General features: G+C 41.8%; 4 protein-coding genes and 1 long non-coding RNA gene across 8 annotated transcripts; 2 read left to right on the top strand and 3 right to left on the bottom strand.

Moving 5' to 3' along the window:
• Positions 1 to 11570: 11570 nt before the first annotated feature.
• apbb1 (amyloid beta (A4) precursor protein-binding, family B, member 1 (Fe65)) lies at positions 11571 to 20862 on the bottom strand. 3 transcript variants are annotated; one of them, XM_047593609.1, is made up of 15 exons: positions 20719 to 20862; positions 19409 to 20082; positions 18851 to 19056; positions 18703 to 18762; positions 18484 to 18563; positions 18333 to 18399; positions 17386 to 17532; positions 17002 to 17129; positions 16329 to 16334; positions 16032 to 16146; positions 15832 to 15916; positions 15668 to 15748; positions 15451 to 15566; positions 14386 to 14562; positions 11571 to 14275 (listed from the first exon to the last, which is right to left on the bottom strand). In XM_047593609.1, the coding sequence occupies exons 2-15, from the start codon at positions 20058 to 20060 to the stop codon at positions 14120 to 14122; spliced, it is 2076 nt and encodes a 691-aa protein (XP_047449565.1). In that variant the 5' UTR covers positions 20061 to 20082; positions 20719 to 20862; the 3' UTR covers positions 11571 to 14119. The 3 variants fall into 3 exon arrangements, with proteins under 3 accessions (XP_047449565.1, XP_047449566.1, XP_047449567.1); XM_047593610.1 differs by having other exon boundaries at positions 19409 to 20077; positions 20719 to 20851; XM_047593611.1 differs by lacking the exon at positions 16329 to 16334.
• A 1383-nt stretch (positions 20863 to 22245) lies between these two features.
• On the bottom strand, positions 22246 to 37863 carry LOC125013895 (integrin-linked protein kinase). 2 transcript variants are annotated; one of them, XM_047594828.1, is made up of 13 exons: positions 37713 to 37863; positions 36414 to 36655; positions 28470 to 28635; positions 27528 to 27623; positions 27338 to 27434; positions 27150 to 27233; positions 26862 to 26947; positions 26659 to 26768; positions 26334 to 26461; positions 26013 to 26134; positions 25822 to 25921; positions 23714 to 23844; positions 22246 to 23600 (listed from the first exon to the last, which is right to left on the bottom strand). In XM_047594828.1, the coding sequence occupies exons 2-13, from the start codon at positions 36500 to 36502 to the stop codon at positions 23451 to 23453; spliced, it is 1359 nt and encodes a 452-aa protein (XP_047450784.1). In that variant the 5' UTR covers positions 36503 to 36655; positions 37713 to 37863; the 3' UTR covers positions 22246 to 23450. The 2 variants fall into 2 exon arrangements, with proteins under 2 accessions (XP_047450784.1, XP_047450785.1); XM_047594829.1 differs by having other exon boundaries at positions 37764 to 37831.
• A 1211-nt stretch (positions 37864 to 39074) lies between these two features.
• rrp8 (ribosomal RNA processing 8) lies at positions 39075 to 42924 on the top strand. The gene is made up of 8 exons (XM_047594832.1): positions 39075 to 39287; positions 39382 to 39505; positions 39667 to 39928; positions 40061 to 40868; positions 41491 to 41620; positions 41697 to 41803; positions 41896 to 41992; positions 42470 to 42924. The coding sequence occupies exons 2-8, from the start codon at positions 39401 to 39403 to the stop codon at positions 42581 to 42583; spliced, it is 1623 nt and encodes a 540-aa protein (XP_047450788.1). The 5' UTR covers positions 39075 to 39287; positions 39382 to 39400; the 3' UTR covers positions 42584 to 42924.
• Positions 42925 to 43233: 309 nt separating this feature from the next.
• Positions 43234 to 55959, bottom strand: si:ch211-149e23.4. The gene is made up of 14 exons (XM_047594831.1): positions 55364 to 55959; positions 52646 to 52969; positions 52226 to 52534; positions 48994 to 49275; positions 48757 to 48910; positions 47962 to 48131; positions 47590 to 47871; positions 47166 to 47459; positions 46779 to 47063; positions 46531 to 46693; positions 45429 to 45589; positions 45245 to 45320; positions 43796 to 43823; positions 43234 to 43667 (listed from the first exon to the last, which is right to left on the bottom strand). The coding sequence occupies exons 1-14, from the start codon at positions 55428 to 55430 to the stop codon at positions 43512 to 43514; spliced, it is 2751 nt and encodes a 916-aa protein (XP_047450787.1). The 5' UTR covers positions 55431 to 55959; the 3' UTR covers positions 43234 to 43511.
• Positions 52330 to 58487, top strand: LOC125013900. Its single transcript, XR_007113410.1, has 3 exons — positions 52330 to 52481; positions 52705 to 52904; positions 55970 to 58487. It is a non-coding gene; the product is annotated as an uncharacterized LOC125013900 (long non-coding RNA).
• Positions 58488 to 70698: the final 12211 nt, after the last annotated feature.

The following is a 70698-nucleotide window of genomic DNA, read 5'->3' on the forward strand; positions in this document are numbered from 1 at the left end:
GTGAATAAATGAAACAAAGGTGCAAGAAAATTAAAACAGATATATTTTTTGTTATTATTTCTAATTTTTAATTTTGACGATAAATCGCCCTCGATGCAATAAAGTAACATTTTGAAACTAACATGGAATTGTCTCCTGATGAAATAAATCTGTATTTTCAGACAATTGTTTCTCATGTGAATGTGCAATCAGATGAGTTGTGCATGTGTGTGTGTGTGTGTGTGAACAAAAGAAAGAATGAAAAAAAAACAGCGAAGCAACAAATGAGTCCTGCAGCGTGTTTGATGAAATTCAAAAGAAAAGTTTGTTTATAATGTTCAGAAATCACCAGCCCCGACTCGCACAATGAAAGACGATTTATTCACATCTTTGAAATGAAATGCCTTGATTTTATACGCTTCTCAAAAAATACAACAAAGATGTGCCACACAATAGAGTGGGAGGAGGAGGGAGGAAATAATCAGGGCTCATTGGAGTCCACAGCGCCGCAAGAGAAGAGAGGAGGAAGCTGAAGCCTTGAATCAAGAGATGAAATTTAAAACAGTGGGACGCTTTGTTGACAGCAGAGCAGCGGCATCCTGGTTCCAAAAAGTTTCTATTTCAGAGCCGTGCAGGTCTCATAGAGGAAGAAATCAGAAGCACAGTATCCTCTTCTGTTTTTCAGGTGACAATAGCAGGAGACTGACTCTACAGTAACGTACGACATATACACTTGACCGGTTTGTCCATATGAGGCCTTTTTCTCTGCTTCCCCTCAAAGCCTTATTGAAAGAACCAGCAAGGTGTGTGTGTGTGTGTGTGTGTGCTCGCATTTTCTGATTTGCGCCGAGCCACTCGAGAGTCTCCAGTGTGACCTGTAAACAGGTTTCTCTACAACCGCCAGTGTCGCCTGTCTGCAACAGCGCGAGATCCAAGCGTTGCCCGTGTCACGCTCCGATAGCTCAATTTAAATGGAAATTGGATGAACTGCTTGGAAGTGATCCAGCCATCCAGAACAATTAACCCATATTACTGGCAGGCCTTGAAGGAGTAATTTGACTTTGAATGAGAACGGGGAGGACAGCCTGTGGTTTTTTAATACTCCAGGAAACAAAATATCCTGCAGAACAGATTTCTGCCGCATTTGGTACCGCATATGGTATTTAGTGGAAAGCATTGTCTCAAAATGCTATTTAATAGTATTTATAGGCTACATTTATTTTGGATAAAAGAACTTTGCCACATAGGACTTAAATGAAGGATGTTTATTTTTATCTGCTGTAGCTGAAAACATGGGAGTCAACATGACTTATCTTCAGATGGCACTAACCCTCGTTGCAGAAATTTACATTCGAAGCAAAGACTCTTCAAATCTAGTTTTGACTTTCTTAAGGTTTTTAGTCCTGCAGCTGATCTATGAATAGCCCGTGGGTGCTCTTCACTGCTGTTATGAGTATTTATACTCGTGCGTTCTGTAATTACTCTGGTAAATTGCCGGCTGGTGACCGCGTTGAGTTTCTCATCGTGCAGCAAACAACAACGGCTTGAACTGAGCAGCTCCTGTTAATAAATTGTGAGCAACAGTTACTTTTACTGTAATCCCTGCATGTAGAAGAGAGAGGAGACGTCTGAGTAGATGTGAGTTGGAAGCAGAAGCAGGGTGAATTTTCTGAGCTCGTCCGACCACCAAGAGATCAGGAAATAAATTTGCTTTGATTCCTGGAGAGATGCACGTCAGGCAGAGGTGCAGACATGACTCGACAGCATCTAAGATCTAGTTTTATTTTCACACAAAATCATTCCAGCTAAACAGAGTCATGTTCAAAAAGTAGATAAAAGTCGTTTTTTTTTTTAAGAAAGTTCATAAACCACGTGGACCTCTTAGCCGTCTGTAAACCGGACTGAATGGAGGTTTTCATGGGGACTGTTTTCAGCTGCGGGTGAATACATGCACAGGCTTTCAGTCATTTCGATTACGATTAGCAAATAGGTTTTTTTTTTTATTACTCTTTATTTAAATTAGGGACAGAGCATATTAATGAACATTATAAATAACGTAAATATGACTGTAGCCGAGCCTAATTTCCATCTGTTGACCCTAAGGCAAGTTGATGTTCATAAAAACATGAGAAAAACACATGAAAAAAGAATACATAAAAGAAAATGTAGAAAATACCCTCAGAGGAACATAAAATGGACTTAGCAATACACACACAAACAATTTTAGTAGGACAAACAAATCCATTCATTAGTGACCAAGACAGGAAAGGAGAAATACACAAGATCCTGGTTGTACATAATATATAGATCATAGCATGTATATACACATGTACGGTGTACAGCGATTCTAAATACAAATACAAAAGCATGCACATTTAAAAAGTGAATAAATCCATAAATAAGATTAAAAATCTAGAGCATCCACTCTGCATTTAGAGATCTAGAGATTAAGAGAGAGAGAGACACCTATCACAGGTGAGAAATGGTCCAAAATGGGATTAAAGGTTACAAGTTCAATCTTATTTCAGGAAATATATTCAGTTCACCTCCATTTTATCGGGGTGGCAGCTTAGAATTTAGAGGCTAATATCTCACAACCCGACGAAACTATCTACAAAATGAGATACCGGTAAGAAAAGAGGCTTTTTGTTGAGTTGGGCCAAGAACTGACCTTTCAACTCTCCCGCGAGGAGAAAATAGAGTTGCTGGTCTATGAATAGAAATTGTTCAAGCAATTTATTGTCTCGCGCAGCATGCTGTCCAAAAAGTCGCGCATGATCTGGGTCGCGTCACCGTCATTTCACATTTCGAAAGTTAATACTGATTTTTGATCTGTTAAATCAGGCCCCCGAATGATCACTTCCTCCTCCTCCTCCTCCTCCTCCTCCTCCTCCTCTAACTCATTACTGTGTGTTGTGTTTGAAAAAATGTGGCCAGATCGCTTCCAGATTACATAAAAATTCAATTCAAACAATGTGAGCGCAACCATCTGCCGGCTGCAAGTAATGTAACATTAGCAACATGTCATTTCTCTTGGCTGACTTTCAGGCCGTTTGGCTCTGATTGGATAATCACTGTCACACAAACACTGTAATTACAGTCACTCTTTGAAATTGTGCAATTTGAGATCAAACACAGCCGCGATAAACAGAAGACTTGGCCCCGACTGAGAAGTACAACAAATAAAACATTTCTTTTTTAAATTTTTTTACACACAGCACGTCACTGTCTTAAATAATAAGTGTTCAGAGTTTGAGAGTTTCCTTCGCCCTCCTGTGGTGTTCATGGCGGGGGGGACAGAATGGTAAAAGCAGCTGAAATCATGGTACTCTGTATGCAGGGGACTGAAGCGTGCTGGACTTTTGAGTCGGGCAGGTAATGGGTGAAATTGTGTCTGCTGCACAGCTTATAAATCGCAGTGCTGGCAGTATTTATCTATGTCTCAGACAATCCTGCTGGGAGATGGGAACGGTGGAATGAGAATCAACAGCCGGCTTCTCCTCCCCTCGGCTCCCGTCAGGTCATTTCACCCCCACAACCCTCCTCTGGAAAGCCCCGTGTGAGGAGAAACTGATAAATATAAAGCAAGTAGAGAGCCGGCTGCCTCTGCCCTCTGCATTTCACCACAATTCCCGAGGTCATTTTAATGTATTTTGTCCAAACCTAAAGAAAACCTGACTAAACCGGCTCCCTTGCCAGAATTCCTTACAAACATCTGCTGTGATGAAGTATTTATCCGCCCACTAAACCACTCCCCGTCCACCGCTGCTATATTTCAGGCCCTCAGCTCTAATCTTCCTCTGCTCTCCCACTCAAACTTTGCATATTTTATCTCCCAAATCAGAGGTTTTTACACTCGGGTGATGGCAGGTCTGCTCTGTAATGAAAGACGAGACGGGAGCTATTTCAAGTCTCCCATCCAAGACAATTGGCCTTTGGCTTTGTCTCCAGCAGTCACACCTTGTTACCGCATCTCCAATGGGTAGAATAGGGGGGACAGATATGGCCAAGAGAAAGAGGGTGGATGGAGGAAAGGGGACAGGAACACAGGGAGCTAACAATAACACGCAATTTCAGGCTTCATTGTAATTCCTCTCTCATCTTCGGTCCCAAGTGACAAGCAGCGAGTCGCCCAGGATTCTAATCATTCCTGTTGTCAGATTGGTACCACAAGTGAGATGGAGTTGATTGCTTGAACAAATTTGCAAAGTAACGATGCAATTTGCTGCAGCACGCCTTGGGAGGGTTTGAGGCATCAGACTGGTGGGGTCAGCGGAGAGAGTCGCAGGCCGAGGTGGAAAAAAACAGTTGTTTTCTTTGAGAGATTTGTCTGCAAGTAAATTGATGTTCCTCAAAACACCTGTAAGATAATAAAGCGAGATCTAAAACAAGCTTCATTACAAAAAATTAAATACCAAATCTTGTTCCTAATTGCAACAGTGAAAAAGTAAAATAACTCAGCCCTAGGTCACAGAGATGTCGATTCGCACTGGATTAGTATTATCAGAGGACCTCTATGTTATGAAGGTAATTTGCGGTGTAAATTTTACTTTACAAATCACGGACAGGGCCGGTTTGCACTGGATTAATGTCACAGATTATTACAACTAAAGCCATAATGATAGCTAGCTAGTTAACGTTGTGCTAGCAAGATGCTCATGTATACAAAACTGTTATGTTAAGTTATGGTTACTATTGGAGAATATTAGTAATATTAGCGCCTAACCAATGTTAGTTAACTTAATATTAGCCAGCTAGCGAGTTTACGTTAGCTAGCTAACTTTAGCTGTTGCATTTGTTCTCAATGCTGGGAGCTCTCTCCACAGTTACATCAGTTTACATCAGAGCTGAACATAGCATCCTAACAGGGCAACATCTTTTTCTTTTCATGTTTCATGTAGTGTTTTGTGAATGGACACCCTCCTCCTGAGGCTGCTTGTTGTATTTGAGGTAGAGGTCATGGGGTTTCTCAGATTTTTCCCCTTCATTGCATATTCTAATATTTTGGATATATCCCTCCACTGCATACAGTAACCAATTTTGCCTTTAACTGAAGGACATCGTGCAGGTATTGCTCCAAAAATAACCACTGACACGCAACAGCTTTTGTGAAAAGGTCAATTGTTAAAAAAACAACTGTAGTTCCTCTAATGGCCACTTGAGGCTGGCTCCAAAAGTGAGTCAATCTCTTTAGATGTTAAATTTTTTATTTTTATTTTTTTATGGTCTTTACAGCTAGTTTCTGTCTTCGTGAGGACTGAACACAGATGCATTATTAAACAATTTAGTATTAGATTATATCAAAGTCATGACTAATTAAGCGGTTGTTTTGATTCACAAACAGATGCCCTCCCAAGTTGCTAGCTGTCTGTCAAAGCGTCACCCACCCAACTCATTCTCTATTTTTGTGCACTTTTGTATAAGCCATTTGTATGATGCTATAAATCCAAGACGACCTGGTTTCAACAGTGTTCAGCTCTCCTGTGACCTCTATGACGATGCATCAACCAGTAAAACAGTTGAACATGCAACAACGAGCACTAGATGGTCATGTTTGTGGTCATTTTGTGACATTGACGCTCATTATTATTATGAACTATGATTATGAACACAGCGTTAGTCAGAAGACATCAAGATGGCTATGTGTTCAGCTTGTGTCAGATACTCATGTCCTCACATATGTAACCATGTCCCTGTTCACACATTGCATTAGAACGTGTCTACAGTGATCCATTTTGCAGCTAGTCCATTCACGCCCAGGATTAGGATGCGTCTGCACACAAGTCTCGAGTGACCACTTGTGATCTGATCATAGCACCACGCTCTAAATGCAAATAATACATCTGCATTATTTATAAGTGTGGTTGCAGATGTACCAAAAGTAACTGCGATTGCTCAAGCAAATTGTAAACCTTGAAAACTCTTTTCTGCTGCAAAACGCCTTATTATTTGATCTCAAGTGGGCTGAACCAGTAAAATAATAGCCTATAGTTAAGACAACTCCAAAGTTTTTTAAATTTGTTTCAGTCCAAAGTAAAACAAGTAAAATAGGAATTAATTAGAATTATTAAAACATTCTTTAAAAAAAATAATAATTTATTGAGAAAAATAAGTGTAATTTGGGCACATTGCTGTCTGCTGTTTAGTCCTGCACCTCAGTGTTATGTTCTGTTGTGTCCACTTCTTTTTCTTAAACAGTGGATAATTGCAGTCTTTGATGTAATTTTAGTACTTTAGTACATGTAAATTCATGTTGTGGACCAGATCAGACCCTCTGACAGGCTGCTTTCAGGGGCGGTGCAAAATTTTAAGGATGGGGAGGCTCAGGCCCAGGAGATGCACAGGATGTAAGTGAACATAGCAGTGGCACTTTTCTAAAAAATAAATAAAACAACACCAAATTATGTAGGGGGCCTTAAGAATATTTTAGGGAAGTTCAGCTCCCTTAAAAAAGGCCACTGCCAGTGCCACTTTTGTATGCATAACACCTGTACTTTCGAGAGCTGGCAGTAATCTGTTTTTTTCCCTTGTTTCTTATCTATGCTAAGCTAACCAGCTAGATGAGCTACGTCCCAAAATGTCCAACTGTTCCCTTAAAGTCTAATTAATATCAAATGATTGACTGTTTGCCTTTCTGAAAACGAGGAAGAATTCCAAACACGCTGCGTAACAACCTCTGCAACGCGCCGGGGCTGTTCCATCCTGGTGCATAATGAGACATGTCATCTTCCACTAACTCCAATCACAGCCTGACGAACCCCAATCATCTCACAGTATGAATACGAATCGGTTGCTGTCCGTCATCTCAAGTGTAATGATTAAAGATTCTTGTGACATGGCAGCGCACCAAATATAAAGACCATTCATTTGCAGCGTGACAGTCGCTATTCTTCACGGCAATTACTCTATTATGAAATTTGACATATTCTAATAGAAATGACAGATTGGTGGGAGCCAAGGTGTGCCAGAGAAGTATATTTGTCTTGGAACAAAAAGACTTGTCAGCGAGTCCGATGGAGATCTGGGCGACAGACAGGGAGGCATTTCAATTCATACGGTCCCTGACAACAAGGCGGTAACTTTGTTTTTTGGGGGGTTTTTTTGACTTGAATACGTGATTTTCCCTGACTACTCATCTGTCTCTTCTCAGAGTTCTCATGTTAAGTCTCAGAAACCTTTCTCTGCCTTTGTTTTGCAGACTTTGTCTTACTGTCATCAATTTCTACCCAACAAAGCACAATTAAATAATCTGCTCATGATACTTTATATATTCAGATTTATTACAGCACGCTACTCGCCTTTTTATATAAATGACTTTTATTAGTTTTTTTCCTTCCTCTGTGCACTGGTTAATTCTTACAACAACATCTTTATGAGCACACTGTATACCTGCCAAGATGATCATAATGAATACTTTAATTGATCTCTCTGTCCGTGCTTTACAACATCATCAGTCTATCTAACACACGCTGCTTTATCCAGATGCATTGATATATTTAATCTGCTTTCCTTTTCTCTCCTCTCCTCTAGCTTTTTTTCCTGTCTCTCTTTTACCTGGCAGGCCTCTGCCAGATGGGTCCTCTCACATGAGTCGGTTTCTTCCTTTTAAAAAGGGGTTATTTTTTGCCATTATCCATTTCAGGATCTGGTTCCCGGAAAGTGTCTCGAGTCAACTTTGATAGTTGTTGGCCGTGTACAGATCAAACTTTTTTAACTTTAAACTGCCTTGTTTTCTTTCAAATGTTTCCTCCATCGGCCAAACTCATTTCATAATCATATTTCGGAAAGAATGTGTTTTTTTTTAAAATTATTTGTATTGACAGTGTTTGCTTTTTTCTCTTTAAAACATAATTGTTAAAGTGCCTTAGATTACATTTCACTGTAGAGTCAGTCTTCAGGTAGACACACACAGACTTTGAAATTACACCTGTCACTGATGTTAAGACTATACTTTTTTAATTTAAGTGCTTTTTGTGGTTATTCTTATTCCAAAGAATCAATTACGTTTACTTTTCTCTCCTGTTTACTGTTATTTAGTAGTTCCTTCTGCTTTGAATATTATAATTTCAATTTATTCCAAAATATAATTTAAAAAAATTGTTAAAATGGCTCCACCACAACAAACTACTTAGATATTAAATAATCAATAATCATCCATTGCTATAAATCACAGGAGCATTTTGCTATCGGAGTACTTTTCGGAGTACTTTTTGATCATCGGCTAATTATTTCGAAACATTATATTAACCAGCAGATTTACAGTTTCACGAAAGAAAAGGAGAATTTTACTTTTACCTATATAAACTGTGCATTGCATTGTGTGTTAATCTGAACTAAATCAGTCTTAAATTGTGTTTTGGGCCCCGTTCAGTTAACAGAGTCATGCATCACTCGCTACGGTGCAGCAGAGCCGGTAAAGACAGTGGTTCCTGTTAGATTGGTGTGTACTGAACTGTTACTGAATGACCACTGAGCCGCTGGAATCGCTGGAGGTCCGCTGGAGAAACGATTATCCAGACACCAGTGGGCTGCTGGCTGCTCCCGCCGGCGAAGCAATCACTGTGATTTTAGAAGGATGGGGTGATGGGGGGAGAATGAATTACTGAACATTTTGGGATTTAGCTGCTTAATCCCTAAATGAACGGGCCGTGGGCATTAATGACGACTGCACCACCTCGTGTGTCTTGCACCTGCATCGTTTTTCGCCTCCATTTCCTGTCATTCCAAGTGTTGTTTTTTTTTTTTTAACATCGCTCATCGTGGATTTTAAAAGTAGAGGCAGGAGCTGGTTTGTTACAGCTCTCCTCATTGAGGTTGCATAAAAGCGTCGCGCTCTTCCTCCTTTTGTTTTTTCCTCCGTGGTCGATTCAACTCGGCGCCTTTCGCTCGTCTCCCGTGGCCGTGTTTGATTTGCTGCGGCCCTGACAGAAAGCCCGACGCACTCGTGGCGTCGTCCGTGATTACCGCCGAGAAGCGCAGATCTGTGCAGAAGCCAGGGGTGGGCAGAGAAAAGGCATCAGAAATCACAGTGGGCGAGCAGTTGTTTAGAAAACCTGCATGAGATATCAGGCTCTTTCTTTTCCAGCAAGACCTTGATACGGGAGAAGTCGAAGCTTGCTCCGGCTCCAGATTAGTGATTAGATTGAAGGGAGCCCAGCGGAGGAGGAGGAGGAGGAGGAGGAGGAGGAGGAGGAGGCGGCACAGGTCGTCCAACACCAAGAGGAAAAAAGCAATGTTCCACAACGCTACACATTCATTACTCAAGATAAATCTCCATTAAACAAATGCCACATGCATAATTAGGCTATAGGAATAATTATAATTGTGATTAGTTTCTTCATGGGCAGACCTACGCAAATTGTGACTGACACCTGGCGAACACGCGGCACATAAACGTGGAGACGGAAGATACGCGGACGCACGAGGCAGCACAATAAGATGCAGCTGGGTACAGAGGCGACAGAGGGATTTAGGGCACGGCTGTCTGTAAACATGCCGCAACCACACATTCCTAATCCAGGTAAGACAAGGGTATAGGCAACTACAGCGTGTTCTCCACGGGGAAAGCGTCATATTACATTCAGCTCCATGTTTTAGGTACCAAGGCATTATGACACGACGACCCTGGAATAAATGAAGGGTTTTGTCGAAGCCTCCTCCTGTGGATAGAATCAGAGTTAAAGGAAATCGGTAACACCGCAAACAACATCAGCGTGTCACGAAAATCCAAGGGTGTTGGTCCGGTTCTTTACTGCATACGATGCAGATTTCACATCGTGTTACCGTATAAATCAGAGAAATCTTAAATATTAAACTCCTCTAAGAAATCGTCAATTTGTACGACTTGCGTTACGTGCAAAAGCTGAAAGTGCATTTCTGAATGCAAAAGAGACAGCAACACCTGCTTACAATTAGTGCACGTTACAGGTTTGGAAGGCTACACGCTGTCAGCTAAATGCTAACCCACTACAGAGCATGCAGGCAAAATGTTTACCACCTTGGGCTGTTAGCGTTTGCTAATTAGCACTAGACTCCGGCTTATTATCACAGTTCCCTCAGCAGATGAACGTCTAAATGTCAGTCCATTCAAAAGCAGTTGTGACATTTTATTTAAAAAACATCTTGACGGATTAAAACGGATCCGCAAAGTTAAGATCTGAGTTGAGATATTTCAGTGATGGTTTTGAAATTTAATCTGGAGCTACATGAGAAGTCTGGAAAAAATGTGAGCAAAAACTTTATTATTGGTGAAAAGTTTATCCAGGTTATAACTACACTGAAGGCTGAGACCTCTTACGCACCATGTTCTCCTGTTTCTATCCTGTGTTTACATTGAGGCAAAACATTATGACCACCTTTATAATACTGTGTTGATCCCACATCAACTAACCTCCACTGTTGCTTCCTTGGACCAGCTTTGATAGCTGCTCTACTCCAGCCTGGAAACACAAAAGACCCACATCCAGCCGTCTCGCCATCACAAATCAGCCCTCGTCAAACTTGCTCATAACCTTATGACGCCCCTTCTTTTTTTTCCTGCTTCTAACACATGAACAATTCGACTCACTACACATTATATCCCACACACCAACAGGTGCCATGATGGAGAGATAATCGGTGCCATTCACTTCACCCGTCAGTGGTCATAATGTTAAGCCTGATCGCTTTGTGTTGCATGCGCGCTCTATCTGCTGCTTGCTTCCATCCTTCCCAAGTCTGTTATCTCTACCCGACCAGAGTTCGTCTTTGCCTGTAGTCACTGTAGTGCTCGCAGCCTCTTAATTCTGTAAAGCATCCAGAGGCAATTTAGATTTTTATTGATGCCTTATAAATGAAATTATTACATAGTTAATTGAAACTTTTGAAAGACTGGAAACTGAATGCTAATAAGTCACGAGATACGTGTGAGGTATGCACAAAAAAAAATGAACAGAAACCTTGGAATATCCAAATCACTTTTTCTGTGTGGTGGATAAAGCAGCAAGAGCTTTGAAGAAATGGTAAAAAAAATAAATAAATAAATAAAAATCCATGTGCTCCATGGTCACCAGGTTGAGTCCTGTTGCGTGAGCGGTTGTTTGTAAAGGTACACCACTGAAACGTGCAGCCCACAGCGCAACCGGACAGAAACTGGCTGCCGTCTCTTTGATATATTTAATCCATACAAACAAGAGTCAATCAGTCACCTCACACTGGGGTCCGTGTCCACCCCTTCAAAAGGAAGTGATTACAGCCCGGGCCTTGATCTGCACGAGTGCTCCAGGAACCCGCTGGCAGGGCAGTGCACGTATTATTACCAGTGTGTGTGTGTGTGTGTGCGCCGTGGCTTCCGCTTGATGTGCGCCTTTTCATCTCCAGTGCCATCTCTTCAGGAAACAAAAAGCAGCCCATTCTGTCCTTTTGAACTCACCAGGTGGGGGCAGCAGTGCAGACCTGAAGCGGGCAGGTGACTCTTCTGTGGTCAGACGGGTTGCGTGTGGCTTCTTTTATATTTTAATAAAAAAAAATAGAAATAAAACCCAGAAAACAGATCTCTCAGGAGCCACTCGGCTTCCCACAACAACTACAAATATTAAAAGCCCACAACGTAATCAGTTATGATATGTCCACATTTATTGTGCAGTGACTTTTATATACATTACATTTTATACACCTAATTTACATGAACAGAAATAAATTAATCTGCTAATGTTCGTTCACTCGTCTGGCTTTAGTGTTGCCACTGACACAGAAATCTTTGAAGGAGGAGAAAGCACAATAATTCCAAGTGACACATGAGTGACAAGGCAGTAATATGAGTCCAAGTAACCTACTTTCCATTAGTGTTATATATTACATACATATAAAGAAGCAGTTGGTAAGAGATTTGGCGTCGCGGCTTCACGTAAACCTGTTCATCACTGAGATTTGCTTTAATTGGATGAGCTTTACATTTGGAGACGAGTCTCTGTTGAGTCACACTCGTCCAAGCCAAATTTTTAGGTTTCAAATATACAGCTTATTTGACTTTTAATTATGAGGAAATGACAAAGCTTCTTAAGCAATAGAAAGCCGATGGCGACGAGGCGAGATGATTAATATTATGTAAAAAATGGCTTGCTGTAGATGACAGGGTGTTTAAAAATGAATGTTCCATAAAATATATTTCTTCATCGAAAACAAATATAAGATTTTTTTATACAAGATTTGATTTCCTGCCTTTTGTTCCTGATCAAATTTACCAAGACATCTTACAAACTGCATCTTTTACATTAGAGATGACTATTACTATTGTGCTACATACAGTATTGATCACTGACAGACACACAGAGATAAAATACACCTCGGTTAATTAGTGTGTACTTTATAAAAACTAAAGCTAACGCGCTAAATGTGAAAATCATCTCGACTGTGTACATTGTAGTGTGTGGATTCAATAAAAAATACATTAATCGGAGCGGCACACACACGCACGCACACGCAAATAGTCAAAAAATGTGGCCAAGGAAAGAATAAAAATAAAAACCACGGGAGAAATCGTCTCTCAGTTTTTTCCATTTGCACAAACTGTAAATAGAGACAGCGACCTGCTCGCATCGTTTACAGCGTGAAGGAACTGACAGGAAGTCTAACTCTCTACTGCTAGCTTATGAGAAACACTGACACTAACTAGAGTGACATGCCTATGTAACACAAAACAACACATCAACTCCAGCCTCCTCTTACCGTCTACGGAAACACAGAAAGAATTTACAGGATACATTGATGCTGCGAGCAGCGGTAACTCTAAGCTATCAAAACATGCAGCTTGTGGTGAGTTTCTACAGTACTATTGAGTGGTCGTTGGCGGTGGCGGCAAATGGCTGTGAGAAAACCCAGAGTTTGTCATTCTTATTTATTTATTTTTTATTATTACTACTATTATCTATATCACTAGATAATGATTTTCAGCATGGCTGTGTCGTTCCATTAGCCTCACACTCAGATCTATTCAGACGCACTGAAGTGGACGAGTAACCACGCGGCAGCCACCTTGTCACCACACCATACTGGAACATCTGATTATTGCACACTAGCACTGAACTTGCAAATGTTCATGCAGGATGAATGAGAAACACTCAAATCAGTGGTTGCTCACTATGTGACAGATGACCATACAGTTCTTTGGAAGACTAAAATACATTGTTTGGGAGCGTCGGGGACAGAACTACAATCTAACATGGTGGAGATTAGGGCTGGGTATAAAAACAAAAAAAATAGATTTTCTCATTCAAATTGGTCTTCATTTGAAAGATCCCATATATTTTTATTTTAATATATGCCATTTCCTGCTTCCTCTAGTTAGAAATGAGTCCATGAGAAATGTTGTGAGGAAGATCCACAACATGACGGAGGCTGTAGCTCTGAGCCCTGAAAGCTGATGTGTGGGAGCACTTTGGATATAAAAATCATGGAAAAAAAAAAAGCAAAGCCACATGCAACTAGACCTGGCAGTGAAACCAATGACAACACTAGCTTTCAGGAATCTGAAATATCTCTAAATGAATCGACATTGTGAATCGAAATAGAAACAGTTCATGAAATATGTAGTGACACCCAGCCCTGGCAGAGAGAGAGAGAGAGAGAGAGAGAGAGAGGTGTAGTGATGTTTTTAAAAAGAGTGTATAAGGATCATTGACACCAACTAATGACGACTGCGTTACAGTACGATTCTTAAAACAGTAGAAAAGAGAGGAGTCATTGCACTGAGGAGGAGATGAGAGCATTTCTGCGAAGGAGTCTATTCAAGCAAATTCTAGCGCCTGCATGTAAACTATAAATTACATCCATGTCCAACATTCATAGCGTTGTTTCTGTTAAAACACAAAAATAGTAAAAGACTCACAGAAGGAATCCCAGCAAAGGAGACATTTGATGCCGGGGGTTCATCTGTTCGGAGGCGAGAGTTTAAAATCCTTGTTATAAAGTAAGAGTAAATCTTTTCAGACGCACACTTTTCCCCACAAACTACTCCACGCACTAGACTAGCGACTAGACAAGTGAAACGGTCATAAGGCGAAAAACTGTGGCAGAAGGATGAGAGGAGGATACGCGAGAGTGAGAAGGGGCTGTGGTGATGGACTTGGGTGTTAAATGGACTGTGAATCATCTTCGCTCCGACTCAAGGGGATTGAGAACCTGACCTGTAGCTCTTAAAGCTCCCCAGGAGACTCTGCACCCCTTTCTTGACACGTCGAGCCACGGAGTCGGCGGGAGGAGTGGGCAGGCAGGAGGCCAGACTGGGCGGACGTGCATCCAAACATTTCTGGTAGCGAAGCTGTGGAAAGGAAACACACACAGAGTGTGAGTGGTGTTTAGCAGTCGCTAGACGTAACGCTGCGTTCACCACATGTAATCCGTCTGCCGGGGTGTGGGAGTTTGACTCACCATGCAGGCCGCCTGCACCGCCTCGCTCAGACTGGCAGCGTTGGGTTCGCACCAGAACATGTGGCAGGTGAATTCTCGGGGACCTTCGGCCATGATGAAAGCGAAGGTGTGGACGTCCTTCCCCACGCCCATGAAAGACAGGAAACGCACCCTGCACTCAGACAGCACCTCCTCATCCTGGAGGCAGAAATGTACACAGGAAAAACGTTTTATGTTTACGATATTCCCTCTCACTGTCCATTTTGTATGTGTTAATGGTGAATTACAATAATTTAAAGTAGAGAATTATTCTGTTCTTACAAAAAGAAAGGTGAATTTGTTATTGTGAGATTAAATTAAACTCAAACTAGATCTTCGAATATCCTTAAATTGACAACAAGGATCTGCTGATCATGTCTTAGTGCCAGATGCTACAGCGACACCTTCAGAAGACGAGTGGAGTCCATGCGTTGCTGGGTCAGGATTGTTTTGGTGGCAAAAGGGAGACTTACGCAGGTCGTAATGTTATGGCTGTTTGGTGTGTGTCACTCAGCTTTGATTGTGTAAATATAAAACTGTGAAGTACAAAGGATTTAAGACCTGCAAGTTGTAGGGTAAGGGTAATTTTACCTCATAAAGTGCTCAACTTAACTTTTTACACTTTTAATACTTTAGTCACTTGTTATACTTGTTTGTTTTATTGTCACCTGAAGATGAATGTTGTGTTTGGACATATCTGTTTTGAGTGCCAACATAAATTCGTTGTAGAATTCCATTTCTGGAGATGCTCTGCCTCAGTCATCCAGCAATTAAAATCTGGCCTTTCTCAGTCACTCAAATCCTTCCACGTGCTCATATCGCCTGCATCTAGCATCAGCTTCTAGGACAAAATGCTCACGTGCGGCCTAATATATCCCAACCACTGACAGGCGCCGTGAGAGTAAGATAATCAGAGTTATTCACTTTACCTTTACGTGGTCATAATGTTATAGATGATCCGTGCCACTAGCCACTTTTATACTGAAACATATTGCAAACATGCAACCCCAGGTTTTAATGTTAAATGTTGAGTTTGTTTTCTTTTACCTGACTTGAAAGTATGGTGAGCGTGGCCGGTGCGACGTTCACAGAGACGGGAATCCACTGATTTTTATCTCTGCCATTCACGGCCGCCTCTAGTGTGTCATTGATTATATCCATACCTGACACAAACACAACACATGATGCATTAACTACTTAGTCATTACCACAAACTATGAGTTTTAAAGCACAAACGTTTCATTATTATCAAGTGTTTTCTTACCAACTGGCCTCGCCACAGCCTCGCAGCCAAGGTAATAGACCTGGAAGTGCTGGAAGAGTTCGTTTTTCGGAGCAGGAAACTCTGTTGAGAAAGAAGGAAATATTACGTGATCCGTTTCCCACTTTAAACTGTGAGCATATTCAAACCGTCTCCTTTTAATTTACCTTCAACGGGGATGACCCCAGGTTTGCTTGGGTCAGAGTTGAGTCTGCTCACCCCCGGCTTGGTCGCCTTTCTCTCCATCATTATCTAAAGTTAAATTAGAAAACAGGCGAAACTCAAGCAAGAAACTCGCAGCTGAATATGAACCGAGACGCTGCACTGAATTCATAATGAAGCTAAATTAAATCCGGTGAGGGCTGACCTTTGAGCACATCTCATGCAGGCTGGTGGCGATGTTCTTGGCGGGAGAGTCGCAGCGGAAAACATGACACTTCAGAACTTGGGTCAGGTTGTCTCGAGCCACATAAGCAAAATCCCTGCAGGTGAAGTGAGACGGAAAAGGTCACACTCGCACATTCAGCCATCAATACAAAATAGAGGTGTGAGATAGCTGGAACAAACATATACACGAAGCACAGACTCACATCTACACTGGAAACGACAAGAGCACAAGTAATCATGTCACACAACTTTTAAGAGAGTAATCATTAATGTATACCTTTCCCTGTTCATGGCGGAAATGCAGCATGAAAGGAAAAACACAATTGTTAGAAGTTAGACAGAGAGGAGGCAGAAACAGCCGTTAATTTGTGTGTAATGTTAATAACGATCCAGCAGAGGGCAGCAGCATCCAGTAAAAAAAAAAATCAGGCGATGAGATTAGTCTCCCAATAAATGTGAGACTCAACAAATTAAAGGCAGAATATTAAAAATGAGAAACAAAGCCGTTGCCCTAGAAAAGTCACAAAGGATATCTACCAGACGCTGACTCAATGAAAAATTAACAGCTCCTTTCCAAGCAAAACCCGGTTCATAAGTTAGAGAAGTTTTTATTACTAATTTATGTGAACTTACTAGGAACGTGCTTTTGTTGAGCACTAAAACTACATAAATATGACATAAAAGTGTAAAATAAAGATGGGATACGAAAAGATCATTTCCTTTATGTGACATTAAAATTAAGTACTTTAAGAACAGGAAAATTATCTGGAGATAATATCGACCTTGACTCAAAACACTGAAGTGTTTTGACCTTGACTCAAAACCCAAATAGTTTCTCCTTATTAATCCATCTCATTTGACCTTTTGAAGCGTGCTTTGTTTCAGCAAAATTAAGAGGGTAGTAAAATAAGTAGTGCGGTTCTTTGTGTTCTTGTACTGTGGATACTGACCTGCCATTGTCTCTGCCAACACCCCAGACACGGATGCTGCCAATTGGCTGAGCGTGAAGCAGAGTCTGTCCCAGAGGGTCGATCAAGTTCATCGTGTCATTCTCCAGCACCATTAGCATGTCTTTACCCTGTCACAACAAACAGGTTTTTAGTATGAGCAGCCAATCACCTTTCCTATCAAAAGTCATTTGTGGGTTATGGATTCTACGAGTCATCAAGAATATTGGTCAAACATCCTTTTCTTTTTTGTTTTTTTTTAAATGGCTGGGGGAGCATGATTCTGGTTGGCCACCAAACAAGAACAACAAGTTCAAATGTACCCATCGAAAAGAAGGTATTATATAAAGCTCTTACATAAATGACTGTGAAAGCGTAAGCACTGACCTCTCCCCAGATGCCAGCAGTGTCATGAAGGTTGTGTTTGTGATAAGACAGCTGCCTGATGCAGTTGTTGACAGCAACGCTGCTCTTGCCGGGTGCCATGTCCTCCTCGGACATCTCTACCCAGCCCAGGGAACGCACTGCAAAACACTGACACGACAAGGGTGGCAAGTTAGTACAAAACAGGACCACAAACAATGACATCAAGACAGGAAGGAACATTTAGGTGTGTTGGGTTGTGCTCATACTTTGCCTTCTTCTACACTCATCATTGCTGAAAATGCAAATAGCTAGTAACATGCAAATGTAAGCAAAAAGGTCACCATTTGCCCTCAAAACTCTGTAAAAAACTATCAGAGACAATACGCTGAACCACGTGCAAGAACTTATCCCAAGCGCCTGTTAGTGAAGAATTACTAAGTCATTCATCTTTGTGGGTCTATATTTAGAGTTATTACTGTTATGTTTACAAGGACACTATTATTCGCCTCCCGTAACCGCCTCAATCACAACAAACTGCTTCGATCAGAAGGAATTTTCAATAAAATTGAGAGATCTAAACGTTTGATGACCAATTAATAGGAAACTATTAGCTAATAATAACCATGTAAATACTTGATCCTTATCTGATCTCTCTGCTTGGAATAAAGATATTCTTTGTGCGAATGCACGTCCCACATGGGAACTGGAAAGGACAGAAACGACAAGTGTACATGTCTGTACGTATTGGTCACCCACTGCTTCTGAATGAATTCATTGTTCTTCAACCAAGTTGTGAAAAATAACTTCTTCTGTTACTTTTCTGGCAGATTTGACATTCCATGACCGTGACACATTATCAGATAATTTTATTTAGCATCGCTATTAACAGTTTAGTTGTCCCTAATCAGCATGAAACCATAATTTAGACTCGGCATACAGGAGAAATCCAAGTGAAAACAATCATTTACCTTAGTTTCTAAATCAGTGCAGAGTGGAGCGAGCTTCTCTTCTTCCTCCGACTGGGAGCAATTGTAACTACAAAGAAAAAAAAATGGTTACAAAAGGACAAGAAACAAACTATGAAATACAAACTAGTCAGAAAGCTTTAACACAACATACTTCAGGTTGATAGATGCATAGCGTAGAGTTGCTCCTTCAAACTCCTTCAAACTTTGATCAGATGCAACCTCTGCCTCCTCCTGAAAACACACATCAGACTTAAAAATTATAACTTTGCTCAGATTTTCCTGGTAAAGGATTTAAACCTAACGCTAATAGTTAACCAACTATTGACTCTTAAATACACAGATGATCAAACACACCCGAAGTATAACTTACCTTCCACAGTTCCCCTTCACCAGCAGCTTCATCTGTGCTGGAAAGTTGAGCCCAAGATTCCTGGAAAACATAAAAAAGTAGTAATCATTAACTAGAGTTCTACATTTCAGTGTCTCTATTTAAGCAAAAAACATCCATTAGCCTTCACCTCAGGTTCATCGCATGGTGTAGTCTCCAGGGACATGGTGGAGGACATCATGGAGTCACCAACTTTACCAAGGGGTGAAGGAGGCTCCCACTGGGTGGTGCCTGTGGGGATGTGCCAGTAGTATGTGCCCGACGTATCTCGCACCCTCATCCATCCTGATGGCAGGTCTGTGTCTGTCTCGAAAGCACTGGAGTCCCAGAAGGACTCTGAAAGCCAGAGGGAAAAGGGAGAGGAAAAAAATAAATAAAAATATGAACCGGAAATGTTCAGTCTCAGGCTTTAGAAAATGTCCATGCTGACTGTGCAGAAAGAGGCAAGAACAAACAAAGTCAAGACAAGGATACTTTAAAATGCATATATATATGCTGACGATAATAAAACAGTGGGGTCTTAAAATAATAAGGGAAGGCGCCTGACAAGGAGATAACATTTAACCTTGGACTGCTGTCAATTTTCTTCATTAAATAAATCAATGTTTTGATTTTCCCTTTTAACAATTCCCTCTATTTTGTATCTGAAGATGTGCTTCAAGCATTAACTCGGTGTGCGTCTCTTTACCTCTGTTGCCATTTGGAGAGCTGTCGGTCGTGTTGTCCTGGGACAGGGCCGGCCAGCTGGACTCTTCATCGCTTGGCGTCCCGTTCAGATTGGAAAAGAGGAGGCATGGATTTCTCCCCACGACGCTGCTGCCCTCTCTCTGGGACTCCACATTACCCTGTTCCTCTGCCACCTTTTCCCCCCTGGTGTCACCCGATGTCTCCTCGTCATCCTCTGATTTATTTTCCTTCTCTTTATCGCCCTCTTCTCTCTCCTTCTCTTTCTCGTCTGTCGACTCCAGCTTCAGGGTATCGATGAGGAGCGGCTCATTGAGGATGTTCTTGGACTCCTCCTGACTGAGGCCAGGGGTCAGTGCTTTTTTGGGAGACTTGATCTGCTCCTCATTTCCCTGTTGTTCGTCCTGAGTGGTGTTCTGGAGAGGGAAGTCTTCCTCGTTTCCATTCTGGTTGATATTGCAGTTGTGGTCCTGCTCCTGATGGTTCTCTGTTACTTTCCGCAGCTGGTTGCGGCCTTCTTTGACCCACTTGGCATTATTGCCAGTGGACTCCTGGTCGCACCAGTGGCTGCCGTCATTCAGCTTGTTCTTAAGCTCTTCATCTTGCTTTTGTTTATTCACAACGTATGTCATAGCTTCATCGTCATTACCACCCATGGTAAACGTCCATGTAACTGCTCTGGTGGAGAAAGATGCAGTGATTTATTAGCATTAGCATGTTAGCGCCTTTTAACGGGGCTAAGACAAGAGTTTCCCGGTAGACTTCGATAAAATGTGTAGTGGTTGCTTGAAACAGATATATTAAAGTGTAATCGCGTTGTTACAAGCAGCAATAAATAATACATTGTCTTTAAATAAACTGCTTATGTCTCGATGCAGATAATGAAGTACGTTTCTCGTTCGTATGTTCCGGGTTCGCTATTCTCTGTGTGACTTTCGCTGCAGGATTCTTTGTACGAATACGAAACGCACTTCAACGACTTCACCTCCCATTTGCCAACACGACCTTTTTTCCCTCAAACTCTGAGCTCAACATAGAGTCAAACACAAGCGTAAGACATTATTTCAGAGCCAGATATATGTTTGTTTAACAAGTCCAAGCACTCTAGAAGGCTGCGTCCTAAAAATACACCGATATTCAGCAAGATGCCACCGCCGCAGAATAACGGGCACCATCCGCCATCACCATCTTAGCTACAGGCTAACTTTAGCTTCTCGGTTAGCAACCTAGCTTAGCTAACGTCTCCAAACGGGGAAATCAAAGCCAGTGCAGTAACGCCGATTTATCAAGCGTGTGTTAATTGTTATTACTCACCAGCTCCTCCAAGTCCACCTGTCGTCGAAATATGCTGCAGTGTGTGAGCTAACTACATATTTCCAGGAGTCGTGAGGGCTCGCTTGGTTTCTAGGTGGTGTTTTCAGTCAGTGGGCTCGGCCAGTGATGGAGGACGGACCTGCGTCACGGATTTACGTCACTGACTGCTGCCTCTCACAGGACCTTAATGAAATAAAAGTCAGATATTATGACTGTTTTTGGCTTTATTGATCCGGTTCTGCTGATTTTCAATCTCTCATCCCCCAAAGTCAGCATGCAACATCAAATACTAGTGTCTGAATACGAGATGCACTGATTTCTGCTCCAGAAGACAACAAAAAGTCATCCTTTATTAATAGATAGATACACTACCTTGTATCTATCGCCTAAAGTACCCATTCAAATAATTGAATTCGTGTGTTCCAGTCATTTTCATGGCCACAGGTGTAAAAAATTAGGAACTTAGGTTTGTGGGGCTCAGTGAATTTCCGCATGGTACCATGGATGAATGCCACCTGTGCAACAGGTTAAAATGACAGAGTGGAGTCAGTACTGAGGCACATAGTGAACAGGGGTCACCAACTTTCCTCCAAACTTCATGTGGCCTTCAGATTATCTCAAGAAAAGTGCATAAAGAGCTCCATGGAATGGGTTTCCATGCCCGGACAGCTGCAACCAAACTATACATCACCAAGTGTAATGTAAAGCGGAGACGTCCTCTGGAGTGACAAATCCCACTTATCCATCTGGCAGTCTGATGGACCAGTCTGGGTTTGGTGGTTGCCAGGAGAACAGTACTTGTCTGACTGCACTGGTGGACTTTGTTTATGATGGACCAGATTTTATTCAAGGTTTTGCATCTGACCCTGGTGTCAGGGACTCTGCCCCCACCACAGAGCCCGCTAAATTTCAACCCTAGAGTGTTATCGTAGGGTATAAAACTTTTTTACATTTGCGAAATCTTTCAAAATGTTAGTTTGTGTCCAGTCATGAAAACATAGTTCACTTTGCCTCTGCGCTTCATAGAATCTGACTTCATGACAAACTGACATTTATGAATCCAGATGTGTTTTACAAGTGTTAAACCAATGTGAGAAACTAAGTGAAAAACTGCATTTAGCCATTTGTAATGCAATTGTTTTAAACTATTAAACCACTAGAATTTGGAGATGTTAAATAATTTAAAAGTACCAGTGCATCGAACATTTGTCTCAGATTAAATTACTATTGTGTGATAAGTAACATAAACTCACTTAGAAGTAAATAACAGAATAAAAAACAAGCACACATATGCATTCATGAAATATTAAGCCGTGGTGATAGGAATATATAATAATTATAGGATTTTTTTTATTTGAGATATAAAAGCATAATGAGCTTCTTTTATAATAAGTATTTATATTCGTGTTTGCACCTTTATTATGATAAGTAATTTGTCAGAGTCTAGTCCACACAAGGTAAAAATGAGCCGTTAGCGTAAACATCAACAGCCTGATGCTGATCCCCCAACAACAAATGCACACTCACTCAAGTTATCCATATGTTTTATTTTTAATATATTTATATATAAATACATACATTTGTATAAGTCATTCTTGATTTTGGCTTCAACCTGTGATTCGGCACAAACAAGCAAGCTGGTGGAGGCACAGAACGGATGCAGGTAGAGGAAACAACCCATGAGATTGGTATAAAGTCCGAAGCAATCCAGAGGACCAATTTAAAAAAAAGAAGAAAAAAAAAACATTGCAGGATGTTACGTCCAACCCCTTTACGTCCCAGTCGAATTGTGTTGGCAGCAGCTTCTGATGTGACCATAAAATCTGGAACAGCCTCCCTCAACAACTCATTTTAACAATCCAAGAATAAAAGACAGTGTGGTTGGTTGGAGTGTTCATTCCTGACACTACAAGCGAAACAGGACACATGGGAGATTTCTAGTATTCAACATGAAAATAACACTCGAGTTAGACGCAAACACTTTTACACATCTTGACAGAGACTTTTTGTTCACCAGTAGGGCTATCAGAACAAAAGCAATATTACAAAACAAACTGAATGTACACATTTGAGTAACACAGTTGATTATATTAAAATAATTAACAAGAATCAATGCATTTTGACTGTAATATTTCACTTGCTGCACAAGAAAAAGGGGGGAAAAAAAGTTTGAAATGGTACCAAGATCAGAGTTTGGGACCAAAGCTGAATATAGGCCAAGCTCATCTTCATCACTGCTCATTCACTTTTCAAGTGTTATTATTTTCCGTGTTTAAATGCTTGGTGTCAGTCATGCTTGCCCGGCTTCACAACAAACCTTTCCCCACAAGGCAAGCTACGGGTTAATATCTTTTTATCATGAGCCACCGTTATCAGGAGCTTCTGTTACCAGCAGACCGTCATGCTGACCTCCACAGGTTATTCAGCCACATGATTACAGTTTAGAAGATGAACAGTAAATACTAAGCTCCCGTGGAGACGGTATCAGCAGATCAGTGACAGAATCATTAATAAAAACTTGATATCACATTGGGGGAAAAAAGGAAAATATAAAATAAGTGAATGCTGTTGGACCTATCTGAGATGCAGAAGCGGCAGTGACACATTGAACGCAGCGGAGTTTAAGGCAATACTGGTAAGCACCACACCACCGTACTATTATCGGTCAAATCTGGGGGTGAGATATCCGGAGTCGGTTCAGTGATGGAGGGCACGAGAGGGGGGGGGGGGTTTCATTTATCCTGCATTTTTTCCAAAATTGGCACAATCATGTCAAATTTAGGCCTCTTTGCCGGGTCTTCGTTCATGCATATCTTCATGAGCTTGCAAATGTGGGGGGAGATGCCAGGGGGGATGGTTGGCCTCAAGCCCTCCAGGGCAATCTAAAATCCAAAACAGACAGACATTACTACATTGATTAAACTACTACTGTGAGACTTGCCTGCAGGCGGTGGACGTTCAGTTTCTTGTCTAATGAGCAAGCTGTCCTTCTTACCTTCATGCCGATCTCCATGTTGGACAGGTCAGCGAACGGCACTTCTCTGGTCACTAACTCCCACAGGAGGATGGCAAAGCTCCACATGTCTGCTGACCGACGGTTGATCTCTTCTGGCTTCTTCTGCAGAGCTGGGCAACGCAGAGAGGAACAAGTGAAGGTTACACGGTGAACTATACAACAGCTTCACTCTACATTAGGCAAAAATTGTTTCATTGTTTGTTCAATTTGGAGAGATCATTTGGCAGTAAAGAGCAAAATTTGTCCAAGTAACAAGAATAAATATTTTGGCGCGCGAGGCTCCAAGGAGAAGCGGACTGAGCCAAGTCCCAGATGAAGTCGGTATATCGGGACAGGAAAGCCCCCGGGTCGACATGCTGGTGGTGGAGGAGGAGAAGCTGATAGTGAAGTGAGTGTTGAGTTACAACTACGAGTGCACAATTTAGATGTGCAAAGATAAAGAAGTGCAAAATACTCAGAAGAAATACTCAGACCAGCCCCATAACACATTCAAAGTCACTTAAATCCACTTTCTTCCTCATTCTGATGCTTGGTGTGAACTTCAGCAAGTTGCCTTGATCACTTCTACATGACTAAATGCATTGAAGTGCAGCCATGTGATTGGATGATTTATCTTAACAAGCAACTGAACAGGTGTATCTAATAAAGTGGCAAGTGAGTGTATTTTATTTAAATAAATTTAGCTATTACTAGAGATGAAGTCCTATCCAGGTTCTGTCTCTGGTCAGTTTAGACTATTTTCTGCTGCTCATTCACTTTCCTACAATGTCAAATTTGCTCATTTCAACATCACTGCTCTCGTTCAATGAGCCAAACATCCTCACGTTCTTTAAAATTCACTGCAGTCTGCCATGTAACCCTCCACTTCCCCGTCTCCACCTCATCCTGGCTGTCCAGGGCATCTCAACTGAAGCCTCCATCAGCCTGTCTCCTACACCACCACCGGATATCCTGTCTTCATCTATCACCTGGTTCTCTGCTCCGTGTCGTTGCTTCTCACACAAGCTCTTGTTAGCTCGTCACCCTCAAGTGATTTGTCCTTCTTGAAATATATTACGTGCAGCTGAACATTCATACATCTATTTTTACATGGATGCCAATTAACCGTGAGCCACGTACAAACATTTCTCGGGTATCACAAAGCCTCATAATGAAATGACTCTGTACGACTAAAGAGAAGCGCCTCATGAACACGCCTCCCATGATAAAGTCCTGTGAGCTTTTACTCTGCGATGTAGCGGCTATATTGCGTGTTGCTATGGAGACCACATTTCACAGCAGAGACGAGGAGAATAAATGCCATATGCTGTGGTTCGCATAAGAAACACACACACAGCAGGCCACAGATAGAACAGAAACAGAAAGCCTGGGTCATTTCTCCTTTTTACCAAAAAGTCAGTAAAAGAGGACGAATGCAAACAGGCAAGAAAACGTTTATTCTACAAAAAAGTGTATCAAGGTATGTGTTAAGGCACCGTGATGTAATTAGCTGATGTTAATCAGATTGTAATGTCTATGTAGGTGTTTGTGTTAATTTAGCTAACACAGTAGCTTAAGCTGTCAATCACGTTTTGTAACTCTACAAAATAAAAAAATGCAGCATATGCATTTAACACAGAGCCGTTGTTCGGGAATCATAAAGGACATGCAGCCTCTTTTGTTAAAATATAAACTCCATGTTTTACTTGCGCGTACGCACACGCTCCTTCCATCTGTTGTGTGGTGTCGGTGTTACCTGTGTACATTTGCGCCACATCAACAGCAACCCTCCGCACGCCCTCAATTTCGTGGTTCATAACACACTATACATAAACCGTATGGATGCTGTTTCTATGGCAACCGTAAACCCCCTTTTCAGTGGATTGTCGTTACTGTTTGCATCTGCGCCGCGAGGCCCTTTGGTTATTTTCACATTCTTTAATCAGTTTACAACCTGCTCGGCCTTCGCCGTATCTCGCGGGGAAATCTCGGCTGCAGATTAGATTTGGCTCAGAGGCCGTCCAGCGCTCCCTGCATCCATCACTGATGCTGGAGCTCGTGTGGCTTCAGCCGTCCGCTTAGATCTGTGCTGTGTGAGTGATGCCTACCCTCGGGGGCTACCCACGCCGGCGAGTACATCCTGCCCGGACACTGGAAGGAGAACTTGACGTCGGCCATGCTGATCCTCGCCGTCATGTCTTCATCGATCTGTGGAAACGAGATCATTGACCGTAACTTCAAATTGCACGGCGGAACACTTTTTATTAGGCAACACAATTTCCTTTGGTGAGTCACTCACCACGACACTCTTGCTGTTGAGATAATGGCGTGGGATCATGGGTTCAAGTGTGTGCAAGAAGGCCATTCCACAAGCGATGTCGAGAGCAAATTTGACCGCCTGCATCTGGTCCACCACAAAGTCTGACAGCAGCACGAGGAACAATTAATAACAGCTTTAATTTAATAACAGCCCTTTCACCACAAAACAGGACGACAGTGAAATTGCTGCCGCATGAAAAAAAGACGGTAACATAATGACAAATGCTTGGATCACAAATCCCAGCAAGCCACCAAAGTCGGTGACGAGCGCGGACTTTGTGACCGGAGTAGAGATACTCACTGGTGCCTTCATGCAGCACGTTGTAGAGGGAGCCATAAGGCATCCAGTGTGTGATGATGATGGGGTGGGGGGCGGGAGGAGACTGGCATGCTCCCAACATGGGTAGGACATTCGGGTGGGAAAATATCCTGGGATGAAGCCCAAGAGGGAAGGACGGGGGGAGAGAGACAGACAGACAGACAGACAGACAAAAAACCCACAGAGGATTTCACGTAAACAGGCGACTTGTGTGAGATGCAACTCCCCCGAAATAAATAATACGTAATGCAAACAGACAAATGAGTGACCACAACAGCAGAGAGGAAGTCAGCGGATGAATAATAACCTGAGCTTGGGATACTCCTCGTTGAAGTCTCTGCTTTTCCTAGTGGTCCAGTCACGAACTTTAAGCACCTTAATGACAATTTCATTTCCTTGCCAGCGCCCCTGCCACAACTATGGATGAGAAATGAACACAGAAATTATAGAAGGAATTCATGAATAGCATTAATATGAAGCACAATCATATAAAATAGGAAAATAAAGTACCTCTCCGGACTGGTTTTCATTTATTTTAGTGATAAGAGAAAGCTGTTTGTAGTCGATGCCTGCGTGTTTGTTCAAAGTGCCATTACCTAAAAGGACAAGATGTAAGTGGAAAGTTAAAGCTCAGACAAAACTCACCTAATTAAATTTACACAGAGGGAAAAGCAGTGAACATTTAAAACCTAGTTAAGAGGTCAGCATGGAACATTTTTTTCGTTTCATGCATTTTCCCTTTCACACGGATGGAAACTGGTCAGTTAATTATTAGTTTTATGTGTTGTTGAGACTCACGAGGTCTGGTTCTGGTGGTGCCTTTCCAGAACGTGTCCTTGAAGGGAATTTTAGTCAAATTCTGTCCCAGTTTCTCAGCCTTTTCTGGATGGGGGAGAAATTAAAGCTTATTAACGCAAAGCAGCAAAACAGAAAGGAGGAGTGCGAGATCCGTATGATGCAGAGGAAACGATCGGCTTAACACGCACCTTTGAGGAATTCACGCAGATGAGGTTTGGCTTTGTCCATGGGAGTTTCCCCATATTTGTTACAGATGCTCACCTGAGCCCCATTAATCACAAGGTCCTGAGGGAAAAAAGAAAGAACGAAAGGAAATGTTGCAACTATTTAAAAAAAAAAAAAAAAAAAAGCTTTACCGCCACCAGGGGGCGCACTAACCTCAGCCACTTGGTCTTGGCCCCAGAAGCAGGCATAATGCAGTGGCGTGTTCCCATGTTCATTGGCTGCATTTGTGTCTGCTTTGCACTGGATCAGCTATAAAAAAAATAAAAAAAAAAAACAAAGAAGCAAAGGATTATATGCAAAGCAGGTCAGATGTTGTTTGGGATGTACACAGAGATGAGTGTTAATGCTGACAAGAAAGAAAATGTGGAGGGTTGTATCGCCTGTGGACACATACCAGAGGAACTAAGACATGCCTAATATTAAACTCAATAGTTGCCTGGCAGCTATTCTAAATCAGACACCCTGCAGCAGAAGCCTCGTGTTATGACAAGAGGTCTATCTTTATATTTCTTTCATGGACAAACTATCACACTGTCAATAAATCATTTTACTTAATTGGTGACTTTATGTTTTTTTCTGTTGGACAAACCTGAACTGCTTCACAAACATGTACACCAGCTGATTACAGACATGCAAGTATATGACATGTCTTTCAAATTTGCTGCAGTTTTACATGGTGCACCATTTAACTACTGATGCACACAAGTAGTATCCTTAAATAGTTAATTATTTCAAGTTATTTTGGTGACAAATAAACCCAGAATAATGACTGTTCTTCCATAAACCAATGAGGCAGTGAGCAGATTTTGTAATCGTACTTTAGTTGCTGATGGAGGGACTGCAAGAACAGACAAGACCTTTTTAATATTGCTGTGCAGATGACTTCACGTCACGTTTCACAATATCCTGTGTTTATGAAGCAAATGCAACGTGATAAACCTGACACCACAACATGTCTATCACTGGGTAAAATAAGACCTTTCTAATAGCTGAGAGACCATAACTGGACCATTTCATAGTGTCAGTTTTACTGTTGATATACAGGAAGGAACCTTTTCCAGTGTCACCGAGCCCCCGTGTTTACACGAACCCCACCTTTCCCACGATTTCCCGGTGTCCGTGGCTGGCAGCCAGGTGCAGAGGCGTGTCGTCTCCCCGGTTCATGACGTTGATGCGAGCTCCTCTCATGATGAGCATGTCCACCACGCTGGAGCGACCCTCCCTGCACGCCCAGTGGAGAGGGCTGAAGCCGTGGTCGTCTCTGCAGCGACACGGGAGCATTCACATTTAGTTTGCATGAAATCATTCAGCGCAGCAAGGACTGAAGGGAAACTACACCTAGCTATTAAAGTTTTAGATGTAAATATTAATAACTCTGTTGCATCAGACCGAGACTCTGGTTGTGTTACTGCTTTGACAATAACAATATCAACAAATAAGCCCTAACAGAAAACTATTAACCCTTAAATATAATTTCAGGATTGTAACTCTTTAAATACCAGTATCCTCGTTACATCAATATTTTGCAGAATTTTATGATAATAATAATAATGCATTGGTTTTATACGGCGCTTTTCATTTTTAGATGCTCAAAGTGCTTACAATTGTCTGCATTACTCATTCGCTCACACAGTCACACCCTGGTGGTGGTGAACTACCTCAGTATTCACAGCTGCCCTGGGGCAGGCTGACGGAAATGCGGCTGCCAACGTGCGTCTATGGCCTCTTTTCGACCACCACCAACATCACGCGCAGTCACACACCCGGGGGCAGGTGGGTTAAGGGTCTCGCCCAACGGACGGACTAGAGACGGGGCGGAATCGAACCGCCAACCTTTCGGTTAGTTGACGCCCTAACTCCTGAGCTGCTGCCGCCCACATTAAGATTTCACGGCTTTGTGTACGTGTACATTTTTGCGACAAACGTGTCCAGTGGGTGCAAAATGCATCACATGTGAGAAATGTGAGAGTAAAGACACTGCATTTTAAAAATTTGACTAAAGAAAAGAGCTCCTGCAGAAATTCATGCCACCATCTGTAACACAGTCAAAATGGGGGAAAAAAAAGCTGAAAAAAGTGGTAAAAGAATTAAATTTAAATATTCATCAGTTAAACCATTATCTGTTTCTAAACTTGGATAATAAAATTGTGAAAAGGACCAGTAAGTTGCACACTTCTACAAATGAAACTTCCCATCACTGCAGCCACAATGTGTGAGCAACTACACAAAAAAGATCCAGAGAAGTCTTTCTGACCTCAAAACAATAAGACATCAGTGTGAGGACAGTATAGTCGTTGTATACTCATACTTATTAATCTAAAGGACGTTGGTTTAATATCATGCTCTCACTGGGTGTAAGCAGCCTTTTGAATGTAAATAATACAGCTGCATGTCTAGTTACAGTCAGCTCAAACTATATCCACACTATTTATGCTGATTAATGACCAAATATAATAAACAACATCCTTCTTAAGTCTTAACTTTTGTTTAATATCACTGCTATCTTTAGGTAAAACTTAACCCTTTTAATGTATTCTTCAGAGCCAATAATAAAACCTTCATGCAAGCTGAATATCCTGCAATTATTGGCAGCTGAGCGCATCTTCAGGCCACGTCGAGCCACGACGCTGTGAATAATGAGGCATTTGTTTCATTTGTTACTTCTGACATTTTCCTCCTTGTGAAAAGGAAGTTGATGCGAGGAGTTCGGGCAGAGGCGGCAGCTAATCGACGGCTGGCACTCATCATTCCTGTGAGTCCGGGCGAAACTGGCAGCGACACATGTAGGACGACGGCCTCGGAGAGTGATGGAGTGCCTCCTCCGTGGAAAAGATAAGGGCAGAGAGATTAAGACACAGGAAGAGCTGAGTGACAGAGAGACTTCCTTCAGGGGTGTCGAGCTGTCGAGCGTCTTTACCGTGCCTCGTTGTGGTCACATCCTCTTTTCTAATGACGCTCTCTCTCTCTCTCTCTCTCTGCAGAATCGCTTTGTTGGCTCCAAAACTGCAGCGCTCATTACATATTCGACTTTTCCTACTGCGTGTGAGCCTCACTGCCTGCACCAACAATCCTCCTCGTAATAAAGTTGCGCACTTGTTCTGAAATTACGAGTGGGCACACGGCATAATAATAGGAACTGAGAACTGAGGGAGTATTATTAATCTGCAGGAATTTGAACCCTCGGCTCCCAACACCCCCACGCCCACTCCATCAACTCACACATCTTTCACAGCTCGGCTCCAAACAGCAGAAAGCGCCTCACAGAGACCCTCAGTCCGACAACACACATTTATCTGTGCGACCAAGCGTCGTCATGCCGGCTCTGCTCAGAGCGCAATTTCCTCTCAGACCAAAAGGCCAAATCCTAAAAACTAATTAGCCCAAGTTTATGAGAGGAAGGTTCCCCACGGACTCACTTCTAGGGTTTTACTGGCTTTCACTGCTAAGCTTGAGTCGGTTTGAGGGAAGCAGTTATGAAGTTAATGGCTTTATTATTTAGAAGCAAACACGGTAAACAGAATCTCCATCCCGCTCTGTTGGATGTTAGACTCACTGTTTGCAGTAGAGACAATCAGCTGATGATAGATGACAGCTGATCGATCCCTTAAACACACAGTTGAAGAGCTTTTGCCTCCTCAGGGCTGCGCTCCTCCCAAATAAAGCTGTGTGTGAAAAACAAGTGATAGTTATTTCTACGTAAATTCACCTCCTAAGCTAATTAGTTTTTGTCTGAATCCTTTCTCAGAGCTCAGCTTCTTTTTTAATATAAATACCAGAAACTTTTCTTGGATGCTTCCTCAGTTTTCCTGCCACAGCCTCCACCATACTCCTAGCTGCCCCCCCACCTCTTCAGCTCTGGCTCAATGCATCTTAGACTCACCACTATAGCAAAGTTGCTGCAGAGAACACAGTTATTACATAATCTAGACTTGTTTTGGAATGGTTATTTTAATTAGTGCTGTCTGAACTGGCTTGGGACGATTATGTACCGATATGATACGATACGATACGATACAATAAGATACAGTACGATACGATACGATACGATAATCCTTTAATTCATCCCTCAGTTGGAGATTAAAAAAATAAAACATTTGAGCATGCAACTTTAGGAATATTTTTTTTTACCAAGTGCTTAGTCCATTATTAAACTAATCTGACAAAAAATTACAAAAATAATCATTGGTTACAGCAATTCACTACAGCAAGGTAAAATATTCGAACTGACTCTAAAGCCATAAAAGATATTTGTTCAGTGTCTTTGTGTCTAACACCATAAAACAATTAAATTAGACACGGTGTGACAAATGTTACTAGAAATAGAAAATGAAACGTAGCTCAACAGCTCTTGTTAATTTTGAAATCACATACTAACTTATTTTGCAGAAGCACTCGGCTCGCACAGCAAATGACTGATCAATCATTCTCATGTATCGGCTTTGTTTACCAATCGATACCAAAGACGAGCTGAAGCGCTTAATCTGAAGTTCTGTTAAAATAAGAAAATTATATCATTCAAATAATTATTTACTGAAAAACAAGCATAAAAAGGCTCAAATCCTCATAAAACTTGAGAATTGAAAATGTACTTGGGAGAGTAGCGAGGCTCGGCCCCCTTGTGTATGTGTGTATTTCTATCTTGTGCACTTAATATAGGATGGATTTTCCCTTTAAGCTAACTTCATCCACCAAACCCAGAGGCCCTTGAGTGCCAGGGTTTTTCTCCGGCTCACCCCTACCGCACTGACTGTGGTAATTTATTTCAGGCACTTCCACCTGCCAGCAGAGCTCAGCTTGGCAGACTGAAGAGCCAGAGGAAGAGGCCTGTCTGCACCCTGTATGTCTCTGCGCCGACATCCCACCAGGTCGGATAACAGGCCTCAGCAGAGGGAAAACGAATTTACACGTAACCAGCAGAATAAACAAATGATTTTTCTTATTCATTCTGTCATCTAATGACAGCTTAATGGATGCAGGTCATCTGATACAGCCGACAGGGATCCACAATCTATTTGTTGTCAACATTTTCACGAACAAATAAAAAAAATGACTTAAATTTACTACTTGACTAGTCGGTCATGTGAAGCTCTGTTTGAAATATCAAGTCTGGACAATGGCTTCAGACTAAACAGGGACTGATGTAGGATTGCATCTAAACACAGAGACACACAGGACGACAGTGTGTGTCATAGTTTGCTGAGCATCGTTGTCATTCGGCAGCAAAATGAGTGGCTGTTTAGCTCAGTGGACCACAGCGTGAGAAGAGAAATAGTGAGCCCGGTTCGTTGGGCACACACAGCTCTTCTTAGCTACCTATCCCGTAAGCCAATTGTAGCACTTCCTCTTCCCCCTTTTAAATGATGGATAAAGACACCTGCCAGCTGCTGGTACGAACACTTCTTTAATATCAGATCGTATGTGACAGCTGGCCAATGGATCTAGTCTTTATGATGTGTTCATGCGCAGCTTTTTGGTCTGACATGAGACATCACAGTTATATTTTGTTCCAGGTAGTTTCATGATGTCGATTTGGTGCGTCTGAGACTTCAGCAAGCAATCATATTATAATCAAATCCTCAATTAACTGTCTGATCTGTTACATATAAGATAACCAGCGCTGACTCTTACGGTGGTAACCAGACCGAAAAGCAACAGATTTCAGTGCGTCATATTTTAATTGCCACCCCATTCAGCTCTTTTTTTCCTCTAAGAACTTTATAGAGAACTTTATCGTGCAAAGAAGAAAAAAAAGTCAACATGCCGACAGTACACGTGACTTTACATCAGTTCTTCACCTGCGTGGGTGGAAGCGAACCTTCAAAATGTTATAATGACAAACGGTTTGGCTGTACTTCACCTGAAAAGATGCAGACTCTGCAATCTACAGCAAGCGCTCAAAGGCGATATTGTGCAAGGGAGGTAACACCGCAAATTTGATTAAACATCTGACGTAGCACAGCATTTTTTTCAAACCTGAGAAATGTACCGTCTTTGATAGCCTGCGACACCCCACGCCAGCCCCTAATTATAATAATAGTTATTTTATTATGAAATTAATATTCTGTTCAACCTGCACGTCACAAAATGCCTTCAAAATAAAAATGCATTGGTTTTGGACTAATTTTGTATATATCCGATTCTTTGAGCACCAGTTCGGGCCCCGTTTAAGCACCGGCATCATATCAAAAATACCGGTTTGGTGCCAGTATCAGATAAAACCTTAACGGTGCCATCCCTACAACAAACTCAACATCAAAATCTTATCCAGCCTTCTGACGACCAACCCCCCAAAAGAACATTTCAATAAAGTTTGCAAAGTCACACCCATCCAGTGGTTGGCTTATAAAGGGCTTAATCAGATCGTGGGTCAGTAGAAAGATAACCTTAGCCATCATGTAAGATTGCACAACATCGTTTTTGATATAATTTGTGAGCCAACAAACCTAATAATCTATGAGGGCGCTGAATTCATTCCTACCTGCTTGAACAAGCAGCCTGACAACTGCCAGCATGAAACAGGCTGACACTAAGTTACCTTATAAAAGTCTGCATTCAATGAGCAAATCTAGCTCCAAACCACACAAGCAGTCTCAACCCATGGTTCACAATCACAACTGAAAGAATGTGCTCTGCTCAAATTCTTGTTCACACATATGCTGCACAAAGTTTGTTTTCCATGCACGTCTGAGAAGTTAAATCGAGACAAATGTGTCATAATTACACATTTAAAGTCCAAACACAAGACAAGAGCAGAGACATCAGTCGTCTATAAAGTAAAGATGGGGACTTTCAGGAACAAAGGTCTTATAATGTGCATTTATTTTGGGGTATATTACTTTAGGAGTGAGGCCAGTAGTCATTTAACGGTAATTTAACGGACAAGATTTGTCACTTTTGTTGTGTAAAATGCGACAAAAAAGTGAAACTCTTGGATTTTTACTCGATGTTTGGACATTATAAACTATTCTATTATGTTTTATAGACAATATGATTGAAATATCATTGAGATAAATAAGATAAAATGACTAAAAACAGGTTAACTCATGAACAGCTGTATATATAAGATGGGAGTAGCCCCAGCTAGTACAGAGACAGCGGTGAGGATTATACAGCAAATATTTAGGAGATTATGTTTTAAACTTTGCAATTATGTCTCCTAAACTTAGAGGAAGCATTGAGGGGAAATGAGTGGAGCTATCTAATACCACTGGGAGACAAAATACCGGAAACATATCAGTGGAGGAGGGGAGGAGGGAGGTAATGTGTGCCGCTTAACTGTGCATTCCTCTTTAAAAAAAAAAATAAAAAAAATCACTATTTGGCCACAAAGATTGTCTGTGTCTCCCAGCCCTGCCCACTACAATGATCTCCTCCCCTCTCTGTCAAGTTTGGTAGGTGGTAAACGGCTTCCCTGAGGCCCGCGTGTTGCTCCTTGTAAGGAAATTCAGCATTCCACTACTACTCTTTGTCAGGGGATTATATCAGTGTAAACACGGCGTAATCTGGGAGCACAGAAAATATTACAGGGAGGATCTGATAGCGCAGAGTTAAGCAGAGTTTACTAAAATACAGATAAAGACGAATGAGAGGTTCTTTTGGGAAAAAAAAAAAAAAAACAGAATATAAGGTTTTCACCCAAATGGGGGAGGATATGTCAACCGGAAAGGGGAACTTGGTATGTAATCAGCTAATGGGCAAGTCACATGTGTGGATGAATGTATTAAGACTCTGTCTCACAAAAAAAAAACAAATAAAAGGGAAAAAAAAGTAAACAGGAAGTCAGGGAGGATAAACAGCTGAAAGAAAGTCTATTTAGGGCTATTTTTTTAATCATTTAAATAGCTATTTTTGAAACAATATGATAATTAACATATGTCTAAATCTGTATCTCTGAAAGACAAACAGACTCTAATTTAATAACAGCAATTAACATAAAATGTTTCCTTCAGATAAGTCCGTCTCTCTACAAGCAACAAAACAGTTTCAAAGCCTGTCTTATTAGTGTTATACTTGTCGTTTACAACTACTGCAACTATATTTAAATACAACTAAATGGAAAAATGCTGTTTGATTTTGAAACAATGTCTTGTGCAAATGCATCAACATCACAAGTTACTGAAATATAGAGAAAAGAGGCAAAAGAAAATGGAGTAGCTTCAAGGCACACAGTCAACATAATTAAATGGATGAGTTCATTCTTTCCTTGTTTGCTCTGAAAACAAATATCGGTACTCTAAATCTAGACTAGAAACATCCAAAATACAAGATTTGTGGGTGGTCATGCAAAGTCCTGCCAAGTTTTTCCTTACACAGTCGGTTGAAGAAAGAAGAAGAAGCTGCGATGCCTAATGACTAATATGCAGATAAATCATAATTACAGAACATTCTGCACTTCCCTAAATCTTCTCCAGAGTTATTTTTTTTTATATATCTGTGGAGATTTTAACTGTAGCAACAGCTCTAAGCGTGACTAACAGTGTGATCACAGCAGGCTTCCTGTCCAACGTGGTGCTTTTGAATTACTCTGCTGGTATTCTCTGGACATAAACATGTGTGCAAAAGGAAATGGGTTCAATTTTAGGCCACAATATCACTGGGGATTCAAAAGGCGGGCTCCCTGCCACCCCCGGAGACTTTGTTAAAGAATGCAACATTTAGAGTAAGCAAAAGACACTGCATATTTCTTTGAGAGTCTCATCCATTTCATCTGGCATCACAAATTCATGCTGTGGCAAGTCTTGTGAGCATAAATTCAACTCCGCCAAATGGTTTTTGGCTTAAGACTAAGACATAAGGGATTGATTAACCTCTTTTGATACTTACTTAAAAAAAGAAAACTAGCTAATTAAACTACAATTAGTGTGTTAGTATTACTGACTATTATGATGAACTGGGGATCATGCCAGAGTCTGTCATGCTTAGGGGTGCAACAGATTTTTTAATTCTATTTGAATCGCTGGATAAGTGATTTGTTCATTCAGGACGCCAGTAACATCCTGCCGACACAAACATACGTGACAAAAATAAACCGTGGCTCACCCTTGATTGAGGTCATTCTCTGTATTGTCCAACCATAAGCGCACCGCCACCGCATTGCCCTCCCGGCACTGCGTGAAGATGTCGTCCATTTTTGCCGCTTTATAATTATTATTCGTCTCTCAAAATGCACCTCTGGGAGCAGATGCAAAACTAAACTGGGACAGAGGAGAGAGGCAGCATCAGTCCCTCATCCGGGACAGCGAGGGACGCAATCACAGAGGCTCAGTGAAGGTCACACAACCCTGAAAGGGAGAGAGACACAAAAGGGAAGTTTCCCCGTTAAAACTCTTCTTTTATTTTTTTAAAGCAGCTTTTGATCGTTTGGTTTAAACCTCAAATACAAAAGCAGAGAAGCAGTGTTGGGTAATCTTATCCACGTTAGTAATACTGGGTGGGTATGCAGTAGACAGCATCGTGACTCACAGGCAGATAAACATTTAGAGTTACATTCACTTCCTTAATTTGCAGATGATTGACAGAAACTATACCAACAGTCATATTCATATATAACCGTCAAAAGTATGAGTTTCTCTGTCTTACGTGGCACAAAACTGTACGTTTTTATGTTATTATTAACTATTGATTACATAAAACAGTCTTAATAAACTAAGACCAAAGCATTAATAGTGAACTTAACCAACAGATAAATGGTGGAGGGTTATTATTTTAGTCATTTAAGTGTGTACACGTTACACAAACACAGAGCAAGCAGCGTGAATGAGTTCATATTTACACTACATCTAAACTAGGACCAAATATCTGTTGCCTAAATACAAAGTTTAATTTCAACACACCACTGAAGACAGGGTAAACTAATGTGGCAGCTAGATAACAGTTTAGACTAAACACAACCAGCATCGATGACGGAACAAATGTCGAAATCTGCACTTCACTGCCATTAAGCCACAGTTCTCGCAGTTATTTCGCATAAACCCTGCAACAAGCTGGTGTCAAAGTAGCGACTCGACTCATTGTGCACTGGCTTCACAACAGCCTCTTTAGCTGCACTGCTACATAGCTAACACAGAGGAGAGGGGAAAGCTCACAAAGATAGCCGGCTCATCCTCCAGCCTGTGGCAGCATCACCCAGATCTTTTCATTACACTAGATACAACATAAAAGAGTGGATTAGCTCCTCATGTGTGGAGCATCCTCCACTGGTTAGCCTGCTAGCAGCTTTATGCTAACAAGACTGTCTCCGTTGACGCTGATTCACTGATGACTTCCTGAAAAACCATAATTTTCCATTGTAATCAAGTCAAAGTACAACTTAATTTGACTCCCTCGTGATACACCTACCTGATATATTCGCCTGTTGCGGTGTAATGTCGTTAGAAGAGAAGTTATTACCCCCAGTTAGACTGAGTGCTGGGAGACGTCCACACCCTCTGAGCCGTACGTCGTTACGTACATGGCTGTAGGGACATTGAGCGCCTCGCCCCCTACAGGCCGCAGAGAGAACTGCAACAAACTAAATATTCACCCCCTCAGGTCATGTTTTTTGTATCCACTAATGATTACATTTTACTTATTTATAACACAATACAACACAATACGCAACATAGACCTTAGGCCTTACACCACGTTAAACGACCGCACAGATGTATTTCAATCAATCATTCATTCAATCTTTATTTATTAAGCATTTTAAAAACAACACAGTTGGCCAAAGTGCTGTGCACAGACATGAGAATAATATAAAACAGGGGTGTCAAACTCATTTTAAACATATACATACAGCCCAATTTGATTTCAAGGTGTGCAGACCAGTGACACAATAGGATATTAACATATAAATAACCACAACTCCAAAAAAAACAAAAAAACAAAACAAAGCTCCACTGTTTTAGTGCAAAGAATTCCATTGTGAAAGTGTTTATATTCAATGAATTGCACTGTTACAAAACATGCAATGAACAACTGGACATTTATTATTAAAAATAAGTGTGATTTCTGTACAGTTCTAGGTCTCAATGAAACAATGTTGACAAAAATGTGAGAAATGGACTGTTTATACATCAACGACAGGACAAGGTCTTTCACACTGATTACCATACAAAACAAATTGTAGGGACATAGCAATCCAGGTTGTTATTTTTCTGATGTTACTATTTGCTTTTTTGCTGTGTTTTTGTCTATATTTATGTGTTGCAAAAGTAAAGAAGTAAGCATAAAGTGACACATTACAATTTATGTCTCACAGTACTTTGGTATGTGGTATGTGTCAATTGTAAACTGAATAAGTGCAAATTTGGAAATTTGTCTGGAAATCTCTTCCTCCTCCATGGCTGTATTTTTTAACATTTCAGTTTAAAACAAACAGATTGTTTAGACATTGAAAAGGGGGAAAATCCTGTAAGTAAAATCATTTTTTAAAAAAAGGACTCATAGATGGTGTCTGTGGGTTTATTATTATATGCTATTTAAATATATTATTTAATAGGCAATATTTATATTTATCATTAAGTGGGAATAATATCTCATTTAAACTTTGTGTGTTGTTTTTTGTCTTCATACATGGTTTGTCAGATAGACTTGTCTTAAAAAATAAAAGTAATGAATTAATCAGTTTTCTTCATGCATTTATTACTGTTCGCGGTTTCGTTTCGATTATCACAATAAAACGTCATATCCCAGAGATCTCTGCTGTGCTGTTACGTCATCTACGTGCGCCAGTAGTTCTGTTTTGCTTCCTTGACGCACATGACACAAACCAACGTGGCTTTTGCTTTAGACAACAAATGCCTCAACTGTTAAATGTAGTAACATGATTATTAAATAAGTAAATACATTATTTGGTGTAAATAGAGGCAACAGCGAAACGAGGCGTTTAACACGTGAATTAACGCGTTTTGTTACCTTGGATACGAACTGGTGAGTAAATGAGCTAGCAGAGTTAGCTTTAAGATGGAGAAGAAGTGACCCTGCAGGGGGGTTTATATACTGAATAAATGTGTGTGTTTCGCAGTAACAGTACGCGAGGAAACATGTTTAATGAGGACGAAGACTGGAATGACGAACAAGACGCTCAAATCTTGAGTAAAACTGTCCTGAACAACACTCAGAAGCCGAGCAGGAGCACAAATGTCAAGGTATACGAGTATTTTTCCATTTCTTCAGCATCATATCAATTAAAAGTCTTACACATTGTGATACCCATGAGTACTGGACGATCTTCTGCTTATCTTGACACAATATCCCCCCTTAAGAAGAAGAACTAATTATTTAAACTTACTATATTCCCTCCAAACAGTTCAGAGGTGTTGGTAAAAAGAGCCTGATGCACACCCTGCAGACTCTGGGATCCGTCCCAGAGTGGACGAGTGACATCCATCAGCAGGACAGTGACAGCGAGACAGAGGCAGCTCCTCCACACAGTAAGAAAAGGAAGAAGAGAAGGAAAAAGAGGAAACCTGCAGAGAAATCAGAGGAGCAGGGAGAAAATGGAGATGTAGATCAGGCTGACAAGGAGGAGAAACCTGCACCTAAAAAGAGAAAGAAAGACAACAAGTTTGGTGAGTAATTAATCTGTCGGCAGGGATTTGAACACTTCTCAAAAGTTTAATTTCATCGCTGATGGGATTTATACCAATTGTAACAAACCAACTGTAAAAACATGACTAAAAATGTTTTCCTTCTCCCTAAAGGGACCCAAAAGGCAAAAAACTCAGCTGCAGGCGAGAAGGAAGAAAAAAAATTCCCAGAATCGGAACAGGCGGATGTAAATAAACCACAAAACGCAGAGATGGTGAGCAGACAACAGTGGAAGAACAAAATGAAGAACAAGAGGAAATGTAAAAATAAGTATCGACAGAATCAGCCTGAAGAGGAAGCAAAGCCTGCAGATGAAACAGAACCAAAGGAAGACGTCAAAAAAGGTTCACATAGCAACAACAACTGTAAAAACATCAGCCAAATAGCAGCCCAGAAAAAGAAGAAGGAGTTGGAACCTAAACCACAGAAAAAGAAAGAAACTGAAGAAAAGCAGAAAAGAATAAACTGTGGCAAAGCTGTGAAAATTGCATCTGAATCGTCTGGTGGTGGTTTCAAACAGAAAGCAGATGAACCTGAAGCAGAGTTGTCCATCAAAACAGTGAAACCTGAGCTGAGCAAACAGGCTCTTCTGAAAAGGCAGAAGCTGCGTAAGTTGCTCCAGAGCCAGGAAACGAAGCAACAGGAGACTCTTGCGGAGCAGAAAGACGAGCCGGCCGCCCCGGAAGAAGAGGAGAAACCGGCCGGGCCCGCCTCCTTCAGGTCCCGCATGGAGCAGAGGCTGGAGTCGGCTCGTTTCCGCTACATCAACGAAGTTCTGTACAGCTCGTCCAGCGGCGAGGCGAAGCGCATGTTCAAACAGGATCCGCAGGCCTTCTGGATTTACCACAAGGGTTACACGGCACAGGTGCAGAGATGGCCCGCCAATCCCGTGGACGCCATCATCTCTTACATTCGGCAAAAGTGAGACATCTTCATTGTTTGCACTATTAAAGCCTGTAGTCTGATTTCTTAAAGCTGCGGTGCACACAAGCACGTACAACATAACTATAGTCCTCAGCTACACCCCTTTCCAATAAGCATCGTAGAACCTCAGTTACATTCATAACCCTCATTTCACCACCACATAGTTATATAATGGTGTTTAATCTCCTAAATTGGAGTACTTCACCCTCCAAATATCTCAGAAAAGCGAAATCAGAAGACTCTTTCTAATCTCAGCGCTGCATCTGAATGATTCAGGCCTCTCTGAGCAGACCACCAAGAGTATTCTGTCTCGTCTTTTTCAAGAAACATTAATCAGGACATTAAACAGGATTAAATACGTGTACACATCTCTTCTTCAGGCGGCTCATTGTGCTGTGGGTCATTTATCTGCTGCAAACTGTAAATACATTACGGCGCTGAAGGCTCGGGCAGCAGGGAGTCCTGCAGCAGATAACGCCGCTCTGTGGGTGTTTAATCGATGCTTCATTTTGCAGCTGCGAGAGGATGCCCTTGTTTTCATCAACAGTTTGTGGGAAGAACCTGATGCCAGTTTGTTGTCGGTATTTGCTCTTTATATTCGGTGTATCTTTTGTTTCAGACCTTCCAATATTGTAGTGGCAGACTTCGGCTGTGGCGACTGTAAAATAGCTCGCAGCGTGAAAAACAAAGTGCACAGCTTCGACCTGGCAGCCACCTGCGAGCTTGTTACAGTCTGTGACATGGCCAACGTGAGTATTTGCTAGTTCACCCTGCGCTCTATTGTAATATATTATGTAACGATTTAAACACACTCTCTCCCCTCAGGTGCCACTCAAAGACGGCTCTGTGGACGTCGCTGTGTTTTGCCTTTCTCTCATGGGGACCAACCTTGCTGACTTTTTAGCAGAGGCCAATCGAGTCTTAAAGATGGGGTAAATATAATTAATATAACATTAGACACAGTATGTATGTTTAGTTCTGTGCATAAACTTGCACGTCTAAATGTTTTGCACAATTATTGCAGTGGGATTCTTAAAATAGCAGAAGTGGCGAGTAGATTCGACAACGTGAGGAACTTCATCACTGCGCTGGCAAACCTTGGATTCAAGATGACGTCTAAGGTGAGGCAACAAAAACCCAATGACGTCAAAGAGAGATTGATATGTATGATATGTATGCTGTTGTTATAGTATTAACCACACGATTTAAATTTAAAGGTCCAGCTGCAATAATGACAACAGCAAAGAGTTCGTGTGACACATAAACATTTACTTTTTTACAATCAGAGGTAAAATAAAACACAAAGAAATTTCCTGGGTGGAGGCACTGAATTCCTGTTTTGCTCAAAGCGAGAGTCTTTAACTGCCAGCTGCCATCTTTTGTCATGCAGAGCTTGTTTGTGGTGGTGTGGGCAGGAAACCACAAGTGGAAAATAATATTTAGAGCACAAGCTCAAACAAAAGATGATTAAATGCATTAAAAGCAGATGAGGATCGTTTAAAAAGGCTCGATCTGAACAAGGCTTTAACCGCATGATGTTGCTCAGGTCCACATGTGTGATGCATTTTTTTTTTTTCTTTTGCTTTATTTTTCTACAGGATACAGAAAACACTCATTTCTACTCATTTGAATTTGTGAAGACGAAAAACGCACCAGAGAGCGTCAAGAAATTTGGACTGCAGTTGAAGCCCTGTTTGTACAAGAAAAGATGAAGATGTTAAGAGGACTTTGTTAAAGATTATAGGTGCAAATATCAGAATCTCTTTGATTCATAGTTTTTTTTTAATAGTATTTGTACACTTCTACTGAAATTTATCATAGCTTTGATACGTTTTTGTTCATATTTCAGTGCAGTTGTCATAAAACACAGATGCCGGTGTTCGTTTTCCATCCGCTACATTGTTTCCTCTGACTATGCATTTAAAATGTGCATCTCAGGTGGCTGCAAAGCTAAATGGCAACTAATATAAGACAGTTCATGTAAATGCAATGTTTGTTATTGTGGTGGGAAAAAATGAGGAAAAGTCTTTAAGTATAAACCTTTTAAAACAAACCTGTTGTGTCTGTGTTTAACTGTCTTAGGTGCATGTTTAATGAAATATTAAAAGGTTTTATGAGCAGATAAATGGAAAACGGAAGAAAATAACAGATTTTGTTGTGTGCACCACCAGCAGAGGGTGCAAGAATGCTGCAACCTAATGTGGACAGAGGAGCTGAACTTAAGTCTGTCAACATCTGGATCCTATATTGTGTTGGAATTTATTTACAGCACATGCAGATGGTAATCACTAAATTAAAAAGTGATTCGACAAGGGTAGGAAATATGTTTGTACCGGTACAGAAGAATCAGGCTGAACAAAAATGCAAATGGAGGAATATTATTTGAATGATTTTATTGAGAAATACAAAACATAAAAGTCCTTGAAAAGAAAATATGTGTAAAATTTCAAGTAAGGGCATAAAAAAAGTGCAAAAATTCTGCTCTGAAAGTCATTAATGCCAATCTGTTCTAAAGCTTTCATGATTCAGTTTAAATGCTACATAAAAAAATAATAAAAAACAGTGCTGCATTTTCAAGTGGAGCCTTCATATCTGTGCGGGATTTAAGCTGAATGGCGAACGAAGCCCTGCGAAGCAACTTCACACTGTGCTCTTGATGTCAAAGACTATGGAGAAGCTGACCAGGGCAGCGTATTCCTTGCTTTCCTCTTCTTTCACCTCTGGCTTCTTCACCTCAGGAGAGCCGGGCTCCTGCATCAGAGCCGTCAAGGCCGAGAGAGACTCCAGCTCCTGGGACTTAGGACAAAGGGTTGAACAGATTTGATTTTAGATGTTTAAAAAAAATAAATGGAGAAAATAAGGTGAAATACAAACATTTCTAAAAGGAAAATTATAATTGTGCATGATAACATATTTAAATGTACCTTCTGTGGTTTCCTGCTGTTTCTTTTGCTACAAAACAAAAAAGAACAGTTTAGTAAACAGAAGCAGATATAGACTTGTTATGTGATCATTGCGATCTTCCATCAGCATCATGAGGTCACATTTTCTAGAGCTGTCGAAAGAATATAATTAAATTATGGAGAAAAAAATATGACATAATTAGCTGGAGCTGAAAACATACTCGATCATAATGAATGAGATAATGAAATATGCGGAATTAGAGGAGATCATCCTTTTTGAGATTACTTTTGTCAGATGAAATATTTGGGCCAAAGTTAGGATCCCTTTTTACCTTCAAGCAGAAACCATGTCTGAAAAGCTGTTTTAAATAGTTTCTGAGGGATCTGTAGGGTTTAAAAATCACCGCTAGATGGCACTGTGACACAATCCGACAGATTTAAAACAGTATTCCAGCTGTAGGTGTGACTGTATTAAATGTGACTAGAATATCAATGGATACGAGTGGTGACCCGAGTCCTCATCATTGATCTCTGGTGTCAAAAGCAGCAGCTCACTTTGTACATTATGACCTCGCTGACATCTACCCAGTGATGACCTGCTGCTCTTAAAAAAAAAAAAAAAAAAAAAAGAAATGGTGGGGGAATACGAAGCGGGGGGCGACATTAGACCTAAAATAGCTTTTCTCCCGGGGAGTCGTGTTATTCACTGGGTGACTGACCTTCCCAAATTAGCCTGGCAGGACCTTCCCACTGGAGCAAAGCATAACGGGACAGAGAATCTGTCAACCAATGACACCTTCACCAAATACTGCGGCCAGAGGGGCAGGCGCAGTGGAGCAACCTGTAAACCAGCACTAAGCAGCTCTAGTCACAGCCCAGCCTGATCTGATCTTGATTTTTTCGCTTGGCTCCGATTGTGGGGAAACTTCTGCAGGCAGAAACCATAAACTCTTGTAGGATCGTGACACATATCCCACATCACGTATAAAGGCCATAACTCACCAGCTCTTTTCCAGCAGCAACAGGGTTTAGAGATGAATTTGTGTTTTTTTTCCCCTCACTGATGAATGGCAGATTGAATTTCATTCTACTAATAACTTCCGAGCATGTGGACCTTTTGAACATTTTGCAATGTGGCAGTGATGTCAGTGGGCCAGCTACTGCACCACGAGCCAGACGTAACACTGCAAAAAGCCAAGGGCAGGAAACTGGAAAATAAATCTGTTATTCTCTCTAAAGAACATTTCTACCTGTCTACAAGCAGGGCTGCGGTGGCAAAGGCACCTGTCTGCTTCAGCCACATTGCTTCCTGTTTATGCATGATACTCAGGTTTTGGTGAGTTGGGTTAACGATCCGCACATCCTGTTTGTCTCGTATTGAATGGCACTGGTAGTTGTGCCCTCGTTTGCCCGTCAATACAAATCACCTGCCGAGCTGCAGCCTGTCACCTGCAGAGGAACGCAACTCACCAGCACACGCAGAGGGTGACGATGAAGATGAGGAAGATGGCTGAGGCTGAGGAGATGCATATCAGGGAAATCAGCACTGCACCACAAAAACACACAGATATCAATCAGACACCCTGAAACCAACACACCAAAGCATGTTGATATGATCAGAGTAAACATGTCTCTGAACGTAAAACAAGCCTACTGAGGTGTTCGTCTTTGTTCATGACCTCCACTTGAATGTTGACTGCAGCATTGTGGTGGTAGAAAGACGCCCAGCAGGTGTAGAAACCTTTGACCTGGTTTGTGAGCTCAGACTGGAGGATCATAGCATTCCCGTCCATGAGGGCAAATGAGCCGTCACTCCTGAAACACAAAAGATTAAGAACTGAATTTCTGTTTAGCACAAAAGTACAACATGTTGTAATATACCTCGAGTACTGTATGATACAGAGGAAGCTAGAGGCCATTAGCTTAGCTTGTCTTAAGCCATGGGAAAAGGAAAAACAGCTAATCTGGCTCTGCTGGATCCACAAAAACCACAATGGTGAAAAGATTTTACCAAAGACTTCTTCTTGGAGCGAGGACTTTTAACTCCTGTTTGACTTAGCTTAGCATAAACAGTGGAAACAGCTAGCCTAGCTTTGTTCCACAATGACAAAATGTATGTACCAGCATCTCTAGGGCTCTTTTCAGCACTTTAAATCCAACAAGGTTAAGATCTTGTCCTGGTTGACCCTAGCTTAGCATAGACTGGACTGAAAACAGCTTGGTGCGATGTGTATGGCCTAGAAATATTTCAAATAGTTCACCTAAATCAATGTAAAACAAACAAAACAAATTTGTACATTTGCTATGTAGTTGGCTTTTTAGACATTTCCAGACCAAGGTAGCTGTTTCTCCTTTTTCACTCATTATGCTAAGCTAAGCTAAGATAGCCATATCATGGCCGTAGCCTCTTGGTTTAAGGTATGCTCTGTGTGACATCAGTGTTGTGTAAATAGATGATGCACTGCAAAAAAAAAAAGGAATTTCAAGACAGCAAAAAATCCTTGTATCAAAGAAATACATCTTATATTTTGTTCAGAGACAAGAACTTTGTGCTTAATGTAAGATTTTTTTTGTCAAAAAAGCAAAGCAAAAAAGCCAGATGATTTGATATGAATATAAGAATATTTTGCTTCTTGTTAGTCTTGTAAACATTAACGCTGTTTTGGCAGTGCGCAACATTGAATTTTGTGCAGCGCATCGTGTTCACATGAGCTGCTTGATCATCATTAGTTGGTAGATGCTGAAGGATACACCACCTTTGACAGCTGAGGTTGTACTCTGGCACATTGCCGTCAACTTGGAGTAGTATTTTCTGGTTGCAATGACTCTCCTGGACAGACACTCTGTATATAACAGGCTGATCGCTGTAGTGACTTTGCAAAGGAGCCGTATGGTTGAGGACTCTCACGGAGGTGATATCTGCAGAGGAAATCAAGAATAAAGAACTTTTTATTTTTAGATCTGTCGCTGGTGTTCGTGTGAAAACTGTTTCTCGTGCACTCACAGTATCTGGGGATGTGAAGAGTCTTGTTCACTGTGATTCCCTTTTCAAACTGGTACGCACAGGTCAGGTCCTGTCCCTCATGAAGGGCCGGAGGAAACTTATAAGTCAGCCTGGCAGTCAGCGTGTGTCCTTCATACTCTGACTGCAGGGACATCTGACTTTTAGCATTTTCAGGAAGGACCCAGGCAAGGTTAGTCACCGCTCCCTCCCCTCTGCAGTGACACACCGCCAGCCAGAGGGGAGAGTCTTGGTGTCGCCCCAGAGAGACGCTCAGCAGAGGAGGCTCTGAAAAAGAGAAAAAAGAGGGGTGGCAGGAAGGGGATGAGGCGCTGCGTGAGGTTTATGTGTTTCATAGAAAGACATTTTTCTAAGAAAGAAGTAGCGTACTGTGCACGGGGATGTGTATTGTTCTTTTTTCCGGTGCCTCCAAGCTCGGATGTGTCACCATGCATGTTAAATCCTGACCGGCATACAGAGAGGACAGGAAGTACACAGAGCTACGGGCCAATACCAAACCATTGGCCTGGACCTCAGTCTCCGTTAAAGAACTGATGCTATTGTTTCCAAAGTGCCAGGTCACAGCTGCTGCAGGACCATCGCTGTCTGCAGAGCATATCACCTTTGTGTACTTGAGACCGTCTTTCCACTCGGTTCTGGCGATCACGGTGGTGTTGGGGCGAGCTGCGTGGGAAAGAGCAGTTAAACAACAGGAAGTGAGAAAAAGATAAAAATCTATGGTGCGTTCACATAGCCAAATATGTCTACTGTCTACTCAGACAAAATTATCCATCGCTTGACTTGTTGAACATACCGCAAAGAGGGAGTGTTATGCTTCTGTTCTCTGGTTCCTCAAATGTTGGGTGATTTATCACACACTTTGCAGTGAGCTCCCGAGGCGAGCAGGCAGGGAGGAGTAGGACTCCCCTGACAGAGTGGCTTCCATTATGAGAAGTGGAATTAAACCAAAAGTCTTCAGACACACCCTCCGGTGGAAGCCAGGACACGTTGGCTGCAGGAACAGCATCAGCAGCTGAGCACTCAATCACCCTGAGTCCATCTTCAGTCCGCAAATCAACTCGTATTGTGGGAGGAACTATGAGGAAAGGAGTGGGGGGAATATTTTATAGTGAGACGGTGCAGAAATTCAAAGTAGACTCAGCCTTATGAGAGTGTTTTTACTCACCAAGCGCTATGACTTGAGGTTTAACTGTGACGTTGAACTGCAGCGTCGCTTTCAGGTGCTCGTAAGAGAAGACGCATTCATACAGACCAGCGTGCTGATGCTCCACAGGACCCTGAACTGTGAGGCTTCTGCCAGCCAGATCCACACCTTCAGGCAAGGGACCATCATCTCTGGACGGCGAAGAAGAAAATATTTAACGTAATTAACTTGAATAAATAAACATGAAATGTGTCTAAATCTGGTTCCTGCTGTCTGTCGCTTGCGGTTTTATGCCACCAAATGTGTCACCACATCCTCCACGGCATATATGATTTGTTTCAGTACTGTATGTGCAGCAGGAAAAAAAACATACTTTGATGTCACTTTTTTCAGAACAATTCAGCTACTATTTTCCTACAGTATTCTTTGTTTCCGTGCGAAGCAAAACCAGAAGACCCGAGTCAGATACAGGCATGAAGAATCTGTGCATAACATTATGTTGAAATCACGACGCAAGATGCATTAAATGCTTTGCATTTAATGCATCTTGCGTCATGAACAACTATTTAAGCAAAGATGCTTAAATGGTTGTCTTAAAGTTCTCGGTCTCATAAAAGACAAATTGCACCCTACATTTCTTTTAATGAAGCTCAATAACATGTTTTCAAGTAAAATGTCAATGTATTTCAATATGGCATACTTTTTTGTGCTGTTGCGAGCTCCTTTACAGCAATAGGTGAGTTTTATTTTGTGAACAGATGTTTCCATGACACATAAAATTGATAGAGTCCCCCTTTAACACCAAATACATCTTACTTTGTGCAGTTAAGATCGTAACGTGGCACATTCCCTGTGACCTGTAGGCGGATGACGGCGTTGCCCAGCCCTTCCTGCAGCTCCAAAAATTCAGTGGCATGAAAGTCGTTGATTTTGTTTCCCAGATCTGAATGCGTCTGATCTCCAGTCAAATCTGCAGATCAGAAAAAGGAGACACTTGTGATTTTTGCAACTTTCCACTCATGACACAAATCTACGACTTCTGATTGTACTCACAAAAAATCGGCAGCGTTATGACCTGTGACTCCTTCTGTGTGAATTTTGGGTGGTCAAACTCACAGGTGATGTTGTGACCCTCATACTCTGTAAGAGGGAGATGCACCGACACTCTCTGTGTGCCTGAGTCCGTGTGGTTCTCTCTCTGCAGCTCCCGATTCGCGTTCAAAGACAAAGAGATGTCAGCGTCAGGTCTCCCTCCAGACGAAATGCAAGAGACCACCCAGAAATCTTTTCCTTCTCGTTGTACCATCTCTTTTTTAATGGTCACATTTGGCCTGGCTACGGGGCAGGAAAAAAAGGCAAGAGGAGAGTTATTCTTTCATGACGTCTAATGTTTTTTCCAGCAAATTAAAAAGTCAGATATCAAGTTGAGGCTCTGGGTGTTTTGGTTAAATAGGAAGCTGGGACCGGATGAGCTGAACGTTAGCTAAACACGAGCTGTAAGGGGCTTCTGCTTGGGTTTGGGAGAGTGTTGACTTAGACTTATCACCTGTCCCATCTGTTGGCTGAGCTGCAGCTGAGAGCAGATGTCTGGCCCAGCTGCTGCCCGACCAAAGCTGAAGGAACCACAGGCTTTAATACGGGGGAATCAGCGGAGATCAGAGTCTATTATCAAATACATTAAAGTTGTGCTATAATACAACTGCCAGACATCCCGAATGAGTTGGAACAGTGAGCTAACACCTCATAATAGCTCTGGTGTCGTGGAGGAACATGTATGCTCAGAGCGAGTTAACACACTCTGGCCAGAAAAAGTCCATCTGTTAACACCTAAAGTTATGTGTGCGGTTAGAAAATTACCCAAGCTGCACTACTTCAGTGGAATTTGAATGTATCACGGATGAAGGCGCTGTCTGATCTGGCTAATGCTAATGGTATTGTCACTGTACTCAGTCACATTAACATTTGCTGCAGACATCTTCTCAAGCGACGTGGAAGCTGCACTTCCTCAAATGGCCACCGATGGCTCACCATTCAATGTTTAAAACATGTTGACAGCCTGATACAAGAATCATTTTAGTCTCTACAGCTAATTTTCCTAGACCATGGCTTCAATTATTAAATTGTTATTGCTTTAAATGATAGGTAGGTGTCCTCAGAGATTGCTAGCTAACTGCCTGGGCATCTCGAATCACATACTGTACTACTCATGTTTTTTATTTCCCTCACTCAGGTGGTGCCAAGATGGCGGCGTCCAGTGACACCACACTGAGCTTTAAATCTACTTTAAATCCTTTTGGGTGATGTCAATAATAGTTTGCCAACCTTTATTTATCATTCTTGTGGATCTTCTCAACTGTGTGATGTGTGAATACAAAAGTAATTTTAAAAACTGTGGCCAATTAAATCTCATCGCATCTCTTAATCCTCACTAGGGTCGCGGGGGTTGCTGGAGCCTATCCCAGCCCTACCGGGGTACACCCTGGACAGGTCGCCAGCCTATCGCAGGGCTGACACAGAGACAAACAACCATTTGCACAGAGTCACCAGTTAGCCTAGAGGCTAATTAGAGGTGGGAGGAAATCCACACAGGCAGAAGGCTGGGGGGGATCCCAACTAGGGAATGGACCGACTGAGCTATCCCGCTATGCTGATTGGTTCTGAGCTGGTCGCATGTTTCATGGTGCCATGTTAGATGCATCTAACCAATAGTCAATAGTCAATAGAGAAGTGGCAATAACAGTGAATAAAGTTGAATTAACACACAACGCACAGGAGACTGAGGGGAAGGTAAACATGGATCCGTGACTGATAAGGTGATTGGGTTACAAAGCATTTTACAGGCTCAGACGTTTTTTACAGGCTTAGTAGACACTGGGATATTTAACTGAGGGGCCTTTTACATATTGACAGATGTTGGCAATAACTTTTTAGGCCTGGGAATGGTGAAAATAAGTGATTTTCACATCCCCCCCAAAAGGGCTACACAGAATCTTCCCTCCGAGATAGCAAACATGGCGGCCATGATTTGAGTTGGCGCCATGACTCTCTCTAATATACGGCTCTGAATTTCAAGTTTGCGGGGACTATTGGAGTTGTTTCATCTCTGAAGGAGAACAACTCAAGCATTTAAAGGCTAATGGCAGAGCTGAAATGGTTCCAACAATTCAAACTATGATGCGCCACATACGAGTGTTTAATTGATTCGACTCCGCCTCATATTTGGTCTTATCTGCGAGAAACCAGAGTCAACATGTGGGGCGTGTACTTCAATGTTTCTAAGTCAGATAATAAAATGACGAGGTGACCACGAAACCAGATGAGGGTTTTTTGGCCTCTGTGTTTCGCATGAGCCTCATTCTGCTAAGCTAAAATCAAAATCAGTGACATTTTCAGCTCTATTTAAATCTACGTGAACTATTTTATTTATTTTTTGGCCGCTTTGACAAACTGAGATAAACTTTCCAAAGTTAAAATTACTTGGCAGACTGTTGCTGCAACATTAGCGTTCACTTTGAGTCATGTTTCTGTCCTCGTGGTCAACGCACGTCCATTAATCTGAATCCTGCAGCTGCGTTTTACTCTGTTTCAGCTCTTGAGAAAAACATTCCTGAAAAACCGAAACAATGACCTGAAAAGATGCTGAAATCCTCAGTGGAACTGGGAGGAACAGCTGAGTGTGCAGGTCATCCTTTTGTATGGACTCATCCCTACAGCTGATCCGAGTTAATATGAAAAATGGATTATAGCAGCTTTAACGTTGGAAATTAACTTGATGAAAGTCTATGTAAATGCGGCTGTGCGGGATTAGATCCTTATTTGTCATGGGTATTTGATCTTGTGCACCCATCATTAATAAATTATCTTGTGCAAGGAGTTTAAAAAGTTGGGAAACTGGAAAACGAGGGTTTAACCACATCAACAGCTAAACACGTGCATACGGTTCGAACCAGTTGTTGTCGTCATTATTTATTTATTTATTTGCTGCTCTTTTTTATTCCGTTCCATATGCTCGACTTCAGTGAACTAGTGCATTCCCACATGAGTGCATTGCACCGTGCTCTGTGATTTATGGTCTGTCACGGTGCATGTGGAGCGGAGTGAGAAGGAGCCGCGTGGGTGGAAAAAAAATAAAAAATCAGCAGGAGAAAGTTATTGTGTTGTAAGATGCTGAGTCATGGCGCACGATTGCAAACGTCTTACTGGTGATGCAACGCAATATGTCACCTCCCGGCAACGCAGCAACACCGACAACAGTGCTGCCCCGCTGCTGAGAGCATGTGCTTACTGTAGGTCTCCACCCTCGCTGTGGTGAGCTCGGGTTTTGGGAGGGCCGGGTGTTGGACCACGCAGGTTACGCTCTCGTCGTCTTGCAGGTGGGTGGGGAAGCGGAGGACGCTGCTCAGAGTCGAGGTGCCATTTGAGATGAAAGTGGCGCTCAGGTTTGTGGTGAAGATCTGACCTGAGGGGGGAAGGCCTTTGACCAGCCAGCTGATCTGGGGCGGGGGCCTTCCACCGACAGCAGAGCACGACACCGACTGGTAGTGAGTACCATTAACTGTCTCCTCATTCACCAGGATCTCTATATCTGGCCGAGCTGTGAATGAATTAACATGTTGGAAGGTGATATGTGAGTTTAATTAAATCAAACCCGTGGTGCTGCAGCTAAGAATGAAAGAATAAGCTATACGATATTGTCTTGGCTTACCTATGACAGTGACGAACACACTCTTGAAATAATTCTCCTCCTCTGACTCAAACTCACAGCTGTATTGCCCCTCTACGTCCACACTGCGCACCCTCACCCGAACTGTGAGGTTGGTGACAGAGTCCGGTTCTGAGAAGTCACTGTCGCGGCTGAATGGTTTTCCATTGGAAAATCCCACCAGCCGCTTGGCTTTGCTTTTAACCCGACGTTTCCACTCACTGTGCACGATCTGACTGTCGCCCAGATACCTGCAGCTCAGGTACGCATCCTCTCCCAGCACTGCAGTGATGTTGCTCTGGATCTCAATCTGCTCTGCGCCGGTATCTGAGTCACAGAACAATAAGATGTTCAGTCATAATGAGAGGTCAGGAGTTCAAGCTAGCGGTCCCGAAACTGCATGAGCAAAGCAGAAATGTGTCGCGGAGGGAGACAGTGATCGTTCTCGTTCTCAGCTGACTGCAGCGAAGACAGATGGCCATTGTTGTGCACCTGAGAAAGGGTTTCGCACGTCCCATTGTCTTTCTCCAGTTAAGTGAATCTGTGATGGATGACGCAGACTCGCCGGGTCAGTGGTGACGAGGTCCTCTGTCATTTTATCATGATTAGAAACTGCCAATGACTAATCAATGAAAACAGTCAATAAGACAAGCAGCGCCTTCAGTTTAACACAAACTAGTATTCATGCTACCGTTAGCATATTAGCCCTAAACAATACAGGAGCACAGGCTGATGGGAATGAATAAGAATCTTTCCCACAATTAATAAAAAAATTGGTTTTAAATTATATTACAGTTTCAGTGTAATAATGTCAAACTTAAAGGGAAATGGCATGAAAATAAAAATCAGGAAATGGAAATTAAGCACAGATTAAAGGTGCTTAATTAAATGCTTGAAGGCCAAAATGAAAATGTGCCCTTGCAAGTGGAAAACAGTCAATCAGGACTGAAGAAGCTGCTTCAGATAAACCATGGTCTGAATGGCTGAGCACCTCCACAGAAACATCCGAAACGGCAAATGAATGAGCAAAACCCAGCTTTCTCTGATGCACATGATAAATAAGCAGACGTCACCCATCCCACGGATGTCGAGACATTTCACTCAGAACTGAACCAGAGACTCATAACTGTGCAAGGCTCTAGTGCAACCACTTAGAAAAGTTTAAAGATCACCCAAATCCACTTTTCTCCCAATGAGAAAAGTCCAGTTTTGTTCCAGTTCCTCCAGACGTTTTAGAGAAAAAAACACAAAATATTTGCATTCAATTTCATGTCAGTTCCTCTGGTGGTAAATTGGATATTTCAGTCTGAGGCTAAGTGGTGCACCAAAATGTCCTTTCGTAAACCCACGCTTTAAGAGAAGCTAAAACAATCATTTTTAGGTCTCTGGTTCTGGAGGGTGCAACTAGAATTTATGACACAGTGACAATTGATAAATGTGACCCTGCCCCTTCTGTGCATATTTGATAGAGGACTCCATTATGTTAATGAAATGAAAACAGTCCAAAAGTTGTGCATGGATAAATACCCAGACAGCGGCGACCTCTTCCCTGCACACAGATGAGAAACCAGCCACAGTGAGGGGAGCTTTCAGAGGAAAGGGCGTTTAATAGAACCTGACAGGTTTTAGCACTTGCAGAAAGGACAGTGTGCAGACGCCAGTGCATACCAAGTCCCCTTCACTCTGCTTCCTCTACTGACTTCATCAAAGTGCACTTGAGGACAGACTTTGCTCTACTAGCCAGTCAGAGCCAAGAACTTCTATTCATCTTCAGATGAGTAAAATGATGAGCTGCTGCTGCTGCTGCTGCGCTGCTTCATGGAACCCCTCTGCAGCGTAAACCAAACTGTTTGCATCAAACGCTGTTAAAGCTGAAATGATGTGGGTCTCACCATATATCACAGCAAATGGAAACAATGTGGAAAGCCTCCAAAGCCTTTTAGGTGGAAAGGAGAGCGAAGGAGAGGGGTAAATATGCTGTATCAGTTCAATTATGCCTAGTGGGTTCATAATTCATTTACCCTTGCAGGTTATAGCCAAAATAAATGTCAGCCAAGAATGGAAAAGGCACACCTTAAGGATACAAACTAAGTAATAACCGAGAGAGAAAACATTCTGCAGCCATCCATGGCGACACCCTCGGGGGTTTCTTTTTCTCACCAAACAGCAACAAAAAAAAACGTTCTTCTGCAGACTAGGGAAGTGGTGAAAGACTAAGACTTTCGACTTTAGGAGCTTTTTCACACATTTTAACTTTCATCTCCAGCTGGAACGCTCAGTGACTCTGCAGAAAGAAAACCTGCACCACACCAAACGGTAGGATCTCTAAATAAATGCTGCTCATGGAGGGTTTTCCCCTTACACAAAGAAATTAAAGAACGACCCTCGTATATTACTTTTAAAAGGCTGTAAAGAAATCACTGTGGTTTTAAGTGACACCGGTGATCAGTAACAGCGAGCTGCCTGTCAGGGTGAAAAACACAAACACGCCATCAGGAATACACTGCAGAAACAGTCATTATTCAGTGCCTGCAGGATGCATCCAGCATTATTGCGTGACTTTATTTCCTGTGTGCATCTATAATTGGACTAATCAGTTAGAAACCCCACAGCAGCTCTGCTCAGTGTAAGTGCCACAGGTTAAACGAGACCTCAAGGTCCAGTAAAATAAGCTCATAAACAACTGACAGTCACAGATGGACTGTAACCCTGCAGACTCACCCAGAATTTCCAAGCAATGAGCAACATTTAGGACGAGGCCCAAAATCAGCAGCCACGAGCATCCCATGATGGTGTCATTGGAGAAACAGAGCCAGAGGAACAAGCCGTGTGTGAGGCACACGGGTATTTAAAGTGTGTGTGTTTTCTGTGGTTATGGTTAGAGGTACACACCCTCCACAGCTGACACTGACGTGCATGTTCACCACCAATTGTACACCAATATGAGTGCACGCACAGGTTTGCCTCGCGTAAAACCGCGTCTTCATTTTGTTTTCTGAAACATAATAGCCTGACTTTTGTGAATTAGAGAGCTGCAGATATTCGTGCCTGTAAGAGATTTAACTTCTCAGACCGTTAGAGTCTGTTTACCCCGAGTATTCGCGCAGGATGTGTCTGTTCAGTTACTCAGCCACCTCATATATAGCAGGGCGCCTTGGGTAGCGGTGAAGCCATGCATCATTCATGCCATCCTGTCCCCGCCGGGGCCCTCAGAGACCGCCTGTCTGTGAGACCGCTCGCTTCTGCTCATGCCCTGCAGTTTGGAAAATCACTTCTGGTCATTGTTTTATGCCGTAATACTCCTCTAATTCAACTTCTCTTTTTCAGACTGGCTTGTTTGCGGGGCACAATTTGTCAACCTGCGAGGAAAAGTGCAAATGTGGAAGGGGGAAGGCAAACACGCCTTGCAGGGGCTCAGCAGCGCTCAACAGCGCTCAACAGAGGCTGCCAACTTTTTCCTTTTTGTTAAAGCTGATCAGCTTTAGTGTTGAGTCATGCAGACCACAGGAGGATGTCAGTGAATGAAATGACCCGACAAAGAAAAAAAAAATGCCAACGCATTCTGATCGTGTGGTTTGTAACGGCTTTTTGAATGATCCGTTATGAAACTGGCAGAGAGCCTGAGATCGTATGTACCTCGTCAAAGTTGGTTTTACAACAAAGACAATAATCTCAGCATCCGCTGGTCTCAACATGGATATTACACTTCTTGCAGACTTAACTTAAACCATAACCATAAACACAACCTGTCTAAACTGAACCATACTCTAATGTTAAACCAGCATTAAATTTAAACATTTACATTATAGGTAGAGACTTTTTGTCCCCATAAATGAGGCGGATCTGTGCAAACAGATTTATGCTGGGTGCAACAGGCGTCCACTAAAAACCCTGAATTACTTCATTACACCCTAACACCCTGCACCTGAAATGCAGAAGTGAAACCCCTGAAAGATACTTTCGTACTTTTGCATTAAAGGTTTCTTACCAAAAAATGTGGAGCAATATGTCGTTGTCAGTCATCCAGGTCATGGTGTGTGCAAAAAAAAAACTGAAACAAGAGAAACTGGATATCTGGTAGTTCTGGTAGTCAGTCAGAGCTAAAGAAGCTGCTTAGATGAGTAGTAAAACATCTTAAAAACTCCACGTTCATTTTTTTTGGACAGACTATGACCACCTGGATGACTGACAACCTTCACAGACATCCCTGAAAGAGCAAATGAAGGATCAAGAGCAGCTTTATTTCATGCACATTTCACCTTAAACCCCACCTGATAGTCCAGATGATTGGAAAACGCAATCTAACATTCGTAAACACCAACTCTTGAACCGCACAGACAGATGAGAGAGGTTTTGCCGGCGGGATTAAAACAAGATGAAAGCTCTTATTACTTCCAGTCTCGTCTGATCTTTGTGTGAGTGTGGACGATCGTATCTCCGGAAGGTAAAACACAGTTCAGTCAATTACCAAACATTACATGCAACATTTGATTCTGATGGCAAACACTTGACACGAGAGTTGAGGTTGTCTCTCAAAACCCGCGTGGACATGGACCTGGAGGCCTGCTAATTAAATTACCTGAAGTGGTTATTCTCGCAGTGGAGCAGGAGTCTGGAAAGCTTCAGTGTTCTCCGGGTGTGCCCAATGTGCTGTCTGCGAGTTAATGTGTTTTACTGACAATGGATTGTTGACATTTCGCAGACATAGATTTCACAGATGTACAGCAGGCATCCGTTTCCCCTCCATGTCTTTCTCTTTATCACTTTCTCTATGGACGCACATGTGGAAACTCAGCTGGAAAAAGGTATTTGGTGACCAGCCAGCAGCCATGTACGCACCAGCGAAGCCGCCCCGTGAACGTCTGAGTGGTAACCTACTTAACTCCGTGGAACTTTATCGTCGCTTTCTTCAGAGGGAGGAAAATCACAGATCATCTGCGCCATCTCTTCCTGCTGTTACTCATTTACAGCTGAACTATCACCAAGCCCTCCAGCTCTCCCACACGCACCACAAAGACGCTCGAACGGATTCCACACTGACAAAAGAGCGTGATTGATTTGCCACTATCAGTCGCAGCCACATACCAGCGTTGGCCTGTGACACTGTTGGTATTCGTGTACAAAGGGAAAACAAAAAAAACCCAAAAATCGAAATATCAGGATAATCAGCTTGTGCCGCTCTCTGTGATATACATCTTCTAGTCCATGCACATGTGTGGTCTCCTCTCAGAGACCGGGAGCAGGAACAAAGAGACATATATGCTATGAATCACTGCAATTAAATGTTTTAATCTGGCATTAAACCCCTGCAACGAAGACCAGCTGTGACGTTGCCACAAGTCGCCTGGTAAAAAGTTGCACTCGGACACAAAGAATGCAGCCGACGACCCGCTGGCACACATGTTCTTCAAGTAAATGAGAGGAAATAACTCTACATACCAGCAGGTGGCAGTAGTCTGTGTTCGGGAAACAGGGAGACCAACGATAAGCTAGGACACTAATATTATCTCAGCATAAACGAAAAAGCACTTCCATTTACTTTACATCCTGATCTTCAGCAGCTCTGTGTCGCTTGTGATTTGTAATGTCAAATCAAATCAGTCTTTCTTTATTTAGCACTTTTCCTGCAAAAATGTAGCCCAAACATAAAACATTACAACAAGAAACAAAACCAAGCCTCCCCTCCCCCCAGTTATATTCCAAAGAGATGTGCCCACTGTCTATGCAACCATATATTATGCAAATGAAGTTGCATGCACTAACCAAGTCCGGATATTCTCGGTCTAAAAATGTAACATTTCTTGAAACATTTTGAAAATAAACTGATGATTATAACTTTCGTGAAGGGAAGCTTTGCTGCAGGACTCTTTGTACTGTATAACTGCTTTGCGTATACCGTCGGGTTATTAAATTTACAGCCGCACATTCTATTTTACGACATTAATATGATGTTTTTATTCAGTTTTATTCCATTTTTATCATCTGCTGTTTTTCTCATACACAGTTTATCTCACGTGAAGACTCCTTTTATCGATCGACTGACTGGTTCTGCAGCGCCGTGAATTGCACCTCCGTGTCGAGGAGGAGCTGACCACAAAAGCTGCACAGCTGCACACACACACACACACTGGTTACGAAACAATAAACACCTCTAATGCACCGGAGAACACCTTCAAAAAGTCTGCAGCACTTTGAACAAATCACATCTCGGTCCATTCACAGAAGATTCCGACCTTGTTTTTTAAGAGTGCACAATGGCTGCTGATGCATTTTATCAGTGCCTATAAAACATTATGGATCCATAATAATTCATAATCACCTCATGAGTGTTTACGACTTGTTGTCTGACAACCTTCTAAAGTCACTTCTAATGCATTGTAAATCACTCAACAGTGTGACTTTACCCAACGAGAGAAATGGAAACCTGGGTGTAATTTCATTTTGATTCTTGATGAATCTCAACTTTCTGAAGCGTAAGCTGACTCAGACTGAAAAAAAAAAACGGTTCTTGTAGTTTCTTACAATTGTCAGGAAGCTTGTGAAAAGTCATCAAACACACTCATTATGCACAATGGAAAGTCTGGTGCAGTCGCGGGCTTGTTGAGTGAGTAAAAACCGAATAAAACGAACTTGGGACAGAGAGCTTTCGAATGACAGGAACATCTACTGCAACCGAGTCTCTGCACCTTTTTGTTCTCATAACGACTCAGATCAATCGGAGTGCTTTAACGGTCGAGGAAGCTGGTCGCTGAGTGCTTAATGGTTATTTAGTTGGTGGAAATCACTCAAACAGTTCTGCGGCAGTTCTGAAGACGATGCATCTAATGTTCAGGTCATGAGCCATTTATGTACTCTGACAGTTGAGGCCGGTCGGCTGAGTGCTTAATGGTTATTTAGTTGATGGAGATTACTCAAACATACTCAAGAAGAGTGGAGAGCCAAATCTGTGTCATTAGAGTAAGTAGTGGATGCAGAGAGTTTGTGATAAATGATCCTGCTTTGAAACACATTTCAGGGAAGTGTCCCGCCAGCTGAACCCGGAGCTTTGGTGGCTCATGTGTAGACTAGGAGGATTATTCCCGTTCCAGGGGTGAAAAAAGTGGGCGGCTGGCAAAGCATCAAGTGAGAATGTAAGTGAAATGGACAGCAGATGGTTCTGGTTCACGCACCGGTTGTTTGGGACGTGCTGAGCATGGCTGGGCCTGTGAACCCCCTCCAGACCTGGCACCTTTCCTGGTCCCCCCTCCCACCCCCACACCCCCCACCAACCAGCAGGCTGGGAGTGTGTGCAACCTGCACACAACTCCCATTAGAGGAGGAGGTGGAGGCTCATCTGAGGAAAAGAATACCTAAACAAACACATTGTGTAGTCATTGTGATTCACAGCCAATCAGAGAGGCCGCATATGCATCGTTTGTATTTAAAACCCAAACCACAGAGATGCTGTTTTTGTAGAACTGGAAGGACACACCTCAGTAACCACTTCCAGAAGTGGCCCGTGTGACAAGGTCGGTCAGCGGTTGCTTCACAGGGTTTTGAAGCCGAAGTCAGGATGTTTTATTTGGCTTCCGTCTGACTCATTAGTCAAACGCAAGGCCTCGTCTTTCTCACAGATACGGGGAATCATCACTCATTGACTTTTAAAACCGACAAGTGATAGCACATCAAAACAGCTCAGGGAAGGAATTCTCAGAATGTGATGTGATGTGTTCGGTGCATATTGAAAAGGTGCTGTATATTAATTTGAAACCCGAGCATTGCACATTTCATTTTAAGAGGCACACAACCACCACAGGCCTAAGTGGAAACCTCCGCTGCATCCTCTCACCCTCTACTCCCTCTGCTCAAAACGAAACAGTAAAGATCAGTATTTTTATATTTGTTTGTTTTTTTAACACCTAGCTCAACCCCTATATTAAGCATTTTTGCATCTTTCCCTTCCGTGTTTTGACTCTGAATCGTTACTCTTTTGCTACACTCTCAAATTTCTTGGCAGCCGTTTTTCAAGATATATGCTCAAACTACTCGCTCAGCATCAAGCACAATTAGCAAGTAGGTGGTGAACATAGTGGAGCATTTAGCAGCTGAAGAGGCAGATGGTTCCCTCAGGAGTTGAAAGAGACCAGAACGGACGTAAATAAGCAACTGTTTGCCATCACGCGCAGCACATAATTACAGATAAATACATGTAATAATGAGGAGATTCTGAAAACTGACGAGCATCCTTTACTTCAGAATGCCTTATGCTGATTAAAACCTTAATTTTCTGCTGAATTTATGTATTTCAGATGTGTTGCGCGCGCTCAGATGTGGAAGATGAAATATCGCCTGTTGCAGTTTGGAGATGCCTACTGCAGGAGGTAATAAATGAGTAAAAGATGTTGCTTTCGTTTGACAGCGAGCTCTTAATTAAAGCAGTGTGGGATAATGAGAGTTCACCTCTGCTCAAGCATGCGCTGCACTAAACTCAGCTGACACAACAGAAAATTCACATGCAACCTTAGACCTGGGGGACAAATTACTCTGGCACCGGCCAGGCAGGGACTGTGCAGGAAGGCGAGCAGCAAATCAATACGGTTTTATAGACCTGAATCATGCCTAAATGTTCCTCCTTAGCTCGGCTACTTTCATTCATCTTTTCAGTCTTATGGCAGAAGAGGAGAGAGGCTGTGATTGAGGTGGTTATATTTTCCCCCTCCGTCGGTTTTATGTGACACCTCTATTCTGTTTTTATGCCGCAGTCCATTCCTCATTCCTCTGTAGAGGTTCAAGTAACAGATGTAAAACACAAAAAGTACATTTTGGAAAGTTTGTGCCTGAAGGCTCCCTGCTAAACGAAACTCATGTCTGCCACCTATAGGTACAACTGATAACTGGAGTTTTGATGCAGAAATAGAAAAGGTCAAATTCAAAACATAAAAGACTGTATTTACACTCGTTGCCAGTGCATTAGGCACACTTGTGAATATTCATACGTTTTAATGTAACAGTCATGTTTTACCGTTATAATGTTCAGTTTAAAGCTGGTAAGTCAACTGTGGTGCTCGTAAACTGCAGTGAATTAAACACATTAAACAAAGTGTTTTTTTCATTATCTAGTCTGGCCCACTGACCTCAGTGGAGTTGTCAAAAATAATACCAAACACGTGTCAATACAACAAAATACAATTCAGTTCAACAAACCACATCAACCAAAATGAAGACCCACATGAATCAACAACTCTCTCTGTAATTTTAAACAAATGTCGAAAACCACAGCCTTCGTGGAGATAGATGTATTGCAGGACCGTTATATTATAATCCGCTGCTGTCACTCGTGTACCCAATGAACTGACAAGGAAGAGTAAATGTGCATTTAAATCAGTGTAAAGGTCCTGTCCTGGATGTATGTCAGTAGGACTCATTCACCTATAATAGAGGCTCTTCGCGGTTTGATATTTTAGTTAAGGGCACTTCAACACACTAAGGACATTTAATAAAGGCGTACACTTTAATTTCACTATATTAACCACAAAATGTGAATTAATAAAAAAATATAAATCAATAAATATTGATTAAGCTACGCAGAAATATATTGAAAAGTGATATTAACAGAAAAATAGGTGACTGTGCTTTCTACGTATGTTTTTTAAAGCTATTTTACTGATAATATTACTGTATTTCTACATCTTTGTATTGGTGATAAAATATCACATACAGCATGTGTGTTTAAAAGCACTATTTTTGTGATAACCAGCTAGCTTCCTTGGTGAGCTGCAGCCAGTTAACCAGCATAAACTGACATCAAACACACACGGAGGGCCTCAGAAATCCCCATGGCGCCTCTTGTGTACGCAGTGACCGCTCAACCAGTGCATTCCTGCAGCAAACTGCAGGTCTGCCCACGTTAATGCAAGTTAGACCGAATCCAGAGGGGCATTCCCACACATTTAGACCGAACACAGGGGAAACTACGTGCCAGGCTGTAACAGCTGACTGTGGCTACGCTGGGCAATGTTTATTCAGCCTGACTGAAATCATTCAGATCAGAGATTCCACCTTAGCTGTTTAAATTCTCATTAAATTAAATATCTGATAACTTATTTAAATATGACTTTTTTTGACACGTGCAAAGTGGTTCTTCTGCTGTGAAGCATCTTATCTGCTGTCTAGTAACACCACACGAATGCCAGGTCCAAACTGTAGAATATCGTATTGTCATAAGATGGTCAATGTTATTTACTTCTCCCATCAGTGGTCATAATGTTATGTCAGATCGTTGGATAACAGATGAAGAAGGTTTTTTTGCAAACTTTATCGTCAACACCCAGTTTATTCAATAGAAGGAGAAAGCCAAGATAGACCCACATTAGTTCTGTCCGTCCTGAAAATTTGTTACGTCACTTGATGTTCACCTCATGTGGGAAAAATGTGTAAAAACTATTAACTTATTACAGCCACAGAGAAACAATCCGATCAAGAGTTTATTTGGAAATAAAGGGAAAATATGTTCCTATTGAACAGATTATCAAAAGTATACACCACCCACACTCAATCTGGACCTGTCTGTTCCAACTGGTGTTGTTACATGAGGCCCTTTTATTTACATTAATTATTAATGGATGACTTCATTTAAATTCAGTTTCAAGCAAGTCGCCTGAGCAGGGAGGTGTCTTCGTCGTCCCTGACTGACTGCTCTCTTTGTCTCTGCCAATAACGCACAGCCCTATACCTTCATCTTACCCACACTGACTCAGCTATTCCCCCACCTAATGTTAAGTGATTATGCTGCTGGTGACGGCGTGTGGGTGTGAGAGGTGCTTGTCAAGAATCCGTCAAGCATTCACTTAACCACATTTTAAAAGGCTGAAAACCTTGAGGTCATAAATTCCAACGATCTGGACTCACCGCTCGGATGGACGCTAATTGGTCTTTTTAATGGGTACAAACTAATGATGAGCAATCAGATTTCCCCATATATGTTTACTGTGAACAGTTAAGTACATTTGAACTGTGGAGCCTTGGATTAATATTCGATTGTTGTAACAAACCCAGACAAATTGGAATCACATGTAGGCGAATGAGAGAGAGAACAGAAGAGATTTACAAGGAGATTGGAGGAGGTGAGGTGGGCGTGGTGGACAGGTGAGCTGGTGCAAAGTGAAAGACTGAGGACCTCTGGTGGGTTGAAGAGATATTTTATCCAGCAGGCCACGATACACAACCTACACAACCCTCTGCGCCTGCTTCTTCTTATAACATCTGGTTCATGTGTTTAAGGAGGGAGTCATTTTGAGCTCATGTACAGTCAGATCATGTGATACAGGAGGTAAGGTCAGATATGAGGGTCTGGTTTCAGTGACTCCACGCTGCCCTGTATGAAACTGATATGTGCTAAGGAAACCAAGGTCATCAATAGGTTTCACATTTTCTGTATTGAGTGGCAGCATCAGGTTCAGACACAGCCTGTCACCACTGGTCAGAATCAAGCAGGAACTCAAGTTGTGCTTCTATGAAAGAATTAAGGAAATCAAGACGCAGTCTTTAGGGATGATTGTCTGACATATCTGGTAACAGCCTGACAGATTGCAATGAAATTAGCAATCATGGCTTCCAGAAGACTTTAGACATCATTTTTTTGATATTTTCTCTAGTGTCACAGAAAGATTAGCATTCATGGATTTGTGTGACGTGACTTAATCATGTTTCTTTCATGATGATGATGAAATTATCTTTTGATTTTGTGGCATTTATCATATGAAATAGATTTTTTCCCCATAAACTGCTCTTGGTATCAGCAATTTCAGCCATATTCTACTTATTTTTAGCAAATATTAGCATGCAAACAAGCTAAACTAAGGCTCTTAAATATAATATATTACTATATTACACATATAGATGTACGTACTTCCAGTCTGTTCTTAGCTTAATTTTAATCTGGTTAGCTCAGTTGTGGCTTAGTTCAGGGCTGCAGGCGACCACACAGAGACGTGTGTCATCTGCACAGAAACTTATCTTTGCTGACTGATGTTGTTTGTAAAAACTAGAGTAGCTGTGAACCCTGCTGTGCCTTTTGTGATCTGGTCAGCTCAGTTGTGGATCATTCCTGCTAAACATGCTAACATGCTAAGCTTAAACGTTGCACATACGTTAAACAAGCTTATTAGTTCTGCTAAGATTGTAGCATGTTGTTGTTAGCACTTAACTATCAGCGGTAAGTCATGGCAAGGAAACTGTCTGCTGGACGCCACCGTGGCTAACGGTAAGTAAGCTAATGTGTGGGTAAGTTTAGGAAATCTAAATCCATAATGATAGGATGAGGCCTCTGACATATTATGGAATTACAAAGAAAATATCTGTACAGTACAATTTCATCCACTTCCACATTTTTGAAAACATCAGCACAAAGGCCACAACTTTTGAACTCGTAACTTACTAAAGATTTCCAGTCATGAGTTTGTCAATACCCAATACCACAAGAACATGAGCTCAGCTTTGAAGCAAGATGTCATCCAGGGCAGTTTTGTAGGTCACTGGTGCATTAATGTGGCTTAAAAATAAACTTGATGTCATTTTTTGGCCTATATATATATATATAATGTAGCCTGTCTTGTGCTTAAAAATAACATCCTCTTTATAGTTTTCTCCAGCTCACTGATGGGAAAAATGTTATGACTCAAGTGATAATTTCCTCTCACTAAAACCATTTTCGCAATTGTTTTCCACTTGGGCAGCGTTCATCTTCTCATAACAGCCTGCCAGGACATATGAGGACAGCGAAGGAGAAGTCACTTGTTTTGAAAAGGCGACCAAAACCAGCTGTTAGATAACGTCTCAACCCTTAAATACATATTCTGCACAAAGCTACAGCTTCTTTGCCAGCGTAAACACAGCTTGACCACGGTGCAGTGACCTCTGTCCCTCCTGGTGTCTTGGTTTGGTTTAGATGCAGTCCATCATTATAACACTTGTGACTCTCTCCTTGTATATAATTACTGACTCTCCTGGAAGATAGACGGTTAATGGCATATAAAAGAGAAAGAGAAACGACGTCTAAACTTGTATTTTTAGATTTACTTTCCACTTAATAAAACTAAGAGGGGGGGAAGGGCTGGGACATTTTTGTGAGTAAAGTTGGTCTGACTGGAGCCAGACGCAGGGGCCAGACAGTTTTATTGCATTGTGGGATTACTAGCTGGCTGAAATGAAAATGTATGGTCACGGCTACCAGACCCCTGATCCTCACGGTTGCTGACGGGCAAAAGCATGACCTCTAAAGGTAACACAGACCAGGGAGATTTTTACACAAGAGCAAACATGTACCGCGGCCAAAAGAAGAATGCCTCGTGACATTTGTTCTGATAGCACCGCAGGAGACGCCCGGATATTCAGCTAATTAGGAGGGGAAACAGCTCTGACTGTGCAGAGTGATGGGGAGTTCAAATCAGGTTAGATTTTGTTTATGTTTCACTTAATGAAGCTAATAAAACTGCTTTAATAATGAATGATGTTTATGACAGATATATACAGATTCCAAAAACACCTAAAGTTAACAAAGAAATCTCTTGAGATACATTATCTGTTTAACGAGAGAGAAACATGGCCAAAGTGGCTCTCAGTGCACAGTTTTACATAAATCTTTAAGACAATTCACATAAAAAAGATAAACTGGTGCAATGAAGAGAGAGTTTTGCTATTTTCAACAGTAACATTATTCAGGATTAATTATTTGAATGTGTTATATAGGACCTATAAAGAAATACTCAAACTTGTTTCTTAAGAAGCAACAATACACTGTAGAAAAAGTGTACTGAAAAATATTGTTGTACATGAAGTAAACGTACTGAAAATATTTTATACTCACTTATATATTACTATATATACTATACTATATACTATATTTATGATATTTCTAATACATTCATGTTTAAAAAGCATTGTAGTTGCTTGATTCGAAGCCAGTTAAACTCTGCCTTAGATATCATGAGGTATTGTATCCTATTCATGTTTTATCAACTGATTTTAGCTGTCAGGTAAATGTAGTGAAAGTACAACTTATTCCTCTCGTACAAAGTACCCAGCAGACTAAAATTAAGTGAAAGTACTTTTTCTCTGCTGTTTGCCATTTTAAGATTCTTACAATTATTAACAATATTCACTTCATGATCATACAGTTCTAACAAAGACAAAAAATAAGCAGATACTTGGAGGCCTGTTTACAATAGAAATCTAAATTGAGTTACATATTCATATGTTTTTATGAGATTTTTCAGCCATTTGGATTTCAGTATGGGCCGTATTTCAACCAATACAGGGAGAAAAATACCTCAGCCTGCAACTGGATAGTCCTTGAACCAATCAGACATATTTAATGTGGAGAAATTCAACTCCACACCGCTCAGTCTGTCCATCATTACATAAAGTCCACCCAAATAATTTGATTGGTCCAGCAGATCTATGCTGAGGCATAATCAGTTCACAAGTGAGTGGTTCCAGATCAACTTTCCACCAGGGAGGGTGGGGGTGTGTGATGGGAATGCTGGTCTGGTTTCCAGGCTAGAGAGTTTTAGTTTGGTTTAGCCTAACAGGCGACCATATAGAGAAGTGAATCATCTGCATAGAGACGTCTCTTTGTTGACCCTTCCAGGGTTGTTTTTAACAATAAAGCAACTGCAACCTTGTTGCACCTTTAGTGAACATTAACACTTTAGTTTTCAGCATTCTTTTTATTGTTTGTCAGACTAATAACACAAAGATGGTTTGTTCGTTTTAACTAAATAAAGGTCTGTCTATAACTGTGCATCGAAGCAGGAGGAGGAAATAAATCTCAAAAATCATCACGCGCATCCTTGTTCACATTCACCATTCACCATCACACCTTCGTACTAATGGACCTGGAGCTTCTAACGACCCCTCCCTGCTTCATCTGAACCTCAACCGTTAACATGTGATCGGTCAGCGGGGAGCAACCTGGCATCATTACTACCAATAAACCCGAGTGTTCATGAAGGTTCATTCTGACAGAACGGATAAAAGTGCCAAAGAAAGTGCAATTTGTGGGAAGCCTACCTCATCCTGACACCGAGTGGAGAACAGGGTGAGGCCTTGGCCGCTTTTATCTAACAACCAAGTAATGGAATTAAGTTCAACCAACCTTTATTCTCCCTCCCTCCTGCTGATACAAACTGTGAAATGTTCTGTTTTCATCTTCAGTTTTTTTCAGTCTTGTGTCCTTCCTCTGAAGCTGTGGGTTGCAGCAGCTTCCAACTCCTGACCGTCGCAGCGTGAGCGCAGCGCTGGCCAGTGTTGGGTCACAGTAATTAAGACTTCACGCTGCTCAACTTTAAAAGCTCCTAAATGGGCTTCCCGCTGCCCCCCGACCCTCTCCGCTGAAAGTAATTTATTCGATTTGACATGAGTTGTGCCTCACTTCATCCTCGCCTTCCCTGCAACACACGCCCGTGTTGTGGAGGAACAATGGAGTTTCTCTCCTCCTTTTGTCTCTATGCTTTTGTCTTCCTTGGTTCAGTATATGATCGTGGTTGTGTTTAATTAAGTCATAAGTGCTTTAATTTAAAGCAGAGCACAGATGATTAGGAAGTCAAGTGGTCAATCAGGAAGCCAATGTAAAAAAAAAAAAAAAAAAAACAGGTTAAAGGCAGAGAGAAGGAAGAATGGGAAGGGAGGGAACATCCTTCCTGTTCTGAATGGATTATCATAGTATTTCAGTCCATTAGACTCTCAGTAATGGAGCTACCTTCTTAGATTAGTTTGCTTTGTTTTGTGGCTCATTAACTAGAGTATAATTAGTAAAATGTTTGTACGCTGATCCCAAATTCATTTAAACGTCTTGTCAGGTTATAAGGTTTTTAAATCCTTAAGCCTATATACCAATAGGCTTATGGGATTAACCCTGTTAGGGGTCCCGATGAAAAAAATAAGCCGTGGTTCCCTGTTGAACCTCCATGTGAGCTGTGTATGAATTAGTTAGTTTGTGGGAACTTGATGAAGCATACGACCGGCAGAGGTTAAATCTCTGGCAACATCACTGTACAGCAAGAACAACGTTAATGTGAGAGGCAGTTTCACCAAGGGATCATTTAAAGAGGCCACATTATTCTCATTTACAAGTTTGTAATTTTATTCTGGTGGTTGGGCAATAAGAAAAGGTTTAAAATTGTAATGTTCAAAAAACACTTTTTTTTTTTTTTTTATACTGTGCATTTCTGCAGCTAGTGTTGCCAGATACAGTTGATGGTTTCCAGCCCAAAAACAGCCTCAAACTGATTGAGAGATTAATTAGGGACCCCCTACCGACTATATGTGTTCTACATTATAAAATAATAAAAAAAAAAGAAATATATGTGAAAAAAGTGTGATAAACCAAAGGTTGTTAAACCAGGTTGTTTACGCTAATCATAAAGGAAGAGAAACCACTCAGTAACAAACCGCAGAAGCCAACCACCACAGCTACTCATATCTGGCTACGGTGAAGCCATTTGACTGCGTCATGTGACCACATGACGTCTCTACACTTTAGAAAACAACTGCGATAACAGAATAACGACAACACAACAGGCATCTTCCTCATGAGTAGAACACATAGACATAAACTAGCCCAACTATTGCCCAACTATTTTGCACACACAAAATAAAATTCAAAATACATCTCAAGTTTTGACTGAAATGCTCTGCTTTAGTTCCTGTCTCTTTAAGGGAACACACCTCCTCTATAAATGCTAAATCTGCTGTGATTGGTCAGCTGCCCCACTTTGTTGTGCTTGGTAAACGCATGTGTGGCGAAGATTGTGCAGATGTGTTACACGGTGACGTAAATAAATAATGGGAATGAAAAAATGCGCACTGCAAGCAATGCCTTTCATCAGCTGTTTTTTTTTAATGTGTACATGTATATGAACCTGAAGCTTTGTAACACACTACAGGAAGTAAAAAAATAAATGGTGCACATACACTTCAAGTATTTAAAACAACATTTTAATGTGTACTCTCTCTGCAACATGAAGCTGTGAGATTGCATGGTTGAGCATACAAGTGTTGTTGTCTGGAATTACTCCTGACAGCATAAAGGTCCTGGGCCTGAGTCTTAAATAAGGTATTATGAAAGCTGTAGTCAACAATCAAACCTCATGACAGAGGTTAACAATTAATAAAAAGGGATATATTTCATAAAATATAAGTAGAAAAATTAAAAAATTGTAATTATAATATGAGTCAATTAATAAGGCTGAAGTCAAGATGGTTAGATACGTTAATGCTTGGTGTCTGTAATAAATCAGAGAGATAAAGCAAATATTTTAAGGTCCCGTTGATCTTGTAACAGAAAAGCACATGTCCCTTTGACTGTAAGCCCGAGAGCTGGTGATGCATCATCCAACAGCTGAGTGTGACAAGCTCATCCGTCCCAGTCAGGAGAGGTCCCCCCACCCGTCTGACAAAAGACTCAAGAGGAGGGCTGGACAATAAAGAGCTGATAAAACATTATAAAACGCAAAACTTGCTGATTCTGTAATAAGCTGATCTTCCAGGGGTTTCACGCAAGGTGAGGCTTTACGACCACTCCTACGCTCCACGGGCTTGGAACGAACAACAACAGCCTCCGGTGGTGGTCCCACGGCTGCAGAGCTCTGGCACCGGAGAGGGCAGGAGTCACATGACGAGCGCCGTCGCATGCACAAGTGCGCACAGTTGGTGGTAGCGTGGCGGAGAGCGGAGGGCCGGCGCGGCTGTCAGGGCTGCAACCGCACGGCCAGGCCCAGCTGTTCACAGGAAGCACGCAGCGGGAGCCGTGTGTGTCTGGTCAGTCAAATCGGAGGCTGCTCATCGGGCCTCGTGGAAGCCCCAGACTGACAGACGCTGACAGGTGAGGGAAACAGAGCTTTACTGCTAAAAATAACAACGGCAGACGCACAGATGGGAATTCAGACAGAAAGTGATAGATGGTGGAACACTGAAGTCACATTTTGAGATCTTTTTTAGCCACGCTAGCAGTGCCTGCTACTGAGCCTGCTGGCCTTTGGTTCGGACAGAAATATTCCAACAACTGCGGGCTTGTACAG

The sequence above is a fragment of the Mugil cephalus genome, chromosome 9 (assembly GCF_022458985.1).
Source record: "Mugil cephalus isolate CIBA_MC_2020 chromosome 9, CIBA_Mcephalus_1.1, whole genome shotgun sequence".
NCBI classification, from domain to species: domain Eukaryota; kingdom Metazoa; phylum Chordata; class Actinopteri; order Mugiliformes; family Mugilidae; genus Mugil; species Mugil cephalus.

Excerpts from the sequence above, each read along its gene's own strand:
- apbb1 (XM_047593609.1), bottom strand. The coding sequence starts at position 20,060 with ATGGGTGGTAATGACGATGAAGCTATGACATACGTTGTGAATAAACAA. Across the intron at positions 18,763-18,850 it reads CACCATGCGATGAACCTGAG|GAATCTTGGGCTCAACTTTC; the intron begins GTGAAGGCTAAT and ends TATGTTTTCCAG. Across the intron at positions 17,533-18,332 it reads GCACTGATTTAGAAACTAAG|TGTTTTGCAGTGCGTTCCCT; the intron begins GTAAATGATTGT and ends TTGTCGTGTCAG.
- LOC125013895 (XM_047594828.1), bottom strand. The coding sequence starts at position 36,502 with ATGGACGACATCTTCACGCAGTGCCGGGAGGGCAATGCGGTGGCGGTG. Across the intron at positions 26,948-27,149 it reads CACCACCAGAACCAGACCTC|GTAATGGCACTTTGAACAAA; the intron begins GTGAGTCTCAAC and ends TTGTCCTTTTAG. Across the intron at positions 26,462-26,658 it reads GAGGAGTATCCCAAGCTCAG|GATATTTTCCCACCCGAATG; the intron begins GTTATTATTCAT and ends GCTTCATCCCAG.
- rrp8 (XM_047594832.1), top strand. The coding sequence starts at position 39,401 with ATGTTTAATGAGGACGAAGACTGGAATGACGAACAAGACGCTCAAATC. Across the intron at positions 41,804-41,895 it reads AATCGAGTCTTAAAGATGGG|TGGGATTCTTAAAATAGCAG; the intron begins GTAAATATAATT and ends CAATTATTGCAG. Across the intron at positions 41,993-42,469 it reads GATTCAAGATGACGTCTAAG|GATACAGAAAACACTCATTT; the intron begins GTGAGGCAACAA and ends ATTTTTCTACAG.
- si:ch211-149e23.4 (XM_047594831.1), bottom strand. The coding sequence starts at position 55,430 with ATGGGATGCTCGTGGCTGCTGATTTTGGGCCTCGTCCTAAATGTTGCT. Across the intron at positions 47,460-47,589 it reads CATAACACTCCCTCTTTGCG|CTCGCCCCAACACCACCGTG; the intron begins GTATGTTCAACA and ends TTTCCCACGCAG. Across the intron at positions 43,824-45,244 it reads GTCACCCTCTGCGTGTGCTG|CAAAAGAAACAGCAGGAAAC; the intron begins GTGAGTTGCGTT and ends TTTGTTTTGTAG.